Below are 72,089 nucleotides of genomic sequence, written 5' to 3' on the forward strand. Positions count from 1 at the left end.
GGGCGACGGCCAAGAGGCAGGGACCCACGGCTCCATCCGTGGGCCCCACCATGATGTATATTTTGTATCCACACCGCCCATTTGGTGGGCCACTGTTTGGCATGGACCCCCCTCAAAAATCAGGCCAATCCAGCGCTCGGGCGGCCCACATCACAAGAAACAGTGTGAATTGAACTCTACCATTGAAACCCTTTCTGGGTCCACAGAAGTTTCAGATCAAGCTGAAATTGTTGTTCCCCTCCTCCCTGGCCCGTGTGACCTTATGAATAAGTTGGATTTCAAATGAACATTTCAGTGGGCCTTACCCAAGGTCCAAGTGACCTTATGAATAGGTTGGATTTCAAATAAATATTATGGTGGGCCCTAGGCCCATGTGGTGGAGCCATATTGATGTATTTCTGGCTATTGGGGAGGCCCACCTTGATATATATATAAGGCCCATGAGGTTAGGCCCATTTGATGTATTGGTGGCCCGATATCGAGGCCCACTCTGATATATATAAGGGCCATGTTACGAGACCCATTGTGATGTTTTCAAAGGCTCATGGAGTATGACCCATTGCAATGTACATAAGGCCCACTAATGCGGCCCACTTGATTTATATAAGGCCCATATGAGATGGCCCATTTGATGTATCTGAGAACTATGGATCGAGGCCCAATGAGATGTATATTAGTCCATTGCAATGTGTGATTTCCTATGGTTTGTGTAATGGTGCTTTATGGCGGGCTAAGCCTTGGGAACAATGTTGGTTTGACGTCCACATTGTAAGGACAATGTTGGTTAAATGTCCGCATTGTCACACTCCTTAAGGCCACTAATAGGTTCATACTTATACTCTGCAGGCCGTCTAGGCCCATTTCTGTAATACGCAGAGCCCATCCCTATATGCATGTTTAGTATAGATCCATGATTCATCATCATACGCATCATATGTATGACTGGTATGAGGAGTGATTGATCATAGCATATGCCTTCGAGCATTGTTACGAGCTCCCTGATAGGCGGAGTTGCCCAGTATGAGCGCATGGGTTACGCAGGACTATTGCATGACTGATAGTATGATTCATGCACTTGCATTTGTGTGATTGTAGTTACTGTATGCCCTAGCGACATCAGGGCCATAGCCTCCACAGATACATCGTGGATGGCAGGATTGGAAACCGGAAATATTTGGTCCTAGCATACGGGCGCCATAGACGTCCCTGGGTGAAAATCCCTAAACCCGATGGTACCAGAGGATGACTCCAACGTCGAGACCGAGTGGATATACGAGCGCATGAGGGCCGAATACCAGGAGGCCGCGTCTCCCACTGTGTCGTGGTCGGTTGGAAAGGAGTGTGGCCTTACTCGCCCGAGGGTAGGGGGCAATACTAGGCTGAGTTTGACCAGCTCGCGAATGGGTCCGCTATCGACGTGCCGGATAGGTATTGGCAGACTATTGGTCAGGCGGATAGTGAGGTTTCTTACGCTCATTTGGACTGTGCGGCTAGGAGAGCGACAGTGCCATTTGGAGTGTATTGAACCCCGGTGATTATCCAGAATGAAAACTGTACTGATACATGTTGAGGATTGGCATGCTTGGGTTGCATCTTGCATCGCATGGCCGTGTTATGACCGATAGCATTCATATCTGCACCGCATAGCCTTGGTACGGCTGATTGCATTCATGTGCTCATCACCATGATTCCGCATCACTCTGACCTTGCATTTTTAGCACGTTTATATTGCGCACACACTTACACCACCCTCTAAGCTTTCCATAAGCTTATGCACGATTGATGCGTGCAGGTGACGCCAGGACGCAGTCGCAGCCATAGTCTCGCCGTAGTTGGACCGTGCAGGCGAGCTTCTGGAGTTTTGTTTCTTTTATCACATTGTATTTTCCTTTTCTATCGCATTGTACTAAAAAGTTTTTGATCTTGTGCTTATTGTTGTGGGTTATGCTTTTGTTATGCTCATTATGAATCAGACTAATGATTTGAAACCCTCCTTGTAGTATCCCAGGATCGGAACCTGGTAAATGGGTGTCGGGATCCGAGAATGGGGTTCTACGGAGGCTGTCGGCGCCGGATTCGGCGATCGGGAATTTTGTAAGCCCGGTTTCCGAGTTCGGGGCGTGACAGAAGTTGGTATCAGAGCATAACTCGGGAATAACCAAGAACAACATTACATGTCTGCTATGAATGATTAAGTCCTAAGTTCGGATAGCCTAGCGATCTTTTATTACAGACCCTTAACGTGCGTGCCTTCGCGAGCCTTTAAGTTGATAGGCACCTTCGCTCTTTCCTGTAGGACATGGCGCGCAGGAGAGTGACCCGATCGACTCCCGCACCATCATCGGATACTTCAGCTCCACCACCTGCGACTCCCGCATTACCACCTACGATCCCTGCTCCACCCCCAGAGATTCCTACTGCCCAGCCTGAGGATGTCGCTCCTCTACCAGAGGTTCATACTGCCCATCCTGGGGATGCTACACCTCCACCAGATACCAGTGCGGATCCGACCGTATCTGTGAGTGCTTCTCGATTCGGCGAGATCTTGCCAGCCGGTGACGGCCGCACTCGTGGCGAGCAGAACACCGGTTGTTTCACCGGCCCAGGCCCAAGCAGGAGCACGCGAGTGCCCTACTTCGAGAGTTCCGAACAGTTTGATCCTCCACGATTCCAGGGCGAGCCACCGCAGCTGAGAGGTGGCGCTCCGATGTGGAGAAGATTTTGATACCATGTCATGTACGACCGACGCGAGTTCGGTTAGCGGTGTTTCTTTTTCGGGCGAGGCCGAGCACCGGTGGACCTCGGTTACCCGCGTCGCAGAACCTACGTCTGGACATGGGATGATTTTGTAGACCGATTCGAGGAGCAGTACTTTCCCGACCACATTCGACGTGAGAGAGCACTAGAGTTCGAGACTCTAGTACAGGGGGACACGACCATGGCACAGTACGCGGCTCGTTTCGTGGCGCTATCGAGGTTTGCGCCATATATGGTTGATGATGAGGGGCGGAAGGCCCGTCGTTTCGAGAGCGGCTTACGTTACGGTCTTCGAGGCCGTGTGATTGGGCACGAGCTTCCGACCTTCCAGGCAGTAGTGCGGAGGGCTCAGATCTATGAGACAGAGTGGGCTGGCGCGCAGGCCGACAGAGATCAGAGGAGGGGACAGAAGAGGCAGACCCCTTCCAGCAGCTCCCAGCAGCAGCGACGACCACAGAGGTATAGGAGCCACCCACCTGCTAGAGCACCAGCAGCCCCAGCAGCACCTCCAGCGCCACCCCAGCAGCCGTTTGCAGGGACTTGTTTTGGATGTGGTGGGTCAGGGCATCGCCTGTCTGAGTGCCCTCGCCCTCATCTGCAGCAGTCGAGAGGATCACAGCAGCCTCACCCACATCCGCCGAGAGCACCACGGCCTTGCGAGGACCTCGGCGGCGTCACCTCGAGCCTCGGCCTCACGCAGCGGCGACACCCCTGCCGCACGCACGCAGCCACCTCGGCCGCCGAGGCCCCAGAGGCAGCAGGATAGGCCGCCGCAGAGGCAGCAGCGGCACAGCACCCTTCGAGAGGACAGGCACCTCCCCAGCCCGGCTCAAGCTAGGTTCTACGCGGCTCAGCGGGACCCGCAATCATCCGGAGGAGTTGTCGAGGTATACTTCCCGTCTCTTCATGCATCGCTCGAGTATTATTTGATTCGCGCTTCTCACTCATTCATGTCCGAGGGCTTCTGCCGATCGACGGATTGCCGACCGAGTCTTCTAGTGAGGGATTGGCCGTATCGACGCCCTTGGGGAGAACCACAGTATTGCCGTTTCTGTCCATCTTGTCCGGTTCTTGTCGGTGATATCTTTTTCTCGACTTGTTTGTCTTTGCCGATGAGATTTCGACGTTATCTTGGGCATGGATTGGCTTCTGAGTATCACGCTATCTTGGATCGTGCGAGGACAGTCACATTCGCATACCAGCTTGCCGCGATTCGATTCATCGCCGAGCCCCGAGGAGAGCCGTTATCTTGCATGATGCTGCGCCGTCGAGGAGCCTATTGCCTTGTGTATTGATCGGTTGCCGGTCTGCGACTTCCCGACGTGTTCCAGGAGATTCCGGATTGCCTCCTCGCCGTCATATCGAGTTTCAGATCGATCCTGATGTCGCGCCTATCTCGAAGGCCCGTGCCGTATGGCACCGATGGAGTTGCGTGAGCCACTGACGATTGGACGAGTTGCGTGAGTTGGGATTTATTCGCCCTAGCAGTTCGCCATTGGGAGCGCCGGTACTCTTCGTCGGGAAGAAGGATGGCTCGTTGAGGCTCTGCGTAGATTACCGCGAGCTCAACCGGGTCACGATTAAGAACAAGTACCCGCTCCCAAGGATAGAGCGATTTATTTGATCACACAGGGTGCACAGCTTCTTTTCGAAGATTGACTGCGTTCGGTTATCATCGATTCGTGTCCGAGAGGAGGACATCCCGAAGACGACTTTCGGACGCGTTATGGTCATTTTGAGTTTGAGGTCATGTAGTTTCAGGTGACCAATGCACCCGCGGTCTTCATGCGATTGATGAACGAGGTCTTTCGTCCATATCTCGATCGGTTTGTTGTGGTCTTCATCGATGACATTCGATATATTCGAGGACCCGTGAGGACCATATGCGGCATCGGAGATCGCCTTGCAGACCCTCCGTGCTCACCGGATACATGCGAAGCTGGAGAAGTATGAGTTCTGGCAGGAGGAGGTGAGATTTCTCGGTCACGTGGTGACGAGGGAGGGTGTCGCAGTGGACCCCTCGAAGGTTGAGGCAGTGCGTCAGTGGAGTCAGCCCACGACTGCGTCCGAGATCCGTAGTTTCCTTGGTTTAGCGGGATATTATCGGCGCTTCATTGAGGGCTTCTCCCGTATTGCAGCCCCGTTGACCAGGTTGACTCGGAAGGGCGCAGAGTTTATTTGGAGTGATGCCTGTGAGCGAGCATTTATGGAGCTGAAGGACCGTCTGACGTCCGCTCCTGTCCTCACTCTTCCCTCTGGGAGTGATGGATTCGTGGTATTTACCGATGCTTCGCGTATTGGATTGGGTGCTGTCCTGATGCAGCACGGTAGACCTGTAGCATTTGCGTCTCGTCAGCTCAAGGTTCATGAGCTGAACTACCCCACGCACGATTTGGAGCTGGCAGCAGTCGTCTTCGCACTGAAGGTGTGGAGACACTATCTTTATGGGGTTAGGTTCGAGCTCTTCTCTGACCACAAGAGCTTGAAGTATTTATTCTCTCAGTCTGAGCTGAACATGAGACAGAGACGCTGGATGGAGCTTCTGAAGGACTATGATTTTGACCTCCAGTACCACCCAGGCAAGGCGAATGTGGTAGCGGATGCCCTTAGCCGTCAGCCACGAGGCCTAGTGGCACATATGATGATTCAGGAGTGGAAGATGCTCGAGGATATAGCAGAGTACGACTTTGATTTTGGTCTGCAGTCTTCTATCGTTCAGTTATCGAGCCTGTCGATTCAACCCTCTCTTGTCGCAAGGGTGATCGAGGCTCAGCAGACAGATGAGTCGTTACAGGGTTACCGAGCAGATGCGGCATCTGAGAGTCAGACAGATTGGCAGATGGGTGCTGATGGTGGACTTCGCTTTAGAGGCCGATTGTGTGTCCCGGATATTCCTGAGTTGCGCAGAGATCTTATGACCGAGGCACATCGATCGCGATTTTCTATCCACCCTGGCTCGACGAAGATGTACCGTGATATGAGGCGACAGTATTATTGGGCAGGAATGAAGCGCCAGATTGCCAGTTTTGTGGCCGAGTGTGACACATGCCAGCGTGTCAAGGCCGATCATCAGAGACCCCCTGGTCTATTGCAGCCGTTGAGCGTCCCGATGTGGAAGTGGGAGCACGTATCTACAGATTTTATTATGGGTTTGCCGAGGACTCAACGCGGTCATGACGCTATCTGGGTTGTCGTGGACCGTCTGACGAAGTCGGCGCACTTTCTTGCGATTCGTGCGACTTGGCCCTTGGACCGGCTTGCGAGGTTGTTCATTGAGGAGATTGTGAGACTGCACGGCGTACCAGTCTCGATCGTTTCTAACCGAGATCCGAGGTTCATGTTTCAATTTTGGAGGAGCTTTCAGAGAGTTATGGGCACTTAGTTGCAGCTTAGTACCGCGTATCATCCGCAGACTGATGGCCAGACCGAGAGGGTCAACCAGATCATTGAGGATATGCTTCGGGCCTGCGTGATTGACTTTGGTGGTAGGGGATGAGCATCTGCGATTGGTGAGTTTGCATACAACAACATCTAGGCGACCATTGGCATGGCTCCTTTTGAGGCATTATATGGCGAACCGTGCAGATCTCCGAGTTGTTGGACCGAGGTTGGAGAGCGGCGTCTCCTAGGTCCCGAGCTTGTGCAGGAGACATCAGAGGTTATTGATATTATCAGGCAGAGGATGCGCACAGCTCAGAGCCGGCAGAAGAGTGTTGCTGATCGCCGGCGTCGTCCCTTGGAGTTTGATGTAGGGGACCATGTGTATCTCAAGGTCTCGCCCATGAAGGGCATAGTTAGATTTGGAGCTAAGGGCAAGCTTGCCCCGAGATTCATAGGACCTTTCGAGATCACTGAGCGCATTGGCGCTGTGGCCTATCGGCTTGCCTTACCATCTCAGTTGTCTGGCGTCCACAACGTTTTCCACGTCTCTATGTTGAGGAAATGTGGGTCAGACGTAGTTCCTGTTATTGACTGGCAGCCGTTGGAGGTTCGTGAGGACGCTTCTTACATCGAGCAGCCAGTTCGTATCCTTGATCGGAAGGAGCAGGTCCTCCGAACCAAGGTCATCCCCTTGGTGAAGGTTCAGTGGGGTCACCATTCTGTGGATGAGGCATCTTGGGAGCGCGAGGCTGAGATTCGAGAGCGCTATCCTCATCTCTTTGATGATTGATTGTATGTTGTATGTTATAGGTTGTCTCTGGTATTTATATGACGATGCCTTGCTTCCTCTTCTATTATGATTTATGTTTTCTTGTAATGATTGTTTAAATTTCGAGGACGAAATTTTTATTTGGAGGGGAGAGCTGTAAGACCCGTGTCCTAATCCGTACCATTCTGTTGCTTCCGCGGTCCTTCCGGTCAAATTCCGGCAACCTTCGCACCGAATTCGGTGTTTGCGCACGATCCTAAGCCAGGTCCCGCACACCGACGTCGGCTCGATCTGAAACTTATGTCTTGACGATCGCGTCGTCGCCGCGGTTCCAACGCCGTGACTTGCGCACCGAACCGATACCCAGGTAAGAAGATGCCGATCAGCGTTTATTCCGAAGAAACACCGCGCGTTGCGGATTTCGAGGGAATCTCTACACAATAAGTCCCATCAATCATCATTAAATGCAACCTTATCTCAAGTACAACAACCCATACCCCTTTCTTCACAAAGTCAACTCTCTCTCTCTTCACCCATCCCTCCTTTACTCACTTTTCAAACAAACCCATGCCCCATTAATTACACCCATCACTCCATCACCTCATATCACTCCCATCCTCTCATTTTCTCTCTCATTTTCTCATATCTCTCCAAGCAACCCCAAGCCCCAAACGTCCAAGCTTCCTCTCCCTCTCAAGTGTGGTCCACCTTCCATCATCCATCTACACCCTCCCATCTCTCATCCTCACCATCAAGAGTCCATCATCCTCCATCAAAGTTGAAGCTGAGGGGCATTGGAGTCTAAGAGACCAAGAAGAAGGAAGATAAGGTGGGTGTTTTGCCATTATTTTAAATTATAGGGCCCACTTGTTGGTGGGACCCATTTGGATGTATGTGATTTAATCAAGAGGGCCCATAGTGGCGGGGTTCCTCTATCTCACCGTATATCTCTCTTTCTATCTCTCTCTCTCTCTTCCTTTGTGATGGTGAATCCCACCAATATGTGTTACATCTACCCGTCCCTCTACATTAGACGGTGTGGCCCATCTTATTGTAGGTGATGATCCACACCATCCACCGTTAGGTGGGCCAAATACTTTATATATATGTAAATATATGTTATATTTCATATAATATATATAATATATATAATATAATATGTATTATATATATAATATAATATAATATATATATATTATATGTATAAGTATTGGTGGGCCACATTCACGTGGGACCCACCACATTTTTGTGAATATATATACAAACCGTCCAGCGTCCCTGGACGCTGGACGTTGCAACATTGGACTGTTAAAAAAAAAAAAAGGGAGAGAGAGAGAGAAGAAAGGAGTGGTGGGCCACTCATGCAGGCCCCACCTTGATGTATATGTAAGATCCGAGCCGTCCATGTTGTTCCTCAACTCATTTTAGGCGTTGAGCCGAAAAATGAAGTTGATCCCATTTTCTGGCGGGCCGTACCATAGGAAACAGTGTCCGTACCTTTGATTTGCTCCCTGATGCTCCTGTACATCTAAAAAAGCTCAATATTGGACTCTATGGGATGGTATCAAGCCACAGAGACCAATGGATGGAGTGGATCGTACTGAAGCGGGCCCCACCTAGGAAAAACCGCAAAAAAAACGCTCTTTTTCAAAAAAAAAAAGAAAGAAAGAAGTTGCTGCCGCTGTCAGAAGGCGCAGGCGCAGATCAGTTGACGGACGGACGGCCTGGGCTCACGGCCCCCCAGCTGTGGTCCCACCTTGGTGCATCTCGGCCATCAACACCGTGCATTTGATGGGTCCCCATAGTTCAGCCGTCCACCCAAAAATTTAGCTGTATATGGAACTCCGGTGGGCCACATCATTGAAAATCATGTGAAGACATACTAAAACATATAAAATCATTTGGCAGGGCCCACCTGAGTTTTGGATGTTGCTTAAACTTGGTCTGTACCCTCAGTCAAGTGGGACACACATAATGGACGGGCTGGATTGTGAATCACATCTCGGTGGGCCCCAAAACAAAAAAAAATAAAAATAAAAATAAAAATAAAAATTTTTACAGCAGCGCCTGCGGCTGGCGGGCGGGCGGCCAAGAGGCAAGGACCCACGGCTCCATCCGTGGGCCCCACCATGATGTATATTTTGTATCCACACCGCCCATTTGGTGGGCCACTGTTTGGCATACTCCATGGTGCAAAAATCAGGCCAATCCAGCGCTCGGGCGGCCCACATCACAAGAAACAGTGTGAATTGAACTCTACCATTGAAACCCTTTCTGGGTCCACAGAAGTTTCAGATCAAGCTGAAATTGTTGTTCCCCTCCTCCCTGGCCCGTGTGACCTTATGAATAAGTTGGATTTCAAATGAACATTTCAGTGGGCCTTACCCAAGGTCCAAGTGACCTTATGAATAGGTTGGATTTCAAATAAATATTATGGTGGGCCCTAGGCCCATGTGGTGGAGCCATATTGATGTATTTCTGGCCATTGGGGAGGCCCACCTTGATATATATATAAGGCCCATGAGGTTAGGCCCATTTGATGTATTGGTGGCCCGATATCGAGGCCCACTCTGATATATATAAGGGCCATGTTACGAGACCCATTGTGATGTTTTCAAAGGCTCATGGAGTATGACCCATTGCAATGTACATAAGGCCCACTAATGCGGCCCACTTGATTTATATAAGGCCCATATGAGATGGCCCATTTGATGTATCTGAGAACTATGGATCGAGGCCCAATGAGATGTATATTAGTCCATTGCAATGTGTGATTTTCTATGGTTTGTGTAATGGTGCTTTATGGCGGGCTAAGCCTTGGGAACAATGTTGGTTTGACGTCCACATTGTAAGGACAATGTTGGTTAAATGTCCGCATTGTCACACTCCTTAAGGCCACTAATAGGTTCATACTTATACTCTGCAGGCCGTCTAGGCCCATTTCTGTAATACGCAGAGCCCATCCCTATATGCATGTTTAGTATAGATCCATGATTCATCATCATACGCATCATATGTATGGTAGTATGAGGAGTGATTGATCATAGCATATGCCTTCGAGCGAATCCTGTTACGAGCTCCCTGATAGGTGGAGTTCAGTATGAGCGCATGGGTTACGCAGGACTGCTGCATGACCGATAGTATGATTCATGCACTTGCATTGTGTGATTGTAGTTACTGTATGCCCTAGCGACACCAGGGCCATAGCCTCCACAGACACATCGTGGGTGGCTAGATTGGATACCGGAAATGTTTGGTTCTAGCATACGGGCGCCATAGCTGTCCCTGGGTGAAAATCCCTAAACCCGATGGTACCAGAGGATGACTCCAACGTCGAGACCGAGTGGATATACGAGCGCATGAGGGCTGAATACCAGGAGGCCGTGTCTCCCACTGTGTCGTGGTCGGTTGGAAAGGAGTGTGGCCTTACTCGCCCGAGGGTAGGGGGCAATACTCGGCTGAGTTTGACCAGCTCGCGAATGGGTCCGCTATCGACGTGCCGGATAGGTATTGGCAGACTATTGGTCAGGCGGATAGTGAGGTTTCTTACGCTCATTTGGACTGTGCGGCTAGGAGAGCGACAGTGCCATTTGGAGTGTATTGAACCCCGGTGATTATCCAGAATGAAAACTGTACTGATACATGTTGAGGATTGGCATGCTTGGGTTGCATCTTGCATCGCATGGCCGTGTTATGACCGATAGCATTCATATCTGCACCGCATAGCCTTGGTACGGCTGATTGCATTCATGTGCTCATCACCATGATTCCGCATCACTCTGACCTTGCATTTTTAGCACGTTTATATTGCGCACACACTTACACCACCCTCTAAGCTTTCCATAAGCTTATGCACGATTGATGCGTGCAGGTGACGCCAGGACGCAGTCGCAGCCATAGTCTCGCCGTAGTTGGACCGTGCAGGCGAGCTTCTGGAGTTTTGTTTCTTTTATCACATTGTATTTTCCTTTTCTATCGCATTGTACTAAAAAGTTTTTGATCATAGTGGATTTTGTAGTGGTGTTCTTGTGCTTATTGTTGTGGGTTATGCTTTTGTTATGCTCATTATGAATCAGACTAATGATTTGAAACCCTCCTTGTAGTATCCCAGGATCGGAACCTGGTAAATGGGTGTCGGGATCCGAGAATGGGGTTCTACGGAGGCTGTCGGCGCCGGATTCGGTGATCGGGAATTTTGTAAGCCCGGTTTCCGAGTTCGGGGCGTGACAGGGGCTGTGTTAGATCCGATCCAACCTCCTTAATGGCCTAGCTATGAAGGAAGAAAAAAAAAGAATAAATAAATTAAATAAATAAAAGAGAAGTAGGAAGAGAAAGGAAGAAGATATAGGTAGAGAGAGCGCCATCGCTGAGTCGACTCGGCTAAACTCCCTGAGTCCAGCATTGCGAGTCGGGTCAGGGCGGGCTGATTGCAACAGAAGAGGAAAATGAGAGAAAGAAGAAGAACATAGGGGAAGATGAGTCCCAAGTCACAGCTATGGTGAGTCACATTTTCTTCCCAGATTGAAATTATTTCAATTATCATTGTACTATTATTATGAATTTTAGGATTATTAAATTTAGATGTGAACAGTCATTAGTAAATTATCCTTACTGATATTAGATAATACATATAAAATTTATCATTATTAAAATATTATTATTTTATTTTTTCGTTCTTAAAATATTATTATTGACATTAGAACATACTATTTATTTTCATCAAAATGATTGTTAGTGTCACGTTAGCTAATATTAGGTAGATTGTTAATATTAATAATTGTTTTGGAATTATTAGTACTATTATTCATCGTGGGTTGTTGTTAGATAATTATTAATATTCCTAAAATTAATAACCAATTTATTTGATTAATTTTATTATTTATTATTCCCTTTAATAATATCATTAATGGCCACATAGAATAAAGTTCAAACTCCATAATCAAAACTTAGAACCTAAACCTAAAACTAAACCTTAAGATGAAACCCTGAACTCTATATTAAAACCCTAAAGATCTAGCCTAGACCTAAACTCTAGAATAAAATCTTAGACCTAGGTAATCTAAACCCTAGGTCAATAATTTTGTGTGTTGGGTTTGGATCTAGGTGTAGAATCTAATATCAGTATATTTTATATGAATTTATGAACTATCATTATCAACATATTAATTGATATAAGTTATAACACTAATGCTAATATTATTCTTGTAATTATTAAGATTTAATTTTAACTAATACACCAAGTAGAGTTCAAATCCTAGAATTTAAGTTAAAGACTAAACCATAGGATAAAAACTCTAATTTCACACCAAAGTCTTAAGAATAAGTAATCTAAACCCTAGGTTATAATCTCAACTATAAATAATATGTAGAACTTGATCTAACCATACAATTTCAAAATTTGTGATAGGACCCGACTCTAAGGGTGCACGTACCTCCTAACAACACTAGTGGGTGATTTTATATGTCAGGTGATGATTCTTCCCCTTGAGCTTTCCATTTTTTCATTAACTTAAGTTTTAGTTTTATTTTAATTTATAAATGATATCTTCATTTTATAACCACATGTGTTAATTGTTGGAATTGAGTTGTTACATCACATGTTTAATGTTTATCCTATATATTTAATTCATATTATTGGATTACTTGTGGATTGCTTCTGGGATTTAAACTGGTACATTAGTGGGAAAACCCCACTTATAAATGTACACCCATACTTGGGATGTAACTCGATTGATAGTGATTGTAATGGACCTTCGATATAATGGTTATTAAGTGGTGGTCTGGATGAATCATTGATGTGGGCGTACCATCCAGAATTGTTGTGTCTAAGTGATTTTTTAGGATGGTCTTTTATCGCATGGTTCTGATACTTACCCTATGTGGCTTATTTTGATATTTGTCCTATGTGGCTTGTTTTGATATTGGCCCTACATGGCTTTGTTTTGGTATTTTCTCTATATGGGTTCGATGTTTTATACTGTGCAACCATGCGATGGTAAGCCCTGCATACTGTACTATGATTGGCCACTAGTCGACAGGTTTCCATTAAACATCCTAAGATGGTATCCTCATGAGCCGAGTATAATGGTATGGGACCTATGCCTGAGCTGTCGGCCTACAATGGCAATTAGTCCCATAGTGACCCTTGAGCTAATTTAAATTGGCTGATTGTAACTGGACTAACAATGGTGTAACGCCCTGAAATTCGGGGGTCGAGCATAACTCAGCTCCCGAGTTCCAAAACATTACTTATGCAACATATTTAATGATGAATGTATGTTTGCTGTATTAGTGCATAAAACATGGAATAAATTAAGCCAAAACACAGATATGATTCAGGGACAAGTGAATAAAGCAAGCGGAAGACTTATAGAAAAATGTGTACAAGTGTAAATCCCTGAATTACATATACAACCAGATCGTGTAAAAGTGTTATTTAACAAAATTATAAGTATCAAATTACATCATTTCGGTCCCCAAAAATAATCCCAGAGATCCCGCGCAACAGACCGAGGCTCGCTAGAACCCGTCTGAAAACTGCATATAGGAGAAGGCAGCCTCGTCGTCATCCAGCTCCCGCTCTGCCTCAGACGTCGCATCCACCTCTGCAACATCAGGGCCTAAGACAGAGTCTGGTGGGTGTGTAACACCGCCCCAGAAACGTGGGAGTGAGTGATCAACTCAGTGGAACAATAAGGCACTGGTTAACATGTTATCAGTTCAATCAAACAGTAATGATAAAGCAGGACAATTAAATAAATCCTAAGTACTCTTCTTAATGCAAGTATGAATGCAATATGATGCGTGCCCTCACGCGTACACCCTCAGCGTCTTCATCTTACGTTACGCATGACATCGCCTCAAAGTGCGCCACATCTACAAAGCACATGCAAATGCGGTGCATGGATATGATTACCAAGTTGTTATTAGTCAATTTCACACAACAGGATTGGGAAGCTAAGATACCTTCCTCATATCACCATCCAAACAGTGATCCATACTAGGGTCGTCAATCCTGGATATCTCATACGATCATATAGTTGAGGTCGTAGCAAAGGGCTCGTCACCAATCAATGCACACCTTTCATGCCCTTACTACCACAGATCGGCTCGTCACCTCCTTGCGGTATCCAGGTATGCTCGAGGTCACTACAAAGGGCTCGTCACCAATCAATGTAGGCCGACAGCACGAATATAGTATCCCATACCACCATAATCGGCTTACGAGTTACGTTGCTCACTGGTCACTACGGGGAGGCACGTCACCGACAACTCGACCACGGTGTCCCATACCACCATGTCCAGCTCATGAGTCTTAGCGGATCAGATACCATGGTTATTAGGATTTCACTGGTAAGTTCGGTACCCTAGATTCAAGCAGTAGCGTCCATACATGGTTAACATACATCGGACAATCGGGTTACTTGACGAACTCGACTAGCACGAGCGCACGTTGAGTTGAACGACATAGAGTGCGCAAACACTCCGCGTGGCCAAACCACTGCCGACAACTCTAATACGACTCGAGTTCGTCTAATACGTCTTACGTGGCGAAAGCAATCTCAACCACGATTCATAGGGTCAATTACCGATTTCCTGGACTAAGGCATAGTCCCAAACACCTTACACTACTACAGATATTCATATGGAATGTAAAACAGTAATGGATCAACAACTCAAATCATGGTACATACACATCTGAAGAGTTTCAACTTAACATAAATGTAAGTATAGGAGATGCTTGAATTTAAATAACTTGGAATGTAACTGCATAAAGGAAAACATGCGCATCCATAGGAGTATTGAGAATCACTTCTCAACGCCCGCAATTAGTGTAATCAGTTACACTTAGATCATTCATGCATTTCTACCAACACTTAGCATACATGGAACAACATACATGACGCATGTTGAAATACATGCACTTAGACAATTCCTTTTATCAAGGAGTTGTCATACATGCATCTAGCATACATACATGACAATTAATCATGGCAAACATAAGTGCATATTTTATACGTATACGGTACTTTATAAATACACATAGAATACGCAAATCTCAATATAGCACATGCATATCAGGAAAGCAATGTAAACACAACATTTGACATGTGAAATCTCATCCATAACAAGAATAAATCACTAACTGGGATTGAAAGCCTTGAAAACCATAACCTATACACTTAAAGTCCGCACCTTAAGCGAAGAAAGAACCGCCGAGCTGATTTAGACGAGTTGTCTTCGTCAACGGCGCTAGAATACCCTAAAATAAGGATAGAAATGAGATACAACAACACCAAGTCTAGTCTAAGCTCTAACACAGGTTAGGGTTAGGTTAACTTACCCCAAAGGAACTCAGAATCGTCAGAAGAACGATTCAAAGTGAAAGTTCAAAGGTGAAGAAGAACGAGGAAGAATCCAAGATGATTCACCAACTTATCTCTCTCACTTTCTCTCTCTTTTCCACTCTCTTTCCAAGCTAGGGTTAGAGAAAATTCGTATGGAAATGAGAGCTAGGGTTTAAGGACTATATATAGGCCTTAAAATGATGGAAATAACCCCAGGGTCAAGGTATACTTAGGTTATAACCAAAGTAAGCCTTTCTCGATCCAACGAAGCACTTCTGGTGGGCCTATAACCACGAAAGGTCGGACTTAAGCTCATTGACCATGGATCTAGGTCAAGCTGAGTTTTCATACCGACCGGCTCTTCAGATCAGCCGTGGCGGACCACACTCAATTCAACGGTCACGGAAACTCGATCAGGTCCACAAGCACTAGGATATGCCTGGGCCAACCATCCTGATCAGAGGGTGAAATTGGGTCAGAATCCAACGGTCAGAATGCTTAAAATCGTCGCGCAAGCGACACGACTCAGATTTCATAAAAAGCTTATTAAGTTCCAACCGTTCTCACACTCTTCACTCCGAGCTCAAGCAAATCGACCCAGAACATCAGATCGACTTGATTTTCGAGGTGAAGATCAAGCCCAACTCGGTGACCGCAACAGCCTAAGATCATCGCCATCGGACTTTCGACGCGTGGTCCAGGTCCGATCCAGATCTTCCAAAAATTCCCTAGAACAACTGGATTTAGTGATGGATCCCAGATTTCAGAGTAACGTAGCGCTCACTAATCTACACGTTTAGAGCCATGCAGATACAATTTAAAGTGATTGATGCGGATTTCACAAGCAATCGAGTAAAGCGCTAATTACCCCAAAACAACTACTTAAGGAAAGATTAGCACAGAAATTCCAAGGTCGTTACAAATGGTTTGGCTAATCATGCATAAATGGCACAGACCAACATCTATTACTATCGTACGTGATGTACATATTTGTCCTACTGGATGCTTTGCCCGGGACACAGACCGTCTAGATGTTTTTCCTGGGTTGATGATTGCATGGATGACGAGCCCGCTGTCCGCATGGATGAGCATCCCCGAGGCGATGATTGCATTCACGCATCCATGTACATAATAAGACATGCATTATGTATTATTTTGTATGCTTTATTTTATAACTATGCTTACCTAATGTGGCGGTATGTAATCTTGAGGGGAATTCACACTAAGTTGGTCACTCATCCATCAATTATATAACTGTACAGGTAGCACAGGTAGCCCAGGCGACATTCATGTTTATATTGATGAGGAGCAGGCTATAATTGACAAGGATGCATGATTGTAATTGCTAAGGGTTGCTACAGGATTTCACATCCCAAGATTGTTGTAATTTATTTTATTTCACATGTAATATTATTTCATTTTGAAATTGTAAGAATGAGGGCATTGGTTTGTACAAGTCATTATGGGTAGCTCCTTATATATTCCAAATGTAAATGAAAATTTTCTTTATGTTGATTTGTCCACTCTACGCTCATCTACTTACTTTGAATGAATGAAAGAAAAAAAAAATGTATACTCGAATTTCACCATCCTTTAAGGTTAACACCCGGGTTTTAGGGAAACGGGTCATATACTCGGGTCCTAAAAAGTCGGGGCGTTACATGTCATCACCCCATGATTACATAGGGAATGGTGCCATATGGGATAGGTGGGTCCCGCAACGTGCTGTCCACGGCCATTATAATGCACGGTCCACATCTTATGATCTAAGCGTCACATTGACACACGAAATGGGGCGTTGGAACCGAGGCGGCGATGCAGTCGCAATGACATAGGTCTCAAGTTCACTAGAAGAAAATATGCATTTAGCTATAATTTTTTAGCCTCAGTTGAAAAAATGGAGGCTAAATGTGTTTTTTAGCCTCGGTTGCTAAGGAACTGATGCTAAAAGTTCATTATTCACCTTAGTTGCTAAGGAACTGAGGCTAAAAGTTTACTTTTTTACCTCAGTTGCAAAGGAACTGAGGCAAAAAGTTTACTTTTTAGCCTCAGTTGCATAGGAACCAAGGCTAAAAGTTTACTTTTAACCTCAGTTGCATAGGAATCGAGGCGAAAAGTCTATTCCTATGCAAAAAGTCTACTTTTTAGCCTCAATTGCATAGGAACCGAGGTGAAGAGTCTACTTTTTAGCCTCAATTGCATAGGAACCGATGCAAAAAGTCTACTTATTAACCTCAGTTACATAGGAACCGAGGCGAAAGGTCTACTTTTTAGCCTTAGTTGCATAGGAACCGAGGCGAAAAGTTTACTTTTTAGCCACAGTTGCATAAGAACCGAGGCCAAAAGTCTACTTTTTTAGCCCCAGTTGCATAGGAACCGAGGCAAAAAGTCTACGTTTTAGCCTTAGTTGCATAGGCACCGAGGCTAAAAGTCTACTTTTTAACCTCAGTTGCATAGGAACCGAGACTAAAAGTATACTATTTTGCCTCAGTTGCATATGAACCGAGGCGAAAAGTCTACTGTTTAGCCTCAATTACACAGGAGCCCATGCCAAAAGTCTACTTTTTAGCCTCAATTGCATAGGAACGGAAGCCAAAACTCTACCTTTTAGCCTCAGTTACATAAAAACTAAGGCTAAAAGTCTACTTTTTTGCCTCAATAGCAAGAGAACTTAGGCAAAAGTCTACTTTTTGGCCTTAGTTGCATAAAAACCGAGGCCAAAAGTCTACTTTTTAGCCTCATTTGCATAGGAACCGAGGTTAAAAGTTTACTATTTTGCTTCAGTTAGTCAAAAATGGAAGTTAAAAGTTTACTTTTTAGCCATAGTTGTTAAGAAAATGAAGCTAAAAATTTATCATAAAATGATCTATAAAAATAGATGGATGTACGCGGATTAGCTACTGGCAGATTGAGTAGCGAGACTTGCTACCGAAGTGACGTCACCAAGTTTTGTGAGCCGCACCATGATGTACGTGTTATATCCACACCGTCTATCCATTTGGAGAGATCATTTTAGAGTATGATGCAGAGAATGAGGTAGATCCAAAGTTGAAGTGGACCCCACCAAAGAAAACATATGAATTTTTTACCGTTCCTCGTTATTTGTACACTAATCATTTTTTTGAATGCGTTATTTTAATCTGATGAATATAAATAAGAATTTAAGCAGTATGTCTCACCGTATGAAGTTCTTTGATCCTACACAAGTTTTTTTACGTTGGCATGTGTACTGCGTTTTATTTTGGCGCTTGAAAATGATGCATTTGTAATTAGTATTCACCGAAGCTTAAACTCAGTCTTTGAACCACGATTAGTTTTTTAACCCCTTTTGTCTCAATGAGAGTTAAATGAGAAGCAGAAGATTCCAAGAGAGAGAGAGAGAGAGAGAGAGAGAGCGAGCGGGAGAAGGATCGAAGGCGAGAAGGTTTCAGGTGCGCTGCAATCCTTGCATTGGTACTTATTCATCTCAAATTTGTGTTATTAATTGGTGATCTCGTGTGTGCTGAAAGCCGAATCGACGGCTGCGGTCTCTCCACTCGAGTTTACCGTCGGGTTTTCCTCAGATGTCAGCCTCTGAGTGAGTTGATTCCATCGATTTCTTCATTCTCATGAATCGATGCGAAAAACAAGCTAATTCTACTAGAATACACTTTCGGATCGCGATTTATTTCAATATCTTAAAGTAGATCCCTTCGATTTTTTATTTTTTATTTTTGGATTTTATTGTTGTTGATAATTGCTTCTATTATTATGGAAATTCTTCTAACAATCGCCTTTTTTATAAGATCTGGAAATTGCAGTTAAAAATCTTTGAATTTTCATGGATTTCTTTTTTTTTTTTTCTTCATTTGGTTGAAGTTGCAGTGACTTTCTGGAAAATAAACATAATCTGAGTATTGCTTATTTATTTCAATTTTTTGCTTTCTTTCCGAAACCTCCTCTTAGGGAAATGGCTATACTTACTGCATTTTTTTTTATAATTATTTTATTATTTTTTAAGCTGATTTGGAAATCATAGTTTATTTGCCTTTTTATTAGGATTTTGTTTTTTTGATGTTGCGTTTCGATTTATTTTTTCTGAGGAACTTTCATTATTGCATTGCTGTCATTTTTTGAGCAATTGTTGAATCGCATTGTTTTCCCCTTAATTTTGAGGAATGTTTTTCACTGTAGATTTGGTAAAACACGTGAATTCTTAAAACAAGGTAGAAATGCATTTCGGGTTGTTGTTTCCAATCTTTGCAACTGTTGAATAAATTGTATTTCCTACTCTGATCCTGGTTTTGGTAACTATTCTGATCTCGGGTGCTTGAGCTTTGATAGTGATTTTGAACTGTGATGTGGTTTTGCAATGTCATTGTTCCATAAATACTGTGACAGTTGCTTAGTAGTGCATTTTGCAATGTCATTGTTAATGGTTTGGGTCACTGAAACAGGGGCTCCCCTTGTAGGAACTGAAAACCCGAGCTTACTGTTAGAACTCTCGGCCTAAGCATTGTATAATACCGTCTTTGATACTTATCCTAGTATGAGGAATTGGCATCTACCATGAAGAATATGCTTGTGTTTTGAAACCTTGTTATTGGAATCCATTCCGAATGACCTTGAAATGATATGCAATGGCAGGCATCGAACAATATGTATGATGTGTCGTGTGTAACTTAATGAAATCATCTCAGCTAATGTTGTATGATAGCAATGAGAAAAAACTTTGATACTCTGGTAGAGCGCGAGGGATGATATGCAGGCACTTTGAAAAAAAAAACTTAGAAATTGGATACATGTTTTAGGTGTATCATGAACCAATTATCATACTTATTTGATTATCTGCTGATCTGATTTGTGGACATGTATTTGATGGTTAAAAATGCACAATATATATATATATATATATCTCCTAAGATCCTATTTCATCAGCTAAGAACTACAGAATGTGCATTGGGGACAATATTTTCCCCTCCCTATTACGTTTCCCAAGCTGTTGGTGGGGACATTCACAATACAGTGGATGTCGTTGAAACAATAGCTTATGTCACTAGAATGTTCTGCTCAGGTTAGAAATTCTGGATAAAATCTAGTCCCAATTGATCATGGGCATGGATAATACAAATGTCTTATATTTCTAAAAAAAAAAATAGTGATTGATACTATCATGATTTTGTAGTTTCATAGTGCGCCAACCTTTTTCCCCTTTTCCGTCTTGCGCTTTTGTCACTGATGCTCCCCTCATGACAATGATTGAATTGGAAAGTCCAAGCAATTTCAACTAAACATTTTCAGTAATTTAGATAACAACCATTTATTTGGGGTTTCCATTTTGATTATGGCCAAAATCAGTCTTTCTTTGTAATTTAAGTTCAACGCTTAGGCCCCGTTTGTTAAATCTAAAGTCTGAAGGCTGAATCTGAAATTTGAAGCCTGAATATGAAATCTGAAGCCTGAATCTGAAATATAAAGTCAAAAAACTTGTTTGGTAACTATGGCTGAAGTCTGAAAATTAAGTACTGAATTTGAAACCATCTGTTCGTTAACAAACGTCTGAAATGTCTGAAATATGTTAATTTGACACATTTGCCCTATCTATCTCCTGTTTGGAAATACTTTACACTATAAAGAAATTATTTTTTATTAAATGAAAATAAAATTATTCTATTTAATTCAAATAAACTATAAAGTACTTAATAGAAAATTAAAATATTATTATTCATAAAAACAGATAAAAAAATTAATGATTTGCATGTATAAATTTACTTGCAATTTTTGTAAATTTACTTGATTAAAATAAATAAAAAAAGATAAAATCAAGAAAATCAAGTCAATCTTCAATGATAGGGAGACTGTAATACCTATCGAAGAGAAATATTTATAATCTTTTATAAAGAAGCTGAAAAAATAATTAATGATGCAATGGAGAAGTGAATGAGAAGCCTGTTGTATTTTATAGAAAAATAAACGTGAATTGGTACTACACTAGATGATTTCCCACCAACTTTGATCTCCTTAAAACCTTTTGTACAACTCGGAGCTTGATGAGCCCCATATAGGCTTCCAACGCAGGAACTTCATGCGAAGAGGAGCGGACGCGGATTTCATGCTAAAGCCTTTCGCAAGGAACTTAGGTGGGACCCGCCGTAATGTTTGTTAGGAATCCACTCTGTTCATCTGTTTTGTGAGCTAATTTTAGGAGATTAGAGCAAAATTGAATAGGATCCAAGACTCAAGTGGGCCATACTAAAGGAAAAGGTATTTAGGGAAATTCCTACCATTGAAACCTCCCTGATTCGATAGTGATGTTTACATGCCATCCATACCGTTCATAACGCCATTCCTACTGGATTGAACTGAAAACACAAATATTAGCATGATTCAAAACTTCAGTGGCCCCATGAATATTTCAACTATGGACGTTTAATTATCACGTTTTCGACCCACTTGAGCATTGGATACGGTTCATCTTTGGCCTCATGTCCTAAAATGAACTCACAAAATGGATGGACGGTGAGGATTTCTCACAAACATCCCAGTGGCCCCACCTACGTTCCCAGCGTAGGAACTTCCCGCGAAAGGCATTCGCAGGAAATCTGCGTCCAAGACAGAAACAGATTGGCTACTCCCCTAGCCACTAGCCCGATGGCTGGTGGTCGGTGCTCTGTGGGACCCTCTATGATGTATGTGTTTCATCCATTCCCTTCATCCATTTTTACAGATCATTTTAGTGCTTCACCCCAAAATTTAGAGGGATATAAATCTCAGGTGGACCACACCATAGGAAAACAATAATGATTGGATATGCACCATTAAAATCCTCCTAAGGCCCACTGTACTATTTATTTGACATCCAATCTTTTTATTAGGTCATACAGGCCCAGATGAAGGGAAAAAACAAAGATCAGCTTGATCCAAAACTTTTATAGCCCCCAAAAGGTTTTTAATGGTCGACGCTCATTCAACATTGTTTCCTGTAATGTGGCCCACTTGAGATTTTGATATACCTAATTTTTTGTCCCATACCATTAAATGATCTGAAAAAATAGATGGATGGAATGGATGAAACACATACATCATGCTAGGGCCTACAGAGCACCGACCACCAGCCATTGGCTGGTGGCAGGGGGAGTATCCAATCCGTTCCCGTCCAAGACGAGCGCCAACGCTCCTCGAGGTCCGAGTTGTACGAACGGTTCAAAGAGATCAAAGTCACATGGGCCCTACAATAATGTATTTATTATATCCACACCGTTCATCAAATTTTTGAGATAATTTTATAGCATTATCCAAAATATGAATCATATCCAAAACTCAAATGGACCACACCAAAAATAGCAATGGGATAATGATTTTCACCGTTAAAAAATTCACAGGTCCCACTGTAACGTTTATTTTCCATCTAATCTATTCATAAGGTCAAAAATATCTGGATGAAGAGAAAAAAACAAATCTCATATTGATCCGAAACTTCTGTGACCCCAAAAGGGTTTCAATGTTAGACGTTCAATCCCCCACTTCTTTTTGCAGTGTGGTCTAATTTTTCTTTAGATCTGTCTTATTTTTTGGCTCAAGCCTTACGACAAGCTCGAAAAATGGATGGACGGTTTGGATATAACAAATACGTCATGATGGGACCCACAAACATGCTGACGTCAATACACCAGCCAACCGCTTCCCAATCTGTCCCAGGCTCCCAGAGCCCATCCGCTTTGAATGTGAATCGCATCCTACCCCCACCCGGACGGTTCGAGCAGAGATCTGTAGGGCCCACCGTGATGTAATTGTTTTATCTAAGCAGTTCATTGTTTTTCTTATATTAATTTAATATATGATATGAAAAAATGAAGCAGGTACACAGCTTCAGTGAGCCACACCAAAGGATGCTGCAATGATAATGACATCCATCGTTGAAACCTTTCTAAGGGCCACTGTGATGTTTTTTTACCATTCAAGAAGTGGATGAAGTGAAAACACAAATATTAGCTTCATCTGAAATTTCTCCAGCTCTCAAAGAAGTTTTTAGCGGTGGACATTCAATCCCCACCTTGTGGTCCCATTAATCATTGGACCTGCTTCTTTTATTTGCTCACACCTTAAATTATCTGAAAAAGTTGATGGACGGTGTGGATCAAACACATAAATAATGGTGGGGCATAAAGAAGTTTCACAGGTTAAAGGTTGATTTTGTATTGCGCAAACAATTTAAAAGAAAAAATTGCCGTAATAACTTGAAAAGGGGTACTTTTGGAAGCAAAAAATTTTGTTTAATGAAAAATCATGGAGTGCATTCCGCGTTCATCATTAAGCCAGACTCCTATCACTGAATGAATTCAGTGAAAAAACACTTAGTGCTCTCCGCCTTCCGCGTTAACAACGCATTAACATACACCACTACATACAAAAAATTTTCCCAATTCCACGTTAAGTGCAAAAATTCAGTGTTAACAAACACGGCCTTAGAAACCTACCAGTCAATTTGGAATTTCATCTAGTTGATCCAATTTATCCAGCCTTCAGTATGGAAATCGAAATTCTGATTTAAATAAAACAGGATGATCAGTTGAATTAGGGGACTGAAATACCAAGTTTATATCATATTCCAAGTTTTTTTCCATATTCCTTTCAGAATTCCCTTTTTTTTTTTCCAATATTCTGCTCTTTAACTGTAGGTCTGGGTACATAGAGCTTTCAATTAATTGAATGGTTAGTGATCCCTGTTATCCTATGGAAAATCATTGAGAATTGTATATTGTCAACACTTCTATAATTATAGGCTTGCCTTTAGGGATCTTGATATGTTTGCGTGCATAATGGAAAATACCCTCATGTATTATTGAACATGTGTCCTTTGTATTATAAATTTAAGCATACATTTTCGCTGTTGGTGTTTATTGCAAACGATGTTATGATGTCATACTTTGTTTCTTTCTATACGTCTTGCAAGGTGAGTTTCAGACTGAAAACTGATACAAGTAGCTTGGAATATGTATCAATTTTTGTATGGACTTGTCTGAACGCTCAAACTTCTTTTCATTCCCTCATCAGCAATCCTGTTTCTCATCTATTTTGCAAACCACCACTTGCCTATTCCCACCCCAGTATCTGTTCCATCTCTCACTCGTGCGAAGTGAATGAATTGTTTTCGTAGATATCTATTTTGTAGCTCTTATTGGAACTAGCCTTCTTTATTGAATTGTACTATTTTTAGATGGTGAAGCTTTAGTTTTTCTTCTACAGTAGTTACATCATGCTATTACCTTTTTGCCTATAATAAATGAAGCTTTATTGTTCAATGTTTTGTGATGCGAGTGGAATGGAATGATGAATTTCACCTGATAGATTTGAAAATTAATTTGTTGATTGTTACTTCTATTTCAAGATGGATTCTCAGCCAAAGGTTATTAAAGGTTTGATTCTCACAGAGGCTTGATTTTGAAGGATTAATTAGAACTTCTATTCTAATTAACAGTTCTTTTTAACTTCTATTTATACATTACAAGCCAGAAAATGCTTGTTTATTTTGAAACTTCAACTAATTCGTGCTTTCTCTGCTGGATTTACAACTTGGGTTGGTCAAATCTATTTCGATCTCTTTAACAAGGGCCTGTTTGGACATCTCTCGAAAGAAATTAGGATTTGTTTGGATTTTTTCGGAGGAATCAATGATACAAATCCACCTTATCATTTGGATTGGGTCACAAAACAGGAAACACATTGGACAGGCTCCTGTTTTCTTGATTTTTCTACTCCAGGGCAGTTGCTTGCCTCTCGACATGCTATTGCTAATAAAACCATTGTCCTGTGCAGACAACATATGGCTTGGACTCATGCATCATGGGAGAAGTTTGCTATATCGTCCCTAGGTGTGGGAAGTGTAGGATTTATTTAAACTGCTCCAATTTTATCTTTGTTAACTATAGTTTGTGTTGCAGGTTGTGGAATGTGAGTTGCTGGTGGTCCTTGCAATCGAATTACCATACGAGGGACATGACCCAGTTGAGGTATGCTTCAGTTGACTGCTGAGGTTCAGGCTTCTCTTATTTTTATGATCCTTCAAGAACATTTTTATTTATCATTTGGGTATTTAAATGGGCCTAGAAATGTTGGCAAAGATTCTATCTATTGTGAAGCTCTTCTGTTATTTCTGTTCTGGAAATTCAAATAGTTTCATGTCTGAATTTATTTTCATTCTGTTACTCAATCGGGCATTGTGTACTTTTTTAAAAAATTGGAAACCGGTGAAACTTGCAGTTTTCTAGAGGGAATCTTATATGTCTAGCAAGTGAAACAAAAATGAGATGATCAGAAGAGTAAAAACCTCATTAAGAACTCTTGCAAGAAACCATACCACATGCCTTGCTTTAGGATACATTTGGATGTTAGGTTCTCAAGGGTGACAGGATGTGCGGCGTCAGTCCATGTCGATCCAATTTGAGGGAGAAAAGGAAGGAAAATAGTAGTCTGCATAATGCAGGCTGTGTTTTCTGCACTGGTCCAAACACCAAGTGCATTAAGGATGCTTGGGAAGCTCCACAATACACAATTTGATGGCACTTATATACTATTAGAAGGTTGAATTCAAGTTGAAGTAGATTTTTCAAATAACTGCAGAACTATATTATGTGTATTTGTGTGAAAAAAAGGTTATTTATTTATTTATTTATTTTAACTTGAGCAAGGACTATAGTTGAGGGTGTGTTTGCTTGTGAGTTTATTTTAGTGTTGTTGAGTTGTTTGGCTAGCCTAACTAATCATTAGTTTTCTTATAATCATACTAACTGTGAGATTAGGCTAATAAAAGTTAACACACTTTATACTCTTTCTAAACAGATAGAAAGCCAAAGTGCAAAAGTAATTTCTCATAGGGATAACTAATCTTTTGTAATTAAATTTTTTTTAATTAAATTAAAAATCTCATGAGAAGAAAGTTCATTTATAAACCACTCACTCATTCTCTGTCGGCCTCTTTTTCTCATGCAAAGCACGTTTCTGCATTGCTGAACGTCCATTTCCAAATAGAACTGGAGGAATGCTAGTAGCTCCCATCATATAAGTTCACAGAGCTAGCTCACTGATTTCGTTGACTTGGCTCTCCTTAAAAATTGTACAAATTTTGAGCGCTCAAAAGGTCAAAGATGAAGCTCTATTATAGCTGTCAACTTCTTAAACTCGTTACTTTGATGCAATTGAAATTTTGATCTGTAATTCCCTTTGGTCGGTCTGCAAAATCTATCTTATGAGATATCTGTATTCCTTCTAGAGGTTTGCTAGCCATATGCGCCCTTATCAGACCTGCAAACCTGGCGAGTGTCTCACGTGCAATGTCTTAGCAGTGCATAAAGTGGCCCTCACCGCGAAGATGGGCATAAGGTCCACTCCTCAGGTGGGACACCTTATACAGAGAGGATGGTTTAAAAACAAACATGCCAGCGGTCCGCATCCAATGTTCACTTGTGGCCCTCCTAATGCGCAAAGTGGCCTGATTCTGCACATGGCTACCTTGATTGTGGGGCCACCTTATGCACCGGTCAGAATTCACATGCACTTGGCATGTCTTCTGCATGTAATGTGGGTGCAGGGCTAGCAAACCTGTACTTTGTATGTGTTCTTTTTGTTTTGCTGGATTCCCAGTACTTTAGTTGGTTGAGTTTGTACTTGTAATGTTTGAAGTTGTAGTGCCACTCCCACTTTGAAGAGTGATCATGCTTAGGACTCTGCTCCCATTTCCTAACATTTCTACTTATTATCATTTTGAAACAGATGCTTCCCCACTCCTGCAACTGAGTCTATTGCCACTTCATTTCATGATCTGTGCAACTAACAATTGTTCAATCATGGACCGATTTTGTCCATTCACCTTGAATTCATCGCATTTTCCCCCATGTTTCTCTATTGCATGACAGATTTCTGACAATGCCCCATACTAGTTCTCATGACTTGCTTCTCCAGGTGCAAGCCGTTTGACACATACCCAAGAACTTACGATCTCTTGCATGCATCTGGCCTCTTCTCCATCGAGCAAAAATGGTAGGCTTACCCTAAACATTAAATGTGGGATGCCAGCATATATGACATATTTGCAAAAAAATTTTGTCTTCTCTGCATCATTTTAGTACATAATTCTAGGCTTTAGCATACAATTGGTCCATGTTTGTAGCTTTTGGTTCTCACCAGCGTTATGTACAGAGGATCTCACCAAGTTGGGGGATGCTGCAAAAATATATCATGTCCTACAATCCCATCCATCCGATTGTTAGCCCGCAAATGGATGATTAAAAAAAAAAAAAAAAACTATAGCCAACATTCCACATGTACCCGAAAGCACACCTATCTGATAGGTGGGATTATGTGATGAATGTAATCAGTCATCCAGAAGTTTGCCAGCCCCATGTGTAGCTCTCTCCACAAGCACCTTTAGACACAGCGCAAGTGCGAACCAGAGAATGCATGGGACATGTACGGTGGACCACACATTGAAATGAAACATCATCTGCAAAAATCAGGATGGTTTACTCATCGAGCTGGTGACACGGGTATGTTGGATGTGGATGCTTGGCATTTCTTTTTTCCTCCTTCTAAAACCATGCAGCCAGGTTTTGTTCTTATGTTCCCCTCATGGTGGGGGCCATCTTGCCCCACACTCACCTGATTTTGCACAATGCTGCATATGGAGGTGCTTTTTGGACAGGGTGCATGTGGGGCTAGATAATCTCTAGCCATCCAACAGCTACATTGCGGTCCATTGGATGGACTGGGAAATTGCTAGGTTTGGCCGAGCATGTTCAATAGCATACAACCCTCTTTAACAATTTCTCTTTTCTGTCTCAGATGCAACATCTCCAGCATCATGCTTGAGATGGATCGGATGCTGAGACCCGGCGGGTGTGCCTACATTCATGTATTTTCTAGGTTCTCGTTGCATGTTCCAAGCAGCATGACTGTGGCTCTAGTTGGAGAGAGCGGCAGTGGGAAGTCGACAGTGATCAGCCTGTTGGAGAGGTTCTTGACCCCCAAGCTGGTGAAGTGCTCATAGATGGCATCAACTTGAAGAAGCTGCAGCTTGGATGGATCAGAGAGAAGATCGGTCTTGTTAGCCAAGAGCCCATCTTATTCACAACTACTATAAAGGAGAATATCACATATGGTAAGGAGGGTGCTACATTGGAAGAAATCAGAACAGTAACTGAGATTGCTAATGTTGCAAGGTTCAAAGACAAGATGCTACAGGTCACTTGTACTCTTTTTTTTTTTTTTTTATTTTGGTAAATTCATACTACTCTCTCAAAGATGTCGTGGGTGGAAGGCTAGGAAAGGAAGACATTTGCAGTTTGTTTTGGTAAATTAATTGTTTTGTTGATATTGTGTTGATTATTGTTTTGATGAATGTTAAATGGGTGAAATATGCATAGGTTCAATCATTTGTTGATTAGGTTAAAAACTGAATTTAGCCTCGGTTGATGCCAAAAGAAGCTAAATCCATCTTTAGTTTTGATTTAGCCTTAGATATCTAAACAGAGACTATAACTCCCGTAGCTAAAGGCTTTAGCCTTGATTGTTGAGAACCGAGGTTAAAAATAGTTTTAGCTTTGATTGGAGGCAATTGAGGTTAAATTTGGATTTAGTCTTGGTTGGAAATAACTCATTTTGAGAAAACTGAAGCTAAAAAGGTTCTTTTAGCTTCACTCGAAGAACCGAGGCTATAAAAGTCATTATAGCCTCGGTTGCCAAAACTGAGGCTAAAGCCTTTAGCCACGGGGGTTTCAACTTCGGTTTGCATAATGGCTTTAGCCTCAGTTTTTAATCTTTTTAGCCATAATTTTTAATCTTTTTAGCCATAGTTTTGAACCGAGGCTAAAGCACCATTTTCTTATAGTGGTTGAGTTGACTCGGGTTCACGGGTCGCAACTCAGGGTCGCTCATAAATACTACCTGTCACGCCCCAAACTCGGAAATCGGGCTCACAAAATTTTCGATCGCCGAATCCGGCGCCGATAACCTTCGTAGAATACCATTCTCGGCTCCCAGCGCCCATTCGCCAGGTTCCGATCCTGAGATGCTACGAGGAGGATTTTCAACATCAGTTTGATTCGTACTAAGCATAACCAAAGGCATAACCCATAAACAACAATAAAAAATCCCATCACATTTTCACTATGATAAAAAACTTTACAAGTACAATAAAGCATAAAGGGAAATACAATGATAATGGACAAGAAGCTCCAAAATGATCTGCTATGTGCTCCTGCCTCAGCGCTGCTGTGGTCCAACGTCACCTGGACACAATGGTCGTGTATAAGCTTATGGAAAGCTTAGAGGGTGGTGTAAGTGTGTGCGTAAGATAGTAATACAATTATGCAGTATCAGAGTAATGCGGAATATGCTGATGAATCCATGAATGCTATTAGCCGTACTAAGGCCATGCGGTGCAAGGCATGAATGATGTCGGCCATACCAAGGCCATGTGGTGCAAAATGTAATTCAAGCATGCCAAACCTCATTTAAGTCCACATATCAATACAACTCAACTCTGGAATATCACCACGGTCTAATACACTCCGAACCAGGTTGTCGCCCCATCGCGCGCAATAAGGTGAGTGGAAGAGACCTCACTATCCGCCTGTCAATATCGGGCCCGGCTCGTCGATAGCGGACCCATTCCTCGAGCTGGTCAAATTCAGCCTAGCTTTGCCCCCTCCTCACAATCGAGTAAGGCCACACCCCCTTTCAACCCACCACAACACAGTGAAAAGTGCGGCCATCTAGTAATCGGCACTCGACGCTTCTGTACCCACTCGGTGTAGACGTTGGAGCAATCTCTTGGTACCATAAGGGTTTAGGGACTTTCACCTAGGGATATCTATAGCACCTAATGTAGAACAAAATTTCCAGTATCCAATCCTGCCAACCACGATACGCCTGTGGAGGCTACGACCCTGATGTCACTAGGGTGTAGAATAACCATGTCACGCAATGCAAGATGCATGAATCATGCAATTCAGTCATACAACAAATGTGTGTACCGCGCGCTCGTGCGGGCAACTTCCCTTATCAGGAAATCCATAACAATCTGTCCAATGACATGTGCTATGATCAATCACTCATCTCATCACAAGCATGCAGATGATGCGTATGGACATGTATCATGATGCTATGTTGTCATATACTCATAATCGGAATCGAAAATCAAAATCGGTAGTCGGAATCGATAGTCGGAATCGATCCATCACATACGGCGAATGGGGCCCACTTATTTGGGTTAACCTACGAAAAGAATGGGCCTAACAAGGCCTAAGGGAAGGTCACAATGAGGACATCTAACCATTATTGTCCATTAATGTGGACGTCAAACCAACATTGCTCCTAAAGAGTGGCCTACATAAAGAATTCATACACAATGTAACGGTCACATTGGGCCTCGCTCATGGGCCTCACATACATCGTACCAGGCCGATTGAATGGGCCGATTGGATATCAAATTGGGCCTGCCCTTAGGTATTTTGAGATCCGACCTGTTCATAAGTTATCATAGAGATAGATGAAATGAAAACAATTATTAACTTAATTGAAAACTACCGTGGCCCTTAGAAGTTTGAACAGTAGATGTCACGGTCCACTATTTAAATGATGGGGCCCACTTGAACTTTAAATCAGACTCACCCAATTTCCCATGCTGTAAAATGACCTCACAAATGGTAGGACGGCATGGATACAACACAGGCATCATGGTGGGCCCCACCGTCCAAATAGTAGATGGTGTGGATAAAGCACATACATCATTAGAACCCACACCACGTGGATGAAGCACATACATATGGAGTGGGTCGCACATCATTAGAACCCACACCACGTGGATGAAGCACATACATATGGAGTGGGTCGCACCGTCAGATGGACGGCGTGGGATACAAAATACGCATCAAAGGTGGGCCTGCGGCTGCTGACATGCAGAGAGTAACTAAATAGCCATTACACGTGCAACATTGCTGCCATGCAAAGGGAGAGGTGGTTCCCACGAACACCGCCAATATATCATGTGCACAGCAGCTGTGCATTAAAGAGAGAGCAGGGGGTAGGTAGTACACGTAGGGCCTGCCCTCTCATATGTAATATATATATATATATATATAATATAAAACAAACAGCTGCTGCACAGCAGCTTTTCTGCATTTAAAAGAGAGAGGTGGGTCCCACGTAGGGCCCACCATAACAAGTACTATAATATAATGTTATATTATCTTATATATAAAAAAATAGCAAACATCCAGGCCGTCCATTTGGACGCTGGACAAAACACATACGTCCTGGGGCCCACCGTCCCATCCCTGATGGATGGACGGCTAGATGAGAAACACATACATCTGGTGGGCCCCACCTTCACACGTGTCAGACGTGTGGGGTGGGCCCAAGCAAATGGATGAACGGTGTGGTGCACACGAGCTCGTCAGATGAATGGATGGACGGCGTGGTGCAAAACATACAGCAGAGGGCCCCACGTCCAGTGCATTGCACACGTGCAGGCACCTCAGGTGGGTCCCACGTGCAGGCCACCCTCACTAGGGAATCGCGCGAAGACCTCAGCGTTGCAGCGAGGTATCTTTCACTCAGCCTGCCAGTTGAGCCAGGGCCCGGGCCCCAGGTTGAAACGAGGTATCTTACACTCCGCCTACCATTGGAGATATGGATTTGGGTGTGCACACGCACCGAGGAGGGCCTCATACGGACGTGGGTCCCACCATCCAGGGGTGGTGGATGGTTGGATAAAACACATGCTCTATGGTGTGGCCCATCAAAAAGGGTGGATGGCATAGATGGGTCTCATGGGCCCCACCGTCAGCACACACTTCATCGTGGTGCACCCTCCATTCCACTGTCAGTTAACACTTCACTGTTGGTGCATCCCACATCAATCCACTCTTCACTGTTAGTGCACGTCCAGCGTCCCTGGACGCTGGAGAGTGTATATACAACACAAGCATTATGGTGGGTCCCACATGGTCGTGGCCCCTCTGATTTCATCACTCTAATATTTGTGTTTCTCCTACATCTAGGCCCACCGGATGACCAAGATAAAATGGATGGATGGCACCGACTTAAAAGGGCATGAGCAAGGCGGGCCACACCGTTTTGGATGAGTGGACAGGGTGGATATCATGCATCAAGGTGGGCCACAAGCCATCATACACGAGAGAGAGAGAGAGAGAGATAGAGATCGGCGAGGATGGAGGGGCCTCGCCACTATGGGCCCCTCTTTGATACAAAGCCTACATCAATGTAGGTCCCAATAGATATGGACCCTTAAATCAAACAAATGAATGAAAGAGAAAAATCCAAAATCACTCACCACCTTCTTCTTGCTCCCTTGGCTTCCTTTGCTCCTTAGCTTCGATCCTAACGGAGGAGATGGAGTTTGGATGGTTGAGATGGAAGATGAGGGGGGTAGGAAGTGGGTCACACACAAAGCTCTCTTGGAGGTAGAAATGGCTTGGACGTGTGATGCTTTGGTTGCTTGAAATATGGGTTTTAAGAAATGAGAGAGAGGGTTGTAAAGAGAGAGGGATGGGTGATGGATGTGTAAGAGACTTTTTGACTTTTGTGGTAAATGGTGTAAGAAAGGTATGGGTTTGTAAGAAACTTTTGACTTTAGGGGTTGCTTGGGGAAGGGTGAGAGGTGATGTGTACTTGACATGATGAGATTGATTGGTTGATTGATTGATGTGACATATTGTAGAGATTCTATCGGAATTCGCACACGTGACATTTTCCTCGCACCGAATGCTGGCCAACATCTCCTGGCCAGAGTATCGGATCAGCGCGCTAGTCGCGACATCGGAACTGCGATGTTGGCGCGGTCGCAAGGATACAAGTCTCGGTTTGAGTCGATTCAGGTTGACGGCGTGTGATGCAGGGTCACTCGCAAATACCGGTTAAAGGTCGAAGGTTGCCGGAATTCGACTGGAAAGACCGTGGAAACCTACAGAACGGTACGGTCTAGAATACGGGGCTTATAGCTCTCCCCTCCTAATAAAAATTTTGTCCTCAAAATTTACATAATCATCACAACTAGGCATAATTCATGAGGGATAAGAAACATAATCATTATCATATAAAACCAAAGACAGTATACAAAATACAACACATATTAATCATCAAAGAGATGGGGATAGTGCTATCAAATCTCTGCCTTGCGCTCCCAAGAAACCTCCTTAATAGAATGGTGACCTCACTGAACCTTCACCAACGGAATGACCTTCGTCCGGAAGACCTGCTCCTTCCGATCAATGATACGAACTGACTGCTCAATATAGGAAGCGTCCTCACGAACCCCTAATAGCTGCCAATCAATAACAGGAACGATGTTTGACACACACTTCTTCAACATGGAGACATGAAAAACATTGTAGACGCCAGACAACTGAGATGGCAAGGCAAGCCGATAGGCCACGGCGCCAATGCGCCCAGTGATCTCAAAAGGTCCTATAAATCTCGGGGCAAGCTTGCCCTTTGCTCAAAATCGAATTACGCCCTTCATGAGCGAGACCTTGAGATATACATGGTCCCCTACATCAAACTCCAAGGGACGACGCCGACGATCAACAAAACTCTTCTGCTAGCTCTGAGCTGTGCACATCCTCTGCCTGATGATATAGCCTCTGGCGTCTCCCGCACAAGCTTGGGACCTAAGAGACGGCGCTCTCCAACCTCGGTCCAATAACTCGGTGATCGGCATGGTTTGTCATATAGTGCCAAAAAAGAGTCATGTTGATGGTCGCCTGATAGTTGTTATTGTATGCGAACTCAGCCAATCGCATATGCTCATCCCAGCTACCCCCGAAATCAATCACATAGGTCCAAACCATATCCTCAAGGATCTGGTTGACCCTCTCAGTCTGGACATCAGTTTGCGGATGGTATGCAGTGCTGAGTTGCAACTCAGTCCCCATCGCTCTCTGAAAGCTCCTCCAAAACTAAGACGTGAACCTCAGATCTTAGTTAGAAACGATCGAGACTGGAACGCCGTGCAGCCTCACAATCTCCTTGACGAATAACCTCACAAGCCGGTCCAAAGGCCAAGTCGCATGAATCGGAAGAAAATGCGCCGACTTCGTTAGACGATCCACAACAACCCATATGGCGTCATGACCGCGTTGAGTCATCAGCAAGACCATAATAAAATCTGTCGACACATGCTCCCACTTCCACATCGAGATGCTGAACGGCTGCAATAAACCAGGGAGTCTCTGATGATCGGCCTTGACACGCTGGCACGTGTCACACTCAGCTATAAAACTGGCGATCTGGTGCTTCATCCCCGCCTAAAAATATTGTCGCCTCATATCACGGTACATCTTCGTCAAGCCAGGGTGGATAGAAAACTGCGATCGATGTGCCTCGGTCATAAGATCTCTGCGTAACTCAAGAATATCCGGAATACATAATCGGCCTCTGAAGCGAAGTCCACCGTCCGAACCAATCTGCCAATCTATCTGACTCTCGGATGCCGCCTCAGTCATATAACTCTGCAACAACTTATCAGCCTGTTAAGCCTCGATCAACAAGAGAGGGTTGAATCGATAGGCTTGATAACTGCACGATAGAAGACTGCAGGCCGAACTCAAAATCATACTCTGCTATATCCTCAAGCATCTGCCACTCCTGAATCATCATATGCGCCACCAAGCCTCGTGGTTGACGGCTGAGGGCATCCGCCACCACGTTTGCCTTGCCCGGGTGGTACTGAAGATAAAAGTCATAGTCCTTCAGGAACTCTATCCAGCGCTTCTGCCTCATGTTCAGCTCAGACGGTAAGAAGAGGTACTTCAAGCTCTTGTGGTCAGAGAAGAGCTCGAACCTAACTCCATAGAGATAGTGCCTCCACACCTTTAGTGTGAAGACAACTGCAGCCAACTCCAAATCATGCGTGGGGTAGTTCAGCTCATAGGTCTTGAGCTGGTGAGACGCGAAGGCCATTGCTCTCCCGTGCTGCATCAGGATAGCACCCAAACCAATACACGAGGCATCGGTGAATATAATAAATCCATCACTCCCAAAGGGAAGAGTGAGTACAGGAGCGGACGTGAGGCGGTCCTTTAACTCCATAAATTCTCGCTCGCAGGCGTCGCTCCAAATAAACTCTGCGCCCTTACGAGTCAACCTGGTCAACGAGGCTGCAATACGAGAGAAGCCCTCAATGAAACTCCGGTAGTAGCTCGCTAAACCAAGGAAACTACGGATCTTGGACGTGTTCGTGGGCTGACCCCACTGACGCACTGCCTCAACCTTCGAGGGGTTCACTGTGACACCCTCCCTCATCATCACGTGACCGAGGAACTTTACCTCCTCCAGCCAGAACTCACACTTCTCTAGCTTCGCATAGAGCTGGTGTGCGCGGAGGGTCTGCAACGTAACCTTCAGATGCTGCTCGTACTCCTCACGGGTCCTCAAATAAATCAGAATGTTGTCGATGAAGACTACAACAAACTGGTCGAGATAAGGGCGGAAGACCTCGTTTATCAACTGCATGAAGACCTCGGGTGCATTGGTCAGTCCGAAGGACATGACCTGAAACTCGAAATGACCGTAGCATGTCCTGAAAGTCGTCTTCGGAATGTTCGCCTCTCGGACCCGAATCTGATGGTAACCGGAACGCAAGTGAATCTTCGAAAGGAACTATGCACCCTGCAGCTGATCAAATAAATCATCAATCCTTGGGAGCGGGTACTTATTCTTGATCGTGACTTTGTTGAGCTTCCGGTAGTCTACGCAAAGCCTTAACGAGCTATCCTTCTTTTTCACGAAGAGTATCAGTGCTCCCCACGACGAACTGCTCGGATGGATAAAGCCTAACACGAGCAACTCGTCCAACTGCTTCTGCAGTTCCCGTAACTCCAACGGTGTCAAGCCTTCGAAATAGGCGTGGTACCGAGCACGAGATCAATCTGAAACTCGGTGCATCGGCGAGGCGGTAATTCCGAAATCTCCTAGAACACATCGAAAAAATTATAAACCACAGGCAACTAGTAAATACAAGCGGCAATAGGCTCCTCAATGGCGCAGGACATCATGCATGATAATGGCTCTGCCTAGGGCTTTGCAACGAACTGAAACTGTGGCAAGCTTGGTATACAGAACGTGATTGTCCTCGAGAAGCAGTCCAAGATGGCGTGGTACTCGGCAAGCTAATTCATGTCCAAGATAACGTCGAACTTGGACATCGGCAATGCAAACAGATCGACAGGCAAAAAGGTATCCCCAACTAGAACGAGGCAAGACGAGCAAAATCGGCTCAACACTGTAGTCTTTCCCAAGGGAGTCGATACTGACAAACCCTCATGAGCATACTCCAACGACAAACCAGTCGATTGGTAAAAACTCTCGGCCACAAAAGAATGTGATGCACCAGAATCAAACAACACACGTGTAATGCATGTAGATACTAAAAGTATACCTTTGACGACTCCTCCAGATGATTGCGGGTCCTGCTGAGCTGCATAGAACCTAGACTGACCCGGATGGGGAGGTGCTGGTCCCCTCTGAGCGTGTTACTGCTGCTTTTGTCGCTGAAGCGGTCGAAACTGCTGCCTCTGCTACTGCGGCCTCGGAGGCTAGTGCTGATGCTGCTGCTGAGGTGGCCTCGGTGGTGGGGGCTGTTGTCGCTACTGTTGTGGGGGTCTCTACTACTGATGTGGTGGAGGCTGCTGTGAACCTCTCTGCTGCTGCTGGTGGGGACGGGGACACTCCCATATATGGTGTCCCGTTGCACTGCACCTAAAACAGGTGCCGGTGAACTGCCTCGGAGGTGGTGCTGGAGGTGCTGCTGGCGCCTGGAAAGCTGAGTGACCTGTGCGCCTCTGCTGCTATGGTTGACACTATTGGGAGTCAACAGAAGGAACTTGCCTCTTCTGGTCTCTCCTCTGACCGCGATCTGACTGAAAACCGGCCCACTCAGCCTCAAAAATCTGGGCCTTCCGTACCACTCCCTCGAAAGTCGAGAGCTCATGCCCAATAACACGGCCTCGAAGGCCGTAACATAAGCCATCCTCGAAATAGCGGGCTCTCCGCTCCTCATCATCTACCAAATATGGTGCAAATCTAGATAGTGCTACAAAACGAGTGGCATACTGAGCCACCTCATATCACCCTGCACCAGGGCCTCGAACTCAAATGCTCGCTATCGTCGGATGTGATCAAGAAAATACTGTTGGTCGAACCGATCAACAAAGTCCTCCCAAGTCCACACGAAATCGGCGCCTTCTGCTCAGGATACTAATGTCCACCAGTGCTCAGCCTCACCATGGAGAAGAAATACTACTAATCGGACTCATCGCTGGGTCGTACATCCCATCGTATCTAATATCTTCTCCACATTGGCGCGCCATCTCTCAACTACCGTCGGGTCTGGCTCACCCTGGAAACTCAGGGGATCGAGCCATGGAAACTCTCAAAGGAGGGCACTCGCGTTCTCTTGCTCTGCCTGAGTTGGTGAAACAACGGGGTGTCTGCCCTGCCCCTGAAGTGCGGCCATCACAACCTACAACATCTGCTATAATTGGGAGGCACTCACGAATATGGTCGGATCTGCACCGGTCTCTGGTGGAGGAGCAGCATCCTCAGGATGAGCGGTAGGAACCTCTGGTGGTGGAGTGGGGATCGTAAATGGTAGGGCACGAGCCGCAGGTGGTGTAGCGGGAGTCTCAGGTGGTGAAGCGAGAGTTGATCGGGTCACTCTCCTGTGCGGCATGTCATATAGGAAAGATCGAAGGTGCCTTTCAACTTTGAAAACTCTCGAAGGCACGCATGTTAAGGGTTTGAAATCAAAGATTGCTAAGCTATCCGAACTTCGGGACTTAGCCATTCATAGAGGATATGTAATGTTGTTCTTAGTTATTCCCAAGTTATGCTCTGATACTAACTTCTGTCATGCCCTAAACACGGAAACCGGACTCATAAAATTTTTGATTGCCAAATCCGGTACCGACAACAGCCGTAGAACCCCATTCTCGGATCCCAGCGCCCATTCACCAAGTTCCGATCCTGAGATGCTACGAGGAGGATTTTCAACATCAGTTTGATTCATAATAAGCATAACCAAAGGCATAACCCACAAACAACAATAAAAAACTCCATCACATTTTCACTATAATAAAAAAATTTACAAGTACAATGAGCATAAAGGGAAATACAATGATAATGGACAAGAAGCTCCAAGATGATCTGCTATGCGCTCCTACCTCGGCGTTGCTGTGGTTCAACATCACCTGTACGTAACGATCGTGCATAAGCTTATGGAAAGCTTAGAGGGTGATGTAAGTGTGTGTGTATAAGGTAGTAACACAATTATGCAGTATCAGAGTAATGCAGAATATGCTGATGAATCCATGAATGCTATTAGCCGTACCAAGGCCATGCGATGCAAGGCATGGATGATGTCGGCCATACCAAGGCCATGTGGTGTGAAATGTAATTCAAGCATACGAATCCTTATCTAAGTACACATATCAATACAGCTCAACTCTGTAATATCACTAGGGTCTAGTACACTCTGAACCAGATTGCCGCTCCATCGCGCGCAATAAGCTGAGTGAAAGAAACCTCACTATCCGCCTACCAATATCGGGCCCGGCTCGTCGATATCGGACCCATTCCTCGAGCAGGTCAAACTCAGCCTAGCTTTCCCCCCTCCTCTCAGGTGGGTAAGGCCGCACCCCCTTCCAACTGACCATGACAAAGTGGAAAGCACATGGCGCTCCTGTACCCACTCAGTTTAGATGTTGGAGCAACCTTCTGGTACTATAAGGGTTTAGGGACTTTCACACAGGAATATCTATAGCACCCCATGTAGAACTAGATTTCCAGTATCCAATCCTACCAACCACGATACACTTGTGGAGGCTACGGCCCTGATGTCACTAGGGTGTACAATAATCATATCACGTAATGCAAGATGCATGAATCACGCAATTCAGTCATACAACAAATGTGTGTACCGCGCGCTCGTGCGGGCAACTTCCCTTATTAGGAAATCCAAAACAATCTGTCCAATGGCATGTGCTATGATCAATCACTCATCTTATCACAAGCATGCAGATGATGCGTATGGACATGTATCATGATGCTATGTTGTCATATACTCATAATCGGAATCGAAAATCGAAATCAGTAATCGGAATCGATAGTCAGAATCGATCCATCACATACGGCGAATAGGGCCCACTTATTTAGGTTAACCTACGAAGAGAATGGGCCTAACAAGGCCTAAGGGAAGGTCACAATGAGAACATCTAACCATCATTGCCCATCAATGTGGACATCAAACCAACATTGCTCCCAAGGAGTGGCCTACATAAAGAATTCATACACAATGTAACGGCCACATTGGGCCTCGCTCATGGGCCTCACATACATCGCACCGGGCCGATTGAATGAGCCGATCAAATGGGCCGATTGTATATCAAATTGGGCTTGCCCTTAGGTATTTTGAGATCCGACCTATTCATAAGTTATCATAGAGATAGATGAAATGGAAACAATTATTTGCTTAATTGGAAACTACGGTGGCCCTTAGAAGTTTGAACGGTGGATGTCACGGTCCACTATTTAAATGGTGGGGCCCACTTGAACTTTAGATCAGACTCACCCAATTTCCCATGTTGTAAAATGACCTCACAAATGGTTGGACGGCATGGATACAACACAGGCATCATGGTGGGCCCCACCATCCAAATAGTAGACAGTGTGGATAAAGCACATACATCATTAGGGCCCACACCACGTGGATGAAGCACATACATATGGAGTGGGTCCCACCGTCAGATGGACGGCGTGGGATACAAAATATGCATCAAAGGTGGGCCTACGGTTGCTGACATGCAGAGAGCAACTGAATAGCCGTTACACATGCAGCATTGGTGCCATACAAAGGGAGAGGTGGGTCCCACGGACACCACCGATATATAATGTTGCACAGCAGCTGTGTACATTAAAGAGAGAGCAGGAAGTAGGTAGTACACGTAGGGCCTGCCCTCTCATATGTAATATATATATATATATATATATATATAATATATAAAATAAACAGCTGCTACACAACAGCTTTTCTGCATTTAAAAGAGGGAGGTGGGTCCCACGTAGGGCCCACCACAACAAGTAATATAATATAATATTATATTATCTTATATAAAAAAAAAATAGCAAACATCCAGGCCGTCCATTTGGACGCTGGACAAAACACATACGTCCTGGGGCCCACCGTCCCATCCCTGATGGATGGATGGCTGGATGAGAAACACATACATCTGGTGGGCCCCACCTTCACACGTGTCAGACGTGTGGGGTGGGCCCAAGCAAATGGATGAACGGTGTGGTGCACACGAGCTCATCAGATGAATGGATGGACGATGTGGTGCAAAACATACAGCAGAGGGCCCCACGTCCAGTGCATTGCACACGTGCAGGCACCTCAGGTGGGTCCCACTACCTTCTTCTTGCTCCCTTAAATCAAACAAATGAATGAAAGAAAAAAATTCAAAATCACCCACCACCTTCTTCTTGCTCCCTTGGCTTCCTTTGCTCCTTAGCTTCGATCCTAACGGATGAGATGGAGTTTGGATGGTTGAGATAGAAGATGAGGGGGGTAGGAAGTGGGCCACACACAAAGCCTTCTTAAGGTAGAAATGGCTTGGACGTGTGATGCTTTAGTTGCTTGGAATATGGGTTTTGAGAAATGAGGGAGAGGGTTGTTAAGAGAGAGGGATGGGTGATGGATGTGTAAGAGACTTTTTGATTTTTGTGGTAAATGGTGTAAGAAAGGTATGGGTTTGTAAGAAACTTTTGACTTTAGGGGTTGTTTGGGGAAGGGTGAGAGGTGATGTGTACTTGACATATACTTGACATGATAGGATTGATTAGTTGATTGATTGATGTGACATATTGTAGAGATTCTTTCAAAATTTACACGCGTGACGTTTTCCTCGCACCGAATGTTGGCCCACATCTCCTGGCCAGAGTATCTGATTGGTGCGCGAGTCGCGGCATCGGAACCGCAGCGGCAGCGCGGTCGCAAGGGTATAAGTCTTAGTTTGAGTCGATTCAGGTTGACGGCGTGTGACGCAGGGTCGCACACAAATGTTGGTTAAGGGTCGAAGGTTGCCAGAATTCGACTGGGAAGACCGCGGAAGCCTACAGAACGGTACGGTCTAGGATACAGGGCTTACACTACCCACAGGTCGCGGGTCACCAGAATTCGACAGGGAGGACCGTGGGATCCTAAGGAATGACGGGGTAACAGGACACAGGCCTGACACCAAATGTGTCACACCAATGCATGAAAACAAAGCTTAACTACAATAGAACAACTAGAGTTAAATAACACGGAGTTTGTGAGAAATGTATCGGCATTAAACGCATTTGAATATGAGATTTCCTACATGAAGCTTAATATGCAAACATTTCCAAATCCAATGTACCTAGATGTAGGACATGGCATAGATATAATCCTAGCATGACTGGACCAAAAGAACTCCAAATGGAAGCGAAAGTAGTTTGTTAGATTCAGGCCCAATCTTACATAGAGCATGATACAATTGGGCCCTAGGTGTGTCCGGTTCGAAAGAATTCAATCTGGATAGGGAGAAATTGTCATTTGAAGTATGAATCGTAAATTGGCCATAACTTTTGATTTGGGTTTTGTTAGAGGACACATGACCTATCAATCTTTATTTTAACGAGTCATCCAAGGTCGGTTGACCGACATTGCAGGTCACGTGAATCAGTTTCATGAAAAGTACTTGAAATAATTGTGTTAAGAGTCAAAATCAAATTTTTAATGAAAAATTAATATTTTTAGTAATTGTAATATTTGTGGTATCTCATTATTTTTAGAATTTTAGATTTTCATCTTTTTGGGAGATTGATCGTAATCATGCTAGGACTCCTCTAAGAAGGTTTATCTGGATTTTCTATTTTTGGCAAATTAAGCTTTATATATGTTTTTACTATTTTTAATAACTTTCAATTAGAATTAGAATTTTATTATTATAGGTCATTTTAAATTAGAGTTTTATTTTTTCTTTATCAATGGTGTAATTGTGAAATCATACACATTAGACATAATTTAATTAAAAAAATTCGAGTTTTATCTCTTTTTTTTCATGGATTCCGTAATAAACCATCCATTACATGGGACCCACATTTGATGTGGGTCATCCATCAAGTACCCACATTTGATGTGGTTCATCCATCAAGTGGGGCCCACCTTCAATGTCCACTGCCCATTTTGTGGAGCCCACCTTTGATGTGGACTGACCATTATCTGGGCCTCACCTTTGATGTTACAGCCCATTACATGGGGCCCACCTTGATGTGGATCATCCATCATTTGGACCCAACATCAATGTTAGTTGTCTATCATGTGAGGCCCACCTATAATGTCCACTGGCCATCATGTGGAGCCTATCTTTGATATGGACCATCCATGTGTGGCCCCATCTTCATGCAGGGCCACCTTTGTTATAGACTGTCCATTATGTGGGGAGGAAGGTGTTAATTTATTGTACATTTTTCAACTGATGGCTATAAATAACTTGAAGATGTTAATTTAATTTTGAAAAGGTGCTTAACAAACTAACTTGAGTGACCCATGGACACTATTCATGCAACTATGAATGCGCCCAAAATAATCCAGGTTGGAAAATGGTGGATATTTTGATCTAATCTGAGCCTATAAAGTCTTATGAAAACCAATAAAAAGCAAGGGTCCCGGGTCAATAGAAAATAGGCCTAAATACAGAAGGCTTTTGGATCCCCTAATATACAATCTGGCAGTCACCACCCATTGACAGTGGGTCAATCAGATGGACAGTCTGGCTAATGAAAGCATCCAGGTAGCTAGCGAGAAACAAGAGGACTGTCAATGGGTTGGGCTTAAGAGCTGTCTTAGGCTTGGATTATTAAACTGTTTGTACCGGGCCTATTCAAATTTTGCATTTGCTTGTCCAAGGCCCGGCTGATTAACGACCCTAAACAAAATCAGACTCTTAGATTATTGCTGAGAAGGACCATGCAATTCCCTTCTACTCAAAAAGGGGGAAAAAAAAAAACGTACATCAAACATGCATACATCAGTGAGGCGGGAACCTTTTGAGTCATTTGTCTACAAGTAATTCAGCTGCAACTGAAACGTTACTCTTGTCGGATGCCATGCACACACCATGGTGAGCCGACACGCCACACTTGTAAATTAAGGGAATTCTACATCGAATTTTTGAGGAAAATGGGTAAAAACCGTGTCAATGACGCCACCTTTCCTATGAAACGAAAGGCAACATCCTTTTAAGTTGCTTCACAACCGCACCAACTTTAGAATAACTTTCTTGCCATTGAGTAAAGAGAGTATGGGAAGTTGCTTCTTGTTCGAGACTCAAGTAATGCTAAACGTGCGGGCAATCTAAAACATACATCATTTATGTGAATTTATGCTTAAGCGACATATTTTTTATTCAATCCATCCGTAAAGGAAAGAGGATGAGGTCATGGACTTTGTCTACGACATGTGATGGAGATGTTACCACACATGCATGCACGTACGCTTGTTGTTGATTTATTATTATTATTACTATTTTGTATCACTCAGTTTAAGGCTTGTGTGGGTCCCGCATTAAAATGATTTCGTTTTAAATCTGCCATATTCTTCATAAATTAATTGTTAAGATAACGGGACGGATTCTTTTTTATTTCTTTATATATGTGTGTTGCAGATCTTTCTTCATCTATGTATATTGCATGCTCCAACTCAGAACATGTCTAGAAAAGCCAAACCGTGAATAATTATGACTATCTCAGATTATTGATGGGTCTGTAAATACGATACGTGTTCATTCTATTTCTCCAAATAAAACCCTTTGCATCATAATACCTATCATATATCTGCTCGGCCTTTCATAAGTGGGGACAAAATGAAAAGGCCATAGTATATGCTTACGGACTCCTCTGGATTCAACACAATTCCACTGTAGTGTTTGGGTGTATACCCTTACTTCCTCTGGACTGTATTAATAATAATATTTGATTGGATGATTAAACCACTTATGTCTCTTAAAATATGTTCAATTCTTGTTTCTACATGGCTTTTCTTGGGAAGTATCTCATCAAATATCTTCATTTAAAAATTTAAATAAAATAAAAATAAAAATTGGATCCCATCAACAACCCACTCAGTTCTTTCGAAAAAATCCTATTTTTTGGCCTTTGCTAGTCGGATATTTTTTAGGTCCAAATTAATCCGATTACATCGATGCTTCATTAATGGCACTCGATCTAATCAAAGTTCTCATTGACCGACTTGCACAATTTTTCGGAATAATGGATTTTGTTTCCTAATTTAGTTTTAATCCTATTTAAGGGTTTGTAATTGGAGATTAGGGTATTGAAAACGTACTTAAGGACTTTTGATGAGCAAAGGGAGATAAAAGCTATGATTTTTAGTATGGTCTTCGAAGTTTATTCGTTGTCGCTTTGTGCCGTGGTTTTTTCCCATGAGGGTTTTTTTTTTTTTTTTTTTTTTTAAAAATATGTAAAACCTTGTATTCTCTATGTTCTTGATTTATTTGATCACTTATTATTTGATTCTAACTCAGGATTGCTTCCATGCATCCTCCCAACAAATAGTATCAGAGTTAACATTGAAGTTTTGAGTTTTTTCAATCTGAAAACATATCTTCTAAGGGATCTAATATTAAGTATGAAATGGAGAAGTTCACTGGAAGAAATAATTTTGAATATAAAAGCTAAGATGAAAGCTTCCTAGTTCAGTAAGGATTGCAACATACTTTCCTTGGCAATGCGAAGCATCCTGCATCTATAACTAATTAAGAGTGTGATGAATTAGACGAGATGGCTACAACCTTGATACAATTGTGTTTAGCAGATAATTTCCAATATAATGTCCTGAATTAAAAAACCGCCACAGGGTATGGAAGAAACTGGATAGTTTGTACATGAAGAAATCCTAGGTAGTTGTTTGTATTTTAAGAAGCAATTCTATAATCTTAAAATGATAGAGGGGTCTAATATTAATGAATACATAAGCACTTTGAGTGAATTGTTATAGAAATTGACGAATGCAGAGGTTAGGATCGAAGAGGAAGATCACACCTTGATTCTTTTAAATTCGTTTCTACTATCTTTCGAGAATTTGGTAGACATGTTGATCCAGGGATAACATCATGAGAAACAATTGAGAAAGAAGGACAGTAGTGCAGTTACCTCTACAAATGTGTCGGTTGCTAGGGGAAGGAATATTGAAAGAGAGATGGGCAATTCTCAATCACGATCCAAATCGAATGGGAATGGTAAGATGAAGTGTTGAAATTGTGGGATAACAGGGCATATGAAGAAGGACAGCAGGAACCTTAAGGCTCAAAAGGGAGAAAATTAAAGAATGTACCAAAAGAGGCCAACACAATACAATCATGCGAGGAGATGGATGGTGGTGATGTCTTGATCACATCCAAATATGGTTACCTCAATAACGAATGATTTTTTTTTATTCAAGGGCTTCATACTGTATAACTTCTCATAAGGATTGGTTCACCACAAACAACAAGTACAATGGTGGAAAAGTTTTTTTGGAGAATGATATTACCTATAAAGTTGTTGGAATCGGTACAATGTGCATCAGAATGTTTGATAGGGTGGAGCGTATTTTGATAACTGATTGATAAATTTTAGACATAAGGAAAAATATAATATCTCTATAGGCTTTTGAAGGCACTTGGTTATAAGTTCACTAGTTATGATCAGATCTTTCAAGTTTTTAAAAGGGACACTTATTATGATAAAAGCACAATATAACAGTAATCTATACAAGTTGATTGGAAATACTGCAATGGGTAGAGTTGCAGTGTTTATATCAGAATCCACGTCGGCACAATTGTGGTATGCATGTCTAGGCTACATGAGCGACCACAACATGAAGGTAATTTTTAATCATTGCTTGATTTTTATTTTTAAAAGTATTAAACTTAATATATGAGAACATTATATATATGGTAAACAGTTAAGGCTAACTTTTAAAAATGAAAAAAAGTTTATAAATGTATGTTTGAGTATGTGCATTTAAATGTATGGGGCCCGTCCCCCATTGTTTCTCCTAGAGGTCATCATATTTTATCTCATTCATTGATGACTATTCTAGGAAATTGTGGGTTTATTTTCTCAAAAATAAATCTGGTGTTTTTGCCACATTTGAAGTATAGAAGATGATGGTTGAAAAGCAGACATGGTTGAAACTTAGGTATTAAGGACTGATAACGAAGGCGAATTCACTTTAAATGAATTTAATCAGTTTTGCAAAGATGGGGAGATTATGAGGCACAATACAATGAGACAAGCTCCTGAGCTGAATGGAGTGTTAGAATGGATGAATTAGACTTTCTTAGAAAGAGCCCCAAGCACATTGAGAAATGTTGGATTAGGCAAGGAGTTATGGATGAAGGTTTGCTACTGGGTGCATTGGTCTCCGTTTACCTCGATAGACTATAAGATTTCTGAAGAAGTGTGGAGTGGTCATGAGGTAAACTACTCACACTTGTATTCATTTGGTTGTGAAGCTTACTCTCATGTATTGTCAGTTGAGGGAGATAAGCTAAACCAAAGGAATGAGGAGTGTATTTTTGTAGGCTATGGTAATAGTGTGAAAGGGCACAGGCTGTGCAATCAGATCACATGGAAGATCATAATTAGTTGAAATGTTAAGTTTGATGAGTATTTCTCGTTCAACAAGGACGAACACAAGGAACCAAAGAAATCAATGGTTATTGACATTAAGATGGAAAAAGTATATGCACGGGCAGAGCCTGAGCTGCAGGCAAAGGTACATGAGCAAGGGAAGCAACCACCTCTTATAAGAAATCCGCCGATAAATCACAGATTGCTATTGAGATATAAGAATGACTCAAATGTTGTATTCATCCTTATTATGAATAAAGGGGATTCATCTACCTTTCGGAAAGTATTAGATGATTCTAATGATGAGAAGTAGATAGCGGTCATGCATGACGAGATGGATTCCTTGCATAAGAATGAGACATGGGAGTTGGTGGACCTTTTAATGGGCATAAAGCGGCTATAAATGGATTTATAAAAAAAAGTAGGATAGATACAAGGCAAGATTATAAGACCTGTATCGTAGTCCGTACCGTTCCGTAGGCTTCCGCGGTCCTCCTGGTCAAATTTCGGCAACCCTCGACCTGTATCCAACGTTTGCACGTGAGTTTAAGCGGGTCCTACATACTGAAGTCAGCTCGATCTGAAACTTGTACCTTAGCGACCACGCCGTCGCCGTGGTTCCAAAGTCGCGACTCGCGCACTGAACCGATACCCAGGCCAGGAGATGTGGGTCCGCGTTCATTCCGAAGAAACGCCGCGCGTTACGAATTTTGAGAGAATCTCTACGATATGTCCCATTAATCAATGTCAAGTACAAGCCATACCCCAAGTACAATAACCCATCCCTCATTTTCCCAAAAGCCAACCCTCTCTCTCCCCTCACCATTCCTCTTTTACAAAAAATCTAACTCACCCATATCTCCCATCACCTTTCCTTACACCCACCACTCCATTTATCCTTTTATCCATTAATTCTCTATTCCTCTCATTTCTTAAAAACTCTCTCTCAAGCAACAAAGCATCAAACGTCTAAGCCCTCCCAAGCTTTCCCAAATCAACATGTGTGGCCCACCCTCTCATCTCTCATCCCCACCATCAAGACTTCATCATCCACCATTAAACATTGAGCATAGGTGCATACAAGCCTAAGGGAGCAAGAAGGAGGCCAATAAGGTGGGTGATCTACCGGTGTATTCTATTTTAAGGGCCCACTTGTAGTGGGACTCACATAATGTATGCATTATATAAGGGAGGGCCCATTAGTGGCGGGGCCCCTCCCCTTTCACGTCTCTCTCTATTTCTCTCTCTCTCTCTTTATCCTCACCTAGAATGAAGTGAGCCCCACCGATTTGTGTTAAATCCACTCCATCCATCAGACGGTGTGGCCCATCGCATTTCAGAGGAGATCCGCTGTCTATATAATATATATAGTACATTATATTAATATATATATATTAATACACACACACACATATATCCATGCATGGTGGGCCACATCCATGTGGGACCCACCATGACGCTTGTGTGCATGTAAACCGTCCAGCATCCAGGGACGCTGGATGTGGCCCGGGGCGTGAAGAATGAACTTGTGGTGTGGTGTGTTGGCGGCAGCGGCAAAAACAAAAAGATAAAATAAAATATTAAAATAAAGCTTTTGAGTGCACTACACATGTAGGCCCTACCATGATGTATTAATTTAATCCACGCCGTCCATTCCATTCCTAAGCTCATTTTAGGCGTTGAGCCGAAAAATGAACCCAATCTGATTATCTGGCGGGCCATAACATAGAAAATAGTAGATTCCACTGTTAAAATCCACTTTGACCTTTCTGAACATCGAAATATATCCAATATTGGGCTTGATAGGTTTGTTTAGAGCCATGGAAACCAATGGCCAGGTCCGATTTCCCTGATGCGGGCCCCACCTATGCAAAACCTTAAAAAACCCAAATAAAAGAAAAAAAATAGGCAGCGCTTATGCTGCTGCTGTAGGACGCACGCAGGCAGCACCTGCACGCTGACGCTGACGAACGGACTGGGCTGGACCACGGGTCTCAGCCGTGGGCCCCACCATGATGTGTTAGAACATCAACCCCGTGCATTTCGATAGGCCCCCTTTGACCATGGGCCACCCCAAAAATCAGCCGTAAAAAGAACTCAGGTGGCCCACATAATCTATAATTTTGTGAAAACATGCTAAGCCATATAAAATCACTTGCTGGGGCCCATTTGAGATCTGGATGTACCTGAAACTTGGTATGACCCTTTAACCAAGTAGGAAACACATAATAGATGGGTTGGATTTGTGAACCACAGCTTAGTGAGCCCTACGTAGGACCCACTTATGAGGAAAGAGGGTTGGCTGATGTCACACAGCTGTAGCTGTGGTACTGACATCGGTTGTGGTGTAGTTTGATCCACACCGTCCATCTGTTTGGACCCACCGTAGATGTATGGGCCTTGCCCCACCACCCATCTGACCTGACGATGTGACCCACCTTGATGTTTGTGTTACATATTAACCGTCCATCCATTTATAGCTGGGATAGACAGGAGCTTCGAGTAGCCGTTGTGATGTTTATATTTCATCCAAACCACCCATCTGACCTGACGATGGGACCCACCTTGATGTTTGTGTTACATATCAACCGTCCATCCATTTATAGCTGGGATAGACAGGAGCTTCGAGTAGCTGTTGTGATGTTTGTATTTCATCCAAACTACCCATTCTTTTGGTGAGTTTGTCCTATGGCTGGAGACTGCAATCAAGCAGATTCAAATCTTTGGTGGGCCACGAGTGCGGGACCCACCTTTATCATGATTCTACACTATCCAGATGGCTCTGGACGGTGAGCATGGGCATTTTAATTGGCCTATATTATATTATAATATATTATAACATATTTTATAATACACACACACACACACACACACACACACAGAGGAGTGGGATGTGGGGTGGCTGCCTACGTGGGACCGATCAGTGATGTTTTTATTTTTCTTCCAACCGTCCAGCAACCTGGACGGGTGGAGCCCGCCGTGATATATGTTGGTATCTATGCCGTCCATTCATCTGGCAAACTCGTCTTTGGCTCGAGACACAAAAATGATGCAGATTCAATCCTCTGGTGGGCCGCGTACGTGGACCCCACCCCTGATGTAAGCGCAACATCCAAACCATCCGTTTGACGTATTCGTAGGCCCCACTCTGATGGATGTGATCCATCTAAGCTGTCCATTTATTTGGCGATCTCGCCTCAAGGCTTGAGACTAAAAATAAGACAGATCCATTATCACATGGACCACACTGTGGGAACAGTGGAATTGAACGTCTACCATTGAAACCCTTTTTAGGATTTACAAAAGTTTTGAATCAACATAATATTTGTTTTTCCCTCCCTGTTCAGGCCTTTATAACCTTGTGAGTAGTTTGGATGGGAAATGAATGCTATGGTGGGCCCTCTAAATTTTTAACTATGGGAATCATTATCACCACTACTATTTGTGGCATGGTGCAGATGACCTCCCATTATGATCCATTTGGGTAGCACTCTAAAATGATCTTTAAAGAAAATTGTATGGTGTGGATAGCCCACCTAGAATAATGGGCCCGATTTGATGTATTTGAGGCCCACCGGTTGTATATATTTGAGGCCCATGTGTAGGGTCCACCTATTGTGTATTTGAAGCCCATTGGTTGTGGTCCATTGTAATGTATATAAGAGGCCATTAGTGCGGCCCATTGATGTGGCCCACTTGATGTATACGAGGCCCATTTGATATATTTGAGGCTCATGGGTTGTGGCCTACTGTAATGTATTGAGGCCCATGGGTTATGGCCCATAGTGACGCCTTGGAGGCCCATTGTTGCGCCCCATTATTATGTATTTGAGGGCCAGGTAGTATGGCCCAATGTGATGTATTTATAACTCATTTGATGAGGCTCAATGTGTTGTATATGAAGCCCATTTGTTGCGGCCCATGGTGATATATATGAGGTCTATTGTGATGTATGTGAGGCTCATCGTGATGTGTATTAGGCCTATGAGTGAGGCCCATGGTGATGTATATATGAGGCCCCTATGTGAGGCCATGGGCCACTATATGTTTGGCCCTATGTGGGCCACTCCTCGAGAGCAATATTAGTTAAATATCCACATTGATGGGCAATGATGGTTAAATGTCCACATTGTGACCTTCCCTTAGACCCCTTTGTTAGACCGATTATCGATGCCGATTATTGACACCTGTTATCGATACTGATTATGAGTATATAACAGCATAGCATCATAATACATGCCCATACGCATCATCTGCATGTTTGTTATGAGATGTGGTTGACCATTGCATATGTCATTGGCAGGTTGTTATGAGACTCCTTGATAGGTGGAGGTTATCTCACATGAGTGCATGGTATGCGCAGGATTGATGCATGATTAGATTGTATGACTCATGCATCCTGTATTGTGTATTGTGATTATTGTAAGCCCAAGCGACATCAGGGCCATAGCCTCCACAGGCATATCATGGATGGCCAGATGGGACACCGAAAATCTGTTATTAGCATCGAGCTGCCATAAATGGCGCTGGGTGAAAATTTCTAAACCGTCTTGGTACCAGAGGACGCCCCAACATCGAGACCGAGTGGATATGTATGAGCGCATGAGGGCCGTATACCAGTAGGCCGCGTCTCCCACTATGTCGTGGTCGGTTGGAAGGGGGTGTGGCCTTACCAGCCTGAGGGAGTAGGCATAGCTAAGCTGAGTTTGACCAGCTCGTGAATGGGTCTGCTATCGACGTGCTGAGTAGATATTGGCTGACTACTAGCCAGGCAGATAGTGAGGTCTATTCCACTTACCCAGTTGTGCGCTTAATGGGGCGGTAAGCTAGTGGAGAGTGTACTAGACCTCGGTGATGATCTTAGAGATGAATTGTACTAATATGTGGGCTTATTGAGCAGGAGTTGCATACTCATTCATTCACTATCCACTCGGGCTAGTGGTGCGCAATGATTTGTTACGTGTATCTTCGCAATGGCCAGGATTTCAGTTGGGGCGCGCGACTAACTTGAGATCAGGAGTTTACCACATTGAGTCTGACTATCCAAATTAGGTATGAGACTAGTTTGGATAGAAGTCCATTGTGATGAACCCTATAGCCTGCGATACTACGTATTACCATCCGACTTCACACCCTAGCATGGTCATTCCATTCGCATCGCATGTTGTATTACATCTGTGGCACATGACAATTTTGGGTTATTGTGTTTCTGCATTTACATGGTCTAGGTATGGCTGACACTATTTGTGTTTCTCATCAGAAATGTATATCGCGTTGCATCCTCTGCATCTGATATATGGTTCTCTATGATTCCTCATTTACAGAGTTGATTTGTATTGGGTATTCTAATATTGTATGACTCATGGACTTGTCAATATTTCCGCTTACTCTGTTATCGTATGATTTATGATCTTGTTAGTACTTCTGTATACTCTGATAATTCATGATCTTATCAATATTTCTGCTTATTCCGACATTATACGATTTATGGATTACCAGTATTTTTGATATTGTATGATTATGACATTGTATTGAATACTTGACACTTACCTTGTGCACACACTTACACCACCCTCTAAGCTTTCTATAAGCGTATGCACGATAGAGGCGTGCAGGTGATGTTAGCTTGCAGTAGTATTGAGCTTGGAGCGTACAACAATCTTCTGGAGCTTAATTTTTAATTTATATATTCCCCTTTCAGCGTTGTAATCAAATGATTATATTAGTGGATATGTGATGATGATGTTGCCTTTGTGAATTGGGTAATCTTTTGGTTATGCTTATTATGAGTTAATTGTACAAAAAAAATCCTCCTTGTAGAATCCCAAGATTGGAATCTAGCATATGAACGCTATGAGCCGAGAATGAGATACTATAGAGGCTGTCGACATCAGATTCGGTGATCGGGATTCCTGTGAATCCGATTTTCGGGTTTGGGGCATGACAAAGATTGGTCACAAAAGGGTATGTGTAGAAGGAGGGTGTCAACTTTAGTGAGATTTTTGCACCAGTAATCAAGTGGGTGTCTATCAGATTTTTATTGGCATTGGTTAGAGGAAAACAGTCTTGATAGCCCACAAAAATACAACTTGGAATTGGAACAAAAGTCTGTAAAGACTTATTTATTATATGGGAAGTTGGAGGAGCAAATTTACATGAACCAATAAGTGTAATTGCGGTTTATGGACCGATATGCCACTAAATGCGAAAGCTTGTGGAGCTAGATAATGAAGGCTATGTCCTAGAGGGGGTGATTAGGACCAATTTAAAATTTATGCCAATTAAAAACAACGATGCCTAACTTAGCTAATTAGTAATTAAACTAAGTAAGGCAATGTAACTCTAAGGCTTCCAAGCCAATAGCGGGTCAGGCTACAAAAGATGAGCAAGTTAAACTACTAGCGTATAAAGAGATAGTGAACATGTGTGTGTGGGATGTGCTACCTGCCAACTTAAGCATACATCTAATCATGTATTCATAATTAAACATTCAAATACATTGCATAATTAAATAATTATGCAAATGATTATCCCAAACACAAGCATATATAGTGATTTGGCTATTTGCCCACTTCACTCCCGGTGGACACACTCAACCCATGAGTATATCGGATTTCACTATCGGATATTTTAAATCAACTTCACATCTAACCTTTAGAGCCCTACACAAGGACTCTAAGATTTATGTCCTAAATAATAGCAAGGGTCATACTCCCGAACCTGACTATTTAGGCTCTACACAAGAGCTAAAGTCCTACACAAGAACTTGGAGGTTTAAACCCTACACAGAGGCCAGGGTTCTACTCCCGAACTAAAGATTTATGCCATACTATTAGAGCATAAATTTAAAGAAGAAAAAGAAATATGAGAATCAATGTGCTTTGGTTGCGCGACATGCAATAGAGCATTGATGATAGTCCATTGTGCGACGCACAATGGAGATGTTTTGATCACGCAGCATGGTACTAATGGTGGTTCATTGTGCCCCATGCAATGGGTTTTTAGATCCACACAACATGGAGTTGTTGTGCTAAAATTGGGCTACACACGTGCGGTTACCTATAAATACCCCTACTCTCTCTTCATTAACAACATTCGAAGACTTCGAAAGCCAACAAAAGACTAAAGATTTCTCCATAATTCCCAAGGTACTGTAGGATGCCTGTTGTGTGGCGTGCAACAGGGTGGCCATGCAATGGAGTACTCAAAGTTCATTGCGCCGTGCACAACAAGCCCATTGCGCGCAATATCTTCTACAAGTTGTATCTCCGTGATTCTTCAAAGAGTTTAGTTGATCATATGAAAGAAAAAGATCTTTTGAAGATATATCATTTCCACATAAGGATATGATCATCGAAAAGACTCACAAGGATATATAATTTCCGCATAACGACTTTTGTATTTGGAAGATCATATCATAAATTGAAATGCTGTTGAAATCGACATTCGAACAAATTTGACTATTATGGTTCATAATTGTTTACCTCATTTTAGAATCAAGGGACACATGAGGATATAAATGAATTTCAGAATCAATAAAATATTTTGTGATGATTATTTTTTTTCTTTGTTATTATTGAATAAGATCTCCCCCAAATAAAATACATTCATTTCTTATCGAAACAAAATGGCAACTCTGTTGGGGATTTTTATTTAATACTAACTTAGAAATCATTTAAAGGACTTTTATCACTATTTGGTGTCGTACAGACGCCAAAATGGTGACTCTTAACGGGAACATCCTCCCCTTCATCTCCAAAATAAAGCATAAGTTCATTCAAATCCCCATTATTAATATATTATTGTCTTTCGTAGGAATTACAATTCTATTCGATCGCAATGGCCGCCTCTCTCGATAAAACCATTTTCTACTTCACATCGACTGGGTTTGTCATCGAGTATGCTCGTGATAAATCTCTGAATCAAAAGAATCAGTCAGTTTCGACTGCAAATAGTGCACCACGAGCTATGATAAGAGTGATTTCTGCATCACCGATAGCTCAAGATAATGATGAAGAATGGATCATGGAGCCTCCAAGGAAATCAAAGATTCGACCTCGCACAGTCATCAAACCAGATCCACTAAGGATGATCAGGGGACCGATTACATGTAATGTTGTGAAATGGAACCCCGCACTTGCTCCACCTCCATTATAGCCAAGAAAATCTTCCTGTTCCTTTACTCTACAAGACTTTCTAGCCCTCCCTGTTGCGGCAACTTGATGGACCAAAAAAGAGAAAGGCAAGTCACATGTAGAAAATGAATCGTTTTCACTAAAATTCACCACGTCGTCGCAAACAATGTCTTCATAAGCTATACTAAGAACATCAAGATCCTACGAGAGCATCAAAGGATCCAACAAGAATTCTTCCCCATCAAGTCCTCCCATGACGACATATCCCTATCCTACTCTAGTAACATCACAATTAGGAAGCGAAGAAGCCATTGTATGCATGGCAGAGACAAGTAAAATTCCATTGCCATCTACAGACAAACATATAGCTGAAATGGCTCATGCATAAACAACTTTGATGGAGGAATACAGAAGCCTCTAAGAAGCATTGGCCACTCTTGGTCACAATGTAGTTCAGGTCGTGGCTCTTCCTGTGATGGCCATGAACAATAGCCAAAAGGTTCGCAGCCACCAAGAACAAGGTCGCATGGATCGGCTCACATAGCAAGGATAATAACACAAGATGAGACACAATAGGTAATAACAGAAGTCATCAAAATTGAGAGGGAGAGGGAACATCCGATAAGATTTCGATTCAGAATACCGTATCCTCGAAAAGTATAAGGCGTACCATTCCCCATGAATTTCAAGTATCCGAACTTTCAGAAATTTAATGGAGACGAATCTCCAGAAAAAAAACTTCATGCATTTTATCACAACCATGAGTAATTTTTCCACAGACCCGCAATATTACTTGTGATTATTTGGATCTTCTTTGAAAGGGAAAGCATTCTGATGGTACTCCTATTTAGTCCCGAAATTTATACGTACTTGGGAGTAAATACAGGACACCTTCATGGCAAATTTCTTCTAGTCCAATCGAGATGTTAGCATTATAGAGTTAGCTTCCTTACGGTAGAGAGATAATGAGCCGGTAGAGAAGTTCATCGATCAATAGAAGACCCTGGAGGCATCATGTAGGCAATTACCTGAAGAGAATGAACAAGTGAAGATGTGCCTAAATTTAATGGAAATAGGAATTGCGTTCGGCTTGACAAGCGCTAATATAAGGACTTTTTACAACCTCGCCATAAAAGCCCGTGCACTTAAAATGATGACTAAGAAAATACCCACATTTCAGAATGAAACGGGCCGAAGAGGACCGAGCAGGTTGATAACAAATGTCGTCGACCGAAAGAAGAGAAGAGACATCCCTCACGACAAACGAAGAATAGAAAGAAGAGAAAATATAGATTGTTATAAAGGTTGAGTAAATGACAAAGGTCTCGACCATGCGATTCTCATGGGAGATACACATTTGAAAGAGAAGACGTTATCCCCATGATGAACCAACTACTGACCATTGGAACGATCGAATTGCCTCTGTCAAAACGCCACGAGGAAGCTAAGAAGATGAAAGAAACGAATTATTTCCATTATCACCGCTTGCTGGGACATCCGACAGAAAATTGCTTTACATTTAAAAATATATTACAAAGAATGATAAACAGAGGTGAAATTATAATAGGAAAAGAAATAAAAAGAAATAGAAAAGCATCTATGAACGTATTATCTGTCCGATACACTGCATATAAAGAGACAAAATTCAAAGAAAACAAATGTGAACAATGTAAGCCGTATGAATGCTATGAGAGAAAGAAGAGAGAAAGTTACAATACAATCACTATCAAATATTCCGACAAATCGACCAGGACACCATTGACAGATACATGTAAAGCAGTGGTAATCACGTTGCATTTAGGAAAAAGGATAACATGTCCACTTCAGAAGCAGGGGCCTAAAATAATGCAAGGAGAAGCATCCAAAATACCATCTAATAACGAAAAAGAAGAGAAGAATAAAGTTGAAAGAGAAACTTATGATGTTGTGAGTCATCTGAAGGGCATCCCCGCTCGCTTAAGCATATATGAAAAGTTACGACTGTCGGAAGACTTCTTTAAATAGACCCTAATCCAAACTTTATCTGATAATAGTATCAGGGAGGCATCACTCATTGAAATGAAAAGTACATAATTAGCAAAGCTAGAGGCCCCCAAAACTATAGAGGAAAATTATTGCATGTTCGTTGTTGCCTTCTCCAATGATGATCTAACTTGCGACAAAGAACATAACAGGCCATTAATGATTATCGGACATATTCGCGATAAGAAAGTCAAGTGAATAATGTTAGATAATGGTTTTGTAGTGAATTTGTTGTCGTTGGAAGTGTTAAACGAGCTTAGATACCGTCGTTCTCATTTACACCCTAGCCGAATGATGATTCAGGGTTTCAACTGGGACGAACAGTGAGCATTGGGGAAAATCATGTTAATATTGAAAATAGGAGAATTGACTACAAATATTGTATGTCATATTATTGACGCAGTGATGATGCATAATCTCATCTTAGGTAGGCCATGGATGCATTAATATGGTATCATACCATCCACGCTGCATCAATGTTTCAAATATTGTAAAAATGTAATTCAGTACAAAATGATGGCCGACTTGAAACCGTATATAGAGGCAGAATCCTTTTTTACAGATGCAAGCTATTTTGACGAATTCATAATGGAAAACAAAAGAGGATATGAAGGAGGCATACCAGTAGTTGCAATCGGGCACCGACAATAGAAAACGAAGTTACAAGAATAGAATTATTTGGGAAAGCACACAAGAAAAAGAAATTCTATTTCGTGTCGAAACACTTAAGACAACCTGGGCAACCCCCTCTAACATTACTGTCACCGAAATAATTAAAGATTCTGCAGTCAAATTATACGATGCCGATACCGCATGCCAAAAGAAATAAGCCATTTTCAGTCATGCCAAAACAGTTTTGCGTCAAGTCCAACTTAAAGAATCCTAAACCAATCGAATTTTATGCCCCTCCAGAGAGAAAAATAGAAGGGAAGACCGATCAATAGAAAATCTGAAGAGATATAGTCCGATCAATAGAAAAATTATGCAGAATATGGGCTTAGATTGTGAGGAACCAACTGGGCTGAATAACGACAGAGGTATACAGATCCCGATTGGCGTGAATGAAAAGAAACGAGAGAAATTCCATGAACTAAGGGCATTGCCTTCTCATGCACAAGTAAACATGATCGTAGCTAATCTAGTGGTTAACCAAGAGACAAACCTTGAAATAATCAAGCATCTGAAAGTAGCTCCAAAACAGATAGAAGACGGAATAATCAGGCAACCAACAGTCAATACTTTGTAAGAAGTAAGTTTGAGAACGGAAGAAGAACCGCAACATACATTCATAAATGATAGTATGTCTGAATAGGAGGCCGATCAACATATTAAATTGTTGAAAGAAAATAAGGATGTGTTTTCTTGAACATATGCAGAGATATCAAGCTTAGAACCATTAGTGGCCATGCATCGACTAAATATTTCTATAGATAAGACACCGATCAAACATCCTTAAAGGCGATTCCACCCAGATCTAGTACCATTGATATAAGAAGAGGTGAACAAGTTGATCAAAGTCAGTTTCATAAGGGAAGTCAAATATCCTAAATAAATATCCAATATTATCCCGATGAAAAAGAAAAGCGGATTAATCAGATTATGTGTCGATTTTAGAGATCTAAATGAGGCATATCCAAAAGATGACTTTTCGTTACCCACAACGGAACTGCTATCAACAGCACAATGAAATATATTGTTATGTCCTTCATGGATGGTTATGCTGGGTATAATCAAATACGAATGGTGCCTGTAGATGAAGAAGTGACAACATTCAGAACTTCTCTCGGAATCTATTGTTATTAAGTCATGCCTTTCAGTCTAAAAAAAGTCGGCGCTACGTATCAGAGGGCGATGCAGAATATATTTCAAGATATGATACATAAACACGTAGAATGTCATGTCGATGATTTGGTGGTTAAATCAGATTATCATGAAGAACATCGTGAACATTTATCTTCAGTCTTTCGTAGGCTCAGAAAGAAAATTTGAAAATGAATCCAACAAAATGTGCTTTCGACATATCATCAGGAAAATTCCTTGATTTTATCATCAAGCATAGAGGAATCGAAATCGATCTAGGAATAAGTAGGGTTATTCAAGATATGCCACCGCCGAAGGCATGGAGAGAGCTAAAAAGCTTGCAAGGAAAATTAGCATACATTTGGCGCTTTATGTCTAATTTGGCTGGAAGGTGCCAATCATTTTCTCATCTGATAAAGAAAGGAACAGAATTTATATGGGATCAAGCATGTCAGAACACATTCGACTCTATTAAAGAGTTACTGAAGCAACCCCTAATACTAGCAGCTCCTATGAAAGGCAAACCTCTGATTCTGTACATTTTCGCAGCTGAAAATTCCTTAGGGGCTTTACTAGCTCAAACAAATTAACAAGGAAAGGAAATCGTACTTTATTATCTGAGTCAAACTTTGATAGGTGCAAAATGTAATTATTCTCCCATCGAGAAGGTATCTTTGGCTTTAATATTCGCGGTACAGAAATTACGACATTACTACCTTTCCCATGACATAATCCTGATCTCGCGAGTTGACTCGATAAAGTTCTTCATGACAAGGCCAATGCTATTTGGAAGACTAGCTAAATGGATGTTACTCCTCTCCGAGTATACGATCTCTTATTAACTAGCAAAAGCAGTGAAAGGACAAGCGGTGGTAGATTTCTTAGCAGCTCATCCTGTTTCAAATGATGAAGTGATCTCTGATGAACTTCCATATGAACAAGTGTTGTTGATTGAATTGCATAATTCATGGCAAATGTACTTCAACGGTACTTCTCAAACTTTGGGAGCAGGTGCTGGAATAATATTTATCAGTCCTCAAGGAGAATTGTTGTTGTATTCCTTCACGTTAGGTATTGCATGTACAACATTGAAGGCCAGTATAATACCCTCATCATAAGAATGGAGATAGCGCAACAAATGAAGATAAAAACCTTGCAAATATTTGAAGGCTCTAAATTAGTGATAAATTAGTTAACAATAGAGTTTGAAATAAGAAAGCAAGAATTGTTTCCATACGATCGATGAGCACAATAGTTGCTGGAATTCCTCATAAATAGCCCTTTTACTATTCTTAACGGAGTTAAGCTTTTAGAGGAAGATTGAGTTCTTCTTCACCTGGGCATTTCCAATGTCTATCCCACATCCATCTGCTATGCTAGAGGTGAGGCAAAGATTATTCCAGTTGTCACTCGTGAATCTTCATCTTGCCTTATAATTCCATTGCCTTCGTTCGTCATATTCTTTTACGGCAGTTTGGTTTTTCCTTATAGGCTATGACGAACCCTTTCGCAGTGAAGTAGAAGGTCACATCGGAGGGAAGTAAAGTAGGCATTGTAGTGGTATTAGAGTACAATACCTAGATCCAAACAAATCATAATTACTTATTCTAACCAATCCGGACTACATTTTATTTTTTGAGATGGAGGGAGTAATATTCCTTTCGAGAGTTATCATTTTGGCGCCTTCATGGCGCCTTTGTGGCGGTGAATATCTTGCAACAGTTCTCAATATTATTCTTAAAATAAAAAATTTCCAACCATAGATTTTGGGATTGATCCCTAGTAGAGTCACATTTTGTTTTGATCAAAACACGTGGTTTTGTAATATTTATATTCTAAGAATAAGCAAGATGAGGTAGAAGAATATTCATCGCCACTTCATTAATCTGAGTTCTTGTTACATTCCTTATATTACCCTTAATTCTCAATAAAGTTCAATTAGAATTGAATAATGATTGAAAAGAATAATTTCGGCAGCATTTCGTTCCCTTTTAAAGAGTCATCAAAGCAATAGTAAACTTGAGCAGGTTTTTAGCTCTTTATGTATACTCCCGAAAGATATTATATTCAACTTTGGAATATGCTTAGAAAATCCTCACTTTTGTCTTGCAAAGAAGTTGCGCAGCGGCATAATAATGGTAAGTTACGCACTCTCACAACTTATCTAGGAATACTCCATTGCTTTAACTTTGATTTCCCCTTTTCCCAGGATACATTGACTATGTCCACTATATTTTTCTTAAAGAGAAGTTGTTACATGGCTGCTCCTTCATACCTTTTTTTCAGTGAGATCTTCTAGGTTCTCGTATTTCTTGGAAGTAAGTGAAAAGTCCCAAATATGAAGGCAATAGGGGTATTTATATACATTCATACATGCAAAGTGTACCTTCTGCACAATCTACTTAAGTTGCATGGTCGCGCAACATATTCAAACTCTGTGGTCACGCAACAATGACTTCCGTTCAATTAACTTGTATACTTAGGTTTTTTGAACCCTTCCCTTTAATGCGTTTATGCAATTCATTGTAGTTGTGTAATTACGCAACTCATGTTTCTTTTCAATGATATTTTCTACTCCAACAAATCCTATAGTACTTCCGAGCTGTCCCGATCAGTGACAAGAAAAACGCCCTCCACATCATGGGTCTAGAAGTGACGTGAATCTTCATCCACGCTCTCAATGATTTCAAGTGCTCAGCCGGGTCACCTAAACCAGAGTAAGGAAATATCTAGGGAATTCGAAACCTAAACGGCAACTGAGCTTGCATGATGTCGTCTGTAAATGGAAACTCAATATGTTCGAGGAGGGCATCCATAGATACTGGGGCCTTTGATCTATAAGCCTACTAGATGTTACCGAGCTAGTCTTGAATCTCTCTAATTTCTACCCCACAAGGGAGTTCGCTTTTTGCCATAATTTCTGGGGCCTTCCCCCGAGCTTGTCATCTTTGGTCCAAAGTATGGCACAGGGTTTTCTTAACGAGCTCGATAGTTGTCGAGGTATGCATTGGGACAATGAGGCTTCCCCGGGTTGGTTTTTGCCTGGTGCGGCTCAAGGCGCAACTGCATCGAGCAAGACTGCTCGATCACTACCTTCGCCTCTTTGCATTGGTTGGTCAGGGGTGCCTGTTGTCTCTCTAGTAGCCTCATGATGTGGTCCACGTTGTCAATCAAGGTTCACACCTGCTTCTTGAAGTAGATGAGTCGGTTATCTTGATTTGAGACTTCTGTACCACCTCCTGTGAGGCCAATTGGGACTAGGGTAGTGACTGTAAGGCATAATCCTGGTTAGACGGAGCTTGGTGGGCAGATTTGGGTACAGCCAGAGCTTTTCCTTTTCTTTTTGCCATTTAGGGAAGGACTGGTGGTGGTTTGAGTTGGAGATGGTGTGAACTTAGCTTTGTTGTCTGTTCCCACAAACGGCGTCAATCTGTTGTCACCAGATTTTTACCAACAGATGCAATCAATCATGGTGGTATGCCCACTAATGGACCTATAAAGAACAAGGAAGATACGGACAACGAGTGGTACCGGTGGCGGCTATGGACCCTCCGATGCTTAATTTAGGTTGGTCGACCTAGATATAAGTCTAGAGTATGGATTTTGAGTCTACCTCTCTTCATTTAGGTAGCTGTATTTATAAGGTCCTTAAGCGGTTCTGAAACCATCGCGTCTTCATGAGATACGTTGGAGAGTTCTTGTTTGGATAGGAAACTGATATCGAAAATATCGTTGAGCCCACTTCGGTGGGCGTAATATTCGTCCGAGATCAGGTCCGGCCTTCCTTTTCCAAATCTGGGGCATAATCCCCTCCAGATTACTCGTACCACCTCGGTGGTGGTCAGTCGAGTCAGCTCAGAACGCAAGGGGAGCATAGATCTCGAGCTCCTTGCCTTACAGGTTATTTGCTTATGTTGTAGATGGATGAACATTCCCCCACTGAGCTCTGTCATCAGACGGGCTCATCTCTGCATCGAGAGAACTAGTCATTCTGTCTCCAAGCCCTATGCTCTGATAGCTTGACTCGAAGATCCGTCGATAGTCCTTCTGCCTGGACCTTTGATTACCCAAGTTTGGATGCACTTCTCTCATAACTACATGGTCATTATTCCTATGTGAGGGACCAATTTAATTTTCCCTACAACCTGTATCATGGATAAAATAAATAGATCACAGTGGCCCCACAAAGCCCTTGCCTGGACTGAGACTGTCGAGCCTAGGACAAGACGTAATCTACAGCCGTTTTACCTTTGGCTTGTCTGTCCATCATCACTCACTGGGGCCTACATTGTTGCTACTCCAATGATTAGCGATGTCCATGTTGTGCAACGCCAGTAAAAGAAAATTATAGATGATGGTTAACATCTTTAACTTCATCTACCGGTGAATTTAGAAAATAAAAAAATTTCAATGGCTCACTATTAACTCTAAAAATCAATGGTGAGCATTGTTGTTAAATCGTAAATCTGCCACAATAACATGATCATGGTGTTAAAGAAAATATCAACATTTTAAATCATTCGACCATCTCAGCATGTGGGCTTCAGTTGGTGGTGACATACTTCCTTTTGTTTTTTTATGCCTATCTTTCTTTTATATATTTCTTTATGTATATATAGAAATATGCACACATACGCTAGCTCTTTTAGGATTAGGTTTTATGGTCCAGGGAAGCATCATTAACTCTAGGATAAGTCTTAGGGGCAAGTAAAGATCGCTGTCATCGAATTCCTAACACTAACAACTCTAATTCCTAACACTAACAACTCTAACCCAAATGTTTAAATTGGTTTGGGTCATTTTAACGCAAGGATTAACATGATGAGGTCAATCACCATCTTCCTCAAGGATCACCGTCTTCCTCAAGGATAATTATCCAAATCCATAGAGCTTCTCTGGACTCCATACGGAGACTTCTCGAATCCGCGAGGAAAGAAAGCAAGAAAATAGAATAAATTCTAATAAATTCGAAATTGATTAATGAATCAAATAAATGAGTTCACAACCCTTTATATAGGAATAACAAACAATAAGAGAGAAATTAGAAGCAAACTATAACCAAGACTCCTAGAAATTCGTAACTTAATATAAATATTAAATTTACTAATTTTTATAGTAAGTGAAAAGGCCGAGCAATACGTCCTAGAGGGGGGGGGGGGGGGGGGGGGTGAATAGGACTATGCCAAATTAAAAAATAAATGCAGAATTGAAAGAAAGATAGCACAATCAAATAATAATTAAGCATAAGTAAATAACAACCTTAAATGTGCTAGTATTAAGAGGTTGATATAAACTTAGTTCTAAGGCCAGCATAATACCAAAAACTAAAGGCTTATGGTAAGATAACCTTACTAGAACGTTTGTAAGTATCAAAAACCCAAACCAATAAAGAGGTAAGGAAAATAGCAAAGGAAATAAATTAAGTTATTATAACATTCCCATAAGTGCATAAAATAAAATACACCATTCACCACAAATGCTTAAAGATAACCTTACTAGAACGTTTGTAAGTATCAAAAACCCAAACCAATAAAGAGGTAAGGAAAATAGCAAAGGAAATAAACTAAGTTATTACAACATTTCCATAAGTGCATAAAATAAAATACACCATTCACCACAAATGCTTAAAGAAAATTACAACATTCACACACATAAGCACATTCAATCATTCACAACAATTCCAGGAATTATAGTGGTTCGCTTGTGTATAGACCAACTGTTAGAAAACAACCACACAACTACTCCACTCTTAATATCCACTCCCACGGGATATTAGTGTTCATTATGAAAAAAAGTTTTCCAAGGTTCACCTTAAAACCTTCACAATTATGTCTTTGATTGGGCTTACACAATTACAAAAACCCCACACTCGGAGATTTTCTGGATTACCTTAAACTAAACCAAAAAGAGATTTTTCTAGCATAACTTCAAAAACCACAAAAAGATATATAAAACTTAAATGATACTTATCTGGAAATTCTCCTTTAAAGAAGCTCGGTAGAACCGATTCAATGTAAACAAAGATGTTCAATGTCCGGTCTCACAGATGAAAATGTTCTAGTTCTAAATAATTTTTAATTAAATCAACCTGGGCTAGCTTGATTTGATTTTGATCTTAAGAAAGGAGAAATCACAAATCCCTTCTTAATGTAAGATTAGAATAAAAATCACAAAATCAAATTACAAAAGCTAATTAAAGAGAATTTAAAATGAGCATAAAATAACTTAATAAATTCACAAACTTATCTCTCAGAGTGGTGTCTTGATTTTGGTTTTATAAATGAATAAACTCTGAAAATCATGCTCTATTTATAGGTGAAAATACTATTCACTCGACTGGTCTAAGGGTCGGTTCGACTAGTCGAAGCACCAACAAAATTTCTAATTTTCTAGTACGATAAGATAAGACCATTACTTGACTGGTCGAGTGGCTTGCTCGATTGGTCGAGTGGCCTGCGTGACTGGTCAAGTGGGACCAGAATATGTTGCTGGACTTTGAGTCGAGTCTGCTCGATTGGTCGAGCACTGTTCACTTGACTGGTCGAGCAGTCTCCAGCACTGGTCAAGAGTCCAACAGAAATTTACGAAAAATAGCAACAAACTTTGGACTAGTCGAGAAAACTCTTAGACTGGTCGAGCCAGTACTTGGACTAGTCGAGAAAATGACCTATAAACAAATGAAATGATCCACATTAAATATGCAATGAATTTGACACAACCCAAGGTCAATCTAGGGCCATCCAAACCCGTTTGTAAGTTGGAACACTTGAAACATCATTTGCTTTAGAATCTGAAAAGGCCTAGCTATATGTCCTAGAGGGGGGTGAATAGGACTGCCAAATTTAAAATAATAACAGCAGAATAAAACAATAAGATAGCAAAGAACAGGAAAGATAATAATTCACAATACAGAATATAAAGCAATCACAAAATCTAGTTGTTCTAAGGACAACCTTTCACCATAAAAACCAAGGGTTTATGGCAGGACAACTTTACTAGAACAATTAGAGAATAAAAAGCTAAAATTGTAAAAGAACAGAAAGAAAATAGCAAGAATTAAAATCTAAGCTATTACAACATTCCCCACAGTGCTTGAAATGTAAATATTATAACATTCACATCCACACATACATCCTACAATTTTGAATGATAAATGATATAAAAATTAAGCAAACATTCAAACCACAATACACAAAGAATTATAGTGGTTCGCCTGTGTGTTCACCAACTGTTAAACAATAGCCACATAGATTGCTACTCCACTCCTAATATCCTCACACAGGGGATATCAGCGTTTACTATGAAAATAGGTTTCACAGGTTCACCTAAAACCTTCACAATTGTGTCTTTTAATGGGCTTACACAATTCAAAAACCCCACTTCTGAGTTTTCCTGGCTCTCCTCATATAACCAATAGATTGAGATTTTTCTGCCTTAATCTCAAACAAAAATCAAAATGAAGGAAATTTACAATACAGTAAAATACCTGGATTTCTCCTTTTGTAGTAGCCCGGAAGAACCAATCGGAGTAGAAGTTCGAATGTGGAAGTTCAATGTCCAATACTCACTTTGAAATGGTTTTAAGTTCTAATTGATTTTAAATTAAAACCAATTAGGGTTAGCTCTATTTGATTTTGATTCCAAGAAGTGGAATATCCCAATTCCTCTTTCAAATTATATTAGAATGCAAAAAAAAAAAAAAAATCAAATAAGAAAAAGCTAACAAAAGAGAATATTAAATATGCATAATTAGCTTAAGAATGCATACAGACTTATCTCAGAGTGATGCCTTGATTTTATTTGAATTGCATTATGAAACTTTGAAATTCATCGTCTATTTATAGTTGCAGAAATCGCATCTACGACTAGTCCTGAGGACATTAAGACTGGTCGTAAACCAAACAAAATTTTGAAATTTTAAACGTGATCGGATAAAACCGTTTCACGACTAGTCGTAGGGTGTCCACAATCGGTCGTGAGCCCTCTACGACTAGTCGTGAGCATCCTATAACTGGTCGTGAGGTACCTAATTTGATCGTTGTAGTTTGAGTCGAAGGTGCACAACTGGTCCTAGAACGAGTCGACAATGTTCCTACGACCGGTCGAGCAGTCTCCAGGACTGGTCATAGCTCAACCAAAAATTCTAAAAAATTACAACAACTTAGGACTGGTCTAAGAATTTCTTAGACTGGTCGAGCCAGAGCTAGGACTAGTTGAACAGAGTTCGGGGCTAGTCTTAGAACAGACCAAACATCTATAAAATGATTCAATTTAAATTATGTATATAAAATGACCTACCCTAAGGTCAATCTAAGGTCAATCATACCTTGAAAGTAAGGTATGAACATTGAGACTTCATTTCTTCAGTTGATAGTTGACCTTTGAAGCTTGTGAAGCTTGAGATCTCTCTACTTGATGTAACATTGAGCTTGAAATCTTCTAGAGCTTGAATTACACTTCATCTTGCGTTGTACACTAACTTGAGTCTTTGAACAAGATCACTTCTTTCATTGTAGCTTGTACTTGCATTTCTTGAAATGATTTGAAGTAGTTCTTCGTTCTTGACTTGAAGCAAAATGTTTAGAGAGGTGATGCAATGTCTTGATCATATATACCAATGAGCTACACAAGACATAGATTGATGTTTTGACACCACAAAATTTGACAACCAAAGGAGCATAAAACCATAACACTTACAGAATCTTAAAGAGTGGAATACACACCAGAAATTACTTGCAAATTGCATCTAATTTATTTCATATTCAAATTAGAGAGACAAGAGTAGACATACCAAGAATCAAAACTAATTCTTAATTAATTACATAAGTATCGGATTAGTGGACATCTATTGGATGGTTTAAAATGAAAATATCCAATAGTCTTATATCAACAAACAAGTGTCCATGGGTTAACATAACATGTTTCAACACTAGGGTCTGAATGTCCATATAGTTTGTGTGTGTGTGTGTGTGTGTGTGTGTGTGTGTGTGAGACAAAAAATAAAAAAATAAAATTAGCGGGTTTTATTTAATTTAAAATATATATCATGAGTACAATTTCTAAGTGCCTGCTTATCAAGTATTATACATAGCCAAAGCATAAAATAATTCCCCTTTCTCTTATGGGGAATGGTCTCATATGCATTCTAATGTATGATAATTAACATATGATTTAAGTTACGTAGGGTATCACACCCCAAACTCGGAAAATGGGCTCACAAAATTTCTGATCGCCGAATCCGGCGCCGACAGCCTCCGTAGTGCCCCATTCTCGGCTCTCGGCACTCATATGCCAGATTCCGATCCTGGGATCCTACAAGGAAGATCTTCAGTATGATTTTTTTTTTTTGTAATGGAGCATAACCACAAGCATAACCAAGTCACAAAACCACATCACCACATATCCACTATATCAAAAACTTTAAATACAATGCGGAAAGAGAAATACAAGGTGATCAAAAGGCTCCAAAATAATCTGATGCGCGCTCTTGCCTCAGTGCTGCTACGATCCAACGTCACCTGCACGCAATGGTCGTGCATAAGCCTATAAAAGCTTAGAGGGTGGTGTAAGTGTGTGCGCAAGGTGAGTGTCAAGTATGTAGTATCAGAGAAATGCGAAAATATGCTGGTAAGTCCATGAATACTATCAGTTGTACTAAGGCTATGCGATATAAGGCATGAATGCTATCGGTCATACCAAGGTCATGCGATGCGAGGCCTACGTAGCCAAATGTCATATGCGAGATGTAATGCAAGCATGTCAGTCCTTGTCAAGTACATATATCAATACAATTCCCTCTGGGATATTGCCGAGGTCTAGTACACTCCACACTGACTGCCGCCTCCCTAGCCGCACAGCCCAACGAGTGGAAGAGACCACACTATCCGCCTGACCAGTAGTCTTCTAATACCTACCCGGCTCATCGATAGTGGACCCATTTGTAAGCTGGTCGAACTCAGCCTAGCTTACAACCCCCTCACTTGGGCGGATAAGGCCACACCCTCTTCTAACCGACCTTGACACAGTGGGAGACGGGGCTTATTGGTATTCGGTACTCGTGCGCTCGTGTATCCACTTGGTCTAGACGTTGGAGCATCTTCTGGTACCAAAATGGTTTTGAGATTTTCACCCAAGGACATCTTATATGCCCACATTGCTAGAGCCAATATTTTCGGTATCCAATCCGGCCATCCACGATGTGCCTGTGGAGGCCATGGTCTTGATGTCGCTAGAGCGTACAATGATCATGTCACACATATGCGAGATGCATGAGTCACACCGTCCAGTCATGCAGCAATCCTGCGCGTACTGCGTGCTCATGTGGGTAACTCATATCAGTGAGTCCCATAAATAATTTGCCCAATGGAATATGCTATGACCAGTCACTACTCATATCAAGCATACATATGATGCGTATGTCATAAGTCATGGAATTATATTAAGCATGTTATATAGTGATGAACTATCCTCACAACGAAGATGGGCCTAGACGGCCTACACACAACAAGTATGAGCCTATCAATGGGCCCTAGGGAGAGTTACAATGCGGACATTTAACCAACATTATTCTTACAATGTGGACGCCAAACCATCATTGGTCCTAAGGCATGGCCCACCATAAACATCATTACATACACTATGGTGGAATCATACATTACAATGGATCTTATATACATCCCATTGGGCTTTAACCCATGGGCCTCAAATACATTAAATGGGCCGCATCATATGGGCCTCATATATATCAAGGTGGGCCTCAACAACAGGCCTCATACACATCAAGGTGGGCCTCAACAATGGGCCTCATACACATCAAATGGGCCTTAACAACAAGCCTCATATACATCAAATGGGCCGCATCATGTGAGCCGCACCGATTACACCATTCATATATTATTATAACTCTTTTTTTTTAGAGTATTATGCAAAAATATGAATCATATCAAGAGATCATCTGGACCATACCACACATAATAGTGGAGGTAATGATTTTCCACTGTTAAAATCACAATGGGCCCATCATAGCATTTATTTTTCCATCTAGCCAGTTCGTAAGGTCATAAGAACCCGAACTGAGAAAAAAAGCAAATATCATATTGGTTCAAAACTTCTGGAATCCAAAGGGTTTCAATGGTAGATGTTCAATCCCACTATTTCTGCAGTGTGGTCCATGTGATACTAGATCTGTCTTCTTTTTTTTTTTTTTTTTTTTTTTTAAAATTTAAAGCCTTAAAATTATCTTTCAAAATGGTTGGATGTTGTAGATACAACACATGCATCATGGTGGGTCCCACTGTCCAAGGTCTGGACGGTGTGGATAAGACCCACACACGCATACATAGGGGGTGGCACATGGACGGATGGATGGATGGACTGATACACATACATCACGGTGGGGCCTACGGCTGGGACCCATGGTCCTTGCCATTTCCATGGCAGTGCAGCAGGATGCTGCAGCAGCGTCCTCTGGACAGCAGCAGCAGCAACGCCTGCTGCCTTATTTTTTATTTTTTATTTTTATTTTTCTGTGGTTTTTCGTAGGTGGGGCCCACATCAGGAGGATCCAACCCATCCATTGGATTTTATGGCTCATGATAGACCAAACAAGCCTAATATTTAGTATGTTTTGATGTGTAGAAATATTAAGGTGGGCCCTAATGGATTTTAAAGGTAAGAATCGTTGTTTTCTATGATATGGCTCGCCAGATAATCGGATTGGCTTTGTTTTTCGGCTCAACGCCTAAAATGAGCTGAGAGATAGGATGGACGGCGTGGATTAGATCCATACATCAAGGTGGGGCTTACATGAGCAGCCCACCAAAAATTTTGAACCAAGCTGATACTTTTGTTTCATTTTCCAACCTCCAGCGTCCAGGGAGGTTGGACGTTAGACAGATTGGATTACCTCCAGCGAGGTAGGGCCCCACATGGCACTATGTACTTCACATTGGGGTGGGTCCACACATGTGGGATCCACCAGCCTTGGATAAAGTGGATATTTGTCTATTTCCTCCTATTAGGCCCACCTAAACGTACTGCTAGGTGGGCCCACTAGGTGGACAACATGGATGTGAAACATATCACAAGGTGGGCCATAACATATGGGAAGGGGAGAGAGAGAGAGAGAGAGAGAGAGAGAGAGAGAGAGAGAGAGACGTGTGATGGAGGGCTTGCCACTATGAGCCATCCCTTCCAAGCATTTCAATTATACATCAAGTGGGTCCCAATACATGTAGGCCCACCAAATCAAAATCAATGGTGGAGATTCCTTCTCCACCAAAATGGAAGGTCTAGATGACCCCTTTCAAACTAGAAAAGTAAACATCATGATAGGGTCCATGGAGAATGACCCCATCATGGAATGATCATGTCAATCATGGTAGGCCATGGCCACATCTAGGGTCCAAAGTGAGATCCATACCATCAATCGGTAGGCCCCACTTGGCCCATCATCAAAACATGAAATATAGGCCTATAAAATACCTACCGTGAAGAGAAAGGAGAGAGAAAGGGTGGTTGTAAGAGTGAGGTGATGGGTGTGAGTGATGGATGTGAGTGATAGATGTACTTGACTTGAGAGTTAACTTAGGATAAGTTGCTTGTCTTGGGGAGAAAGAAAGCATGGGTTGTGTACTTGACTAGTGATGGGATGTGTACTTGATTGATTGATTGATTGATGGGATGAGTTATAGAGATTCTCTTGGGTTCGTAAATGCACAGTGTTTCTTCGAGATGAACGCGGGCCCACATCTCCTGGCCAGGGTCTCGAATCGGTGTGCAAGACGTGGTGTTGGAACCGCGGCGATGGCGCGGTCGCAATGGTATAAGTCTCGAATTGAGCCGGCTCAGATCTATGAGATACGACTTAGGTTCACACGCAAACGTCGATTATAGGTCGCGAGTTGTTGGAATTCGACGGGAAGGATCGCGGGAGTCTACGGAACAGTACGGACTAGGATACGGGCCTTACATAGGGTCCAAGGGATGCTTATGTGAAACTTGAACCATGCATCTGGTAGAACTTTTAGTTGACACCATATATATCCAGAATCATCCCAATTAAAGACTCAGATGAGACACCACGACGAGAAAATGAACAATCATGCTAAAATCATTCCTAGCAACTATATATCACTTATTTATTTATTTATTTATTTATTATTATTT

At 42.2% G+C, this 72,089-nt stretch overlaps 1 protein-coding gene across 5 annotated transcripts; it reads left to right on the forward strand.

The window, feature by feature from the left end:
• Positions 1-18,627: 18,627 nt before the first annotated feature.
• Positions 18,628-28,600, forward strand: LOC131246138 (uncharacterized). Of its 5 annotated transcripts, none has more exons than XR_009171205.1 (5): positions 18,628-18,832; positions 25,051-25,106; positions 25,176-25,267; positions 27,193-27,270; positions 28,072-28,600. XR_009171205.1 is itself a non-coding variant. In XM_058246032.1 (4 exons), the coding sequence occupies exons 2-4, from the start codon at positions 25,078-25,080 to the stop codon at positions 28,274-28,276; spliced, it is 303 nt and encodes a 100-aa protein (XP_058102015.1). In that variant the 5' UTR covers positions 18,628-18,832; positions 25,051-25,077; the 3' UTR covers positions 28,277-28,600. The 5 variants fall into 5 exon arrangements, 2 of the variants coding, with proteins under 2 accessions (XP_058102015.1, XP_058102016.1); XR_009171204.1 differs by having other exon boundaries at positions 25,176-25,244; XR_009171206.1 differs by lacking the exons at positions 27,193-27,270; positions 28,072-28,600 and adding an exon at positions 25,495-25,656 and having other exon boundaries at positions 25,176-25,244.
• The last annotated feature ends 43,489 nt before the right edge of the window (positions 28,601-72,089 follow it).

This window comes from Magnolia sinica, chromosome 5, assembly GCF_029962835.1.
Source record: "Magnolia sinica isolate HGM2019 chromosome 5, MsV1, whole genome shotgun sequence".
NCBI lineage: Eukaryota > Viridiplantae > Streptophyta > Magnoliopsida > Magnoliales > Magnoliaceae > Magnolia > Magnolia sinica.

Bases quoted from the DNA above. Each gene is read 5' to 3' on its own strand.
- LOC131246138 (XM_058246032.1), top strand. From the start codon at position 25,078: ATGGGAGAAGTTTGCTATATCGTCCCTAG. The intron at 25,107-25,175 runs GTGTGGGAAGTG...TTTGTGTTGCAG, and splicing joins GTTTGCTATATCGTCCCTAG to GTTGTGGAATGTGAGTTGCT. The intron at 25,245-28,071 runs GTATGCTTCAGT...TTTCTGTCTCAG, and splicing joins AGGGACATGACCCAGTTGAG to ATGCAACATCTCCAGCATCA.